We start from the raw sequence: 72,089 nt of genomic DNA, 5'->3' as shown, positions 1-72,089 counted from the left end.
CTTGGCCAGTCCACTTCTGACTCCAATGTCCATATCATTAATGAAGAGGTTGAACAATATGGGTCCAAGGACAGAGCCTTGGGGGACCCATGACTGCCATCAATTCCTACCCTCTGGGTCTGATTAATTCAATATTAATCATTAAAAAATAGGCCTGTGCGAGTCAGCAGAGATCTGATCCAGCTTCAGATCTAGCTGCTTCAGATAGCAGTGATCCGATCTGGAGCTCTGAACTGGGTTTCCACCTTGATCCAGCCAAAGCGGCTCTGAAGCTTCGAAGCCACCTCGGAGATCTGGCCATAGGATATAATGGGGAATCAATAAAATATCTATAACTTTGTTGTGATTTGTCCAATATGGATGAAATTTGCAGGAATGGTAGCGTCTGCTGAGGGTATGATGCCAGCCAAGTTTCAAGAAGATTGGTGCAGGGGTTTGGGAGAAACTGTACCCCAAATTCTGGAAAGCCAAACTCATGTCACAGCTGTGTGTTACAACACGGGGGGGAGGGGGCGGGGGGGGGTCAGAACTGCAGGGCTGGTAGCTATTACTGGGGCCACAAAGTCTGCCAAATTTCAAGAAGATTGGTGCAGGGGTTTGAGGGGAACTGCTCCTCAAGCTGCGGACAAGCAAAACTTGTGCGATGGGTGACACTGTGTGTGTTAAGGCGCAGTGGGGTGACAGCTGCAGGGATGGTGGCCCCTGCTGAAGCCACGACGCCTGCCAGCTGTCGAGGAGATGGGTGCAGGGGGGTTTTGGGACTCTGCACCCCTAGCTGCTGACAGGCAAAACACCTGCCAAGACTGTGTCTGTCTTGGGGCAGTTGACTGTCTGTATTGAGTCTTTCCTCTCCTTAGCCCCGTTTTGTAGGTGCTAATTGATGCTCCTTAAGTCGTTACGTAGTAGCTAGGTCCTGGGTATTGAGCTGGTCCCTGAGTCCCTAGTCACTGAGTGAACCATGATTGATTGATTGATTGGTAACACAGTAGCTTAGCAGTCAGGCCTGCACCAGTGTCTCCCCTCCCCACCCCAAGACAGACAGAGTCAGTTCCACAAGCACCCATGGCACGAGTTTTGCTTGAGGGGCAGTTCCCCCCAAACCCCTGCACTGATCTTCTTGAAACTTGGCAGGCTTTGTGGCCTCAGTAAGAGCTACCACCCCTGCAGTTTTGACCCCCCTGTGTTCTAACACATAGATGTGACATGAGTTTTGCTTTCAAGAATGTGGGGTGCAGTTCCTCCCAAACTCCTGCACTGATAGTCTTGAAACTTGGCAGGCATTATACCCTCTGCAGAAAATTTATACCATCCCAGAAAATTTCATCCAAATCAGACAAAAAACAACAATGTTATAGATATTTCATTGTTTCCCCATTATACCCTATGGCCGGATCTCTGAGGCAGCTCCAAGGTGGCTCCAAACCACTTCAGGAAGCCAAACAAGGCAGCGCTTTGACCTGGATGTGCTGCTTTGGACCCCAAAGCATCCAAAGCTTCTCCAGATCCAAAACTCTGTCCGAAGCCTTGCACAGCCCTATTAAAAAACATCCTATCAAAAAAAACCTGTACCCTCTCCCATTTCCTTCCTGAAAGAAATTTAACGTACCCCATTCTGCACTGGTTTCATTTGTATTATAGGGAAGATACTAATTTCTTTTCTTTTCTTTTTTTTAGTATGCAACTAATAAATGTCATCAGGAAGCTGGTAAATTCAGTTTGTTCCATACATGGCTAATGTTTAGAAGAGTCTCCTTAGCATCAGCGGGAAAGGAACAATATTGTTCAGTCTTACAATATTTAATTCAATTGGAAATTGCCAGACCTTCCTTCAGAATTTTCTTGTATAGTCATTTGATTTACTACAGGCAGCCTGTTGCCTCAATTAAATTATAAAGCTTTTGTCTGGTGAACCCCTTTTGGGTTTTCTATGGGGAAAGATTAAACTTAAAATGAAGACTCAGCCTTTCACCTCATGCCTCTGTATTAGAGCTGTGGGAATTATGGATTTTCCTATTTGGTGGGGGCACTGAAGTTAAACATTGTGTTGAACAAAACTAATTTATTTTGGCCACCTCTAAGAAAAAAAAAAAAGATGTTAATTTTGGGCTGAACAGACATGGAATTTGTTCCAAATAAGATATTTAGTTTTGATGATTTTTCCATATTTTTTAATAAATCTGAAGGAATTTTCTGAAATGTCACCAACCTCAAGTCACAGCTCAGCTGAGGTGACTCTTCGCCAAATGTATGCCTTCACTTGTTAAGTTGGGTGTCAGAGATTCAGTATTGTGCTTACTTTGATACAGACTGTCACAGGGCACTAAGGTGCCTGCTCCTTTATGGGCAGAAACTGCCTAGAAAGAGGGCCCTAGCAGTCAGGCAGGAACCCCACAGCTGCAGGTTACAGTGGCAGCACGAACAAGGGAATTAGCCCACACCTCCAGGCGGTCAGCTGACTGGAAGAGGCAGGGCCTTGGGCACATATAAAACCCAGGGCTGGGACTAGAGGGCAGTTCTCTGTCAGTAGCCAAGGGGGAAGGAGCTCTCTTAGAGGAAGCTAAGTAGAGATGCTTGACCGCCTGTTCTACTTCTGGTAGGATTAAGAGGCTCCAGGGGCCCTGGCCTGCAATGCATTTAGTGTTAGGGGGCAGATTTAATGCTTTTAAAGGGACAGAGCACACCTTGAACTGATTGCATTATGTTATAGCCTAGGGGCTCATATGTTGATTTCTGTTTGTAAACCTGTGGATTGGGCTGAGGCTATTGGGGAAGGAGATCTCATTGGGGACCCACTACAGTATGGGGACCCCAGCGCCAGTGTGAGTGCAGTGACCAGGTGGGGAGCAGACCCCAGTGCCAGTGCCAGTGTGGGTGCAGTTACTGAGGCCAGACTAAGCTGAGGCCTCAACTCAAGAAGACAACATTGGTATAACATCTGCAAGGCAGGGAGCATGATAAATGGGCAGTTTTGGAGTCACTCATCTAGCTCATAGGGCTGGGGTATCATAAGACCCCTGCTGAGTGTAATGGAGTCCAGCAACTTACAGGGTTTAAGGGAGACTGTCAGGACTGCGACTGAGCAGCAACTCAAGGACAGCCTCCCAATCCATCATTGATAACAACAAGATGTGGCAGGCAAGATCTCCATAGGGAGGAGCCAGCACGGTCATGGTGCCCTAGGGACATCACGGCCATTTCAGGGGTGACCGTAACATGACACAGACTTATGATATAATTAATCTGTTTCTTTTTCAAAGGCCACAGACCTTTTTCAACATACTGTTAGTGTGGCAGGGCACTAGGTGTGCCTGCCACTTTAGGGCCCTGGAGCTGGCAGCCTCCAGGTGCCTGATGAGGGCAGCCATTTTGGGCTCAGGGCTGCCTATATAAATGGGGCAGTTTGGCTGCTGGGGCAGGCAACAACATTGCCTGGCCTGAGGGCTGCTGAGTTTCATCTGGAGGTAAGGGAGGAGTTGTAGGGGATGCTAGGAGGCTCCTGGTCCTGGGTATGACCTGAAACTACACCCTGCCAGGAATGGGTGGCCTGGTGGGGCTCCCAGTGGCATGGGAGCCCCCAGAAAATGCCAGGCCAGTGATCACCTTGGTGAAAGGTGGGTCAGGGCGCCTTAACCCCTATCCCTCACCTGCGGGTGGGTCGCGTACACTGGAGGTAGTTGTGGGGGTGCAAGCCCCGAGGAGGAGAGTTAGAGGCCAGGTGTGGCCAAGGCCGCATGAACCCTGTGGGTGTTTGAGACCCCAAGGAGGAGAGTTGGGGCCAGGCATGGCTATGGCCACCTGAGCCCACCTGTGGAGGGAAGCCCCAAGACCCCCCAGTAAAGGGGGCATTATGAGCAGTGTGGAGCCCCCAGCATGAGTGGGGAAGTGTGTGGAGCCCCCAGCATGAGTGGGGAAGTGTGTGGAGCCCCCAGCATGAGGGGGGCAGTGTGTGGAGCCCTGTGAAGGGAGAGGGGGCTCAGCCAGAGACAGCTTTGAGTCCTGACCCCAGTAAGTCCTCCCATGCGGGGAGGCAGAGTTTGGGTCGAATATAACACCAGTAGTACTACCATGACCTGCTGCCCAGGGGGGGAGTGAGAGTCCCCTGTGAGATCCTGAGATACCAGTCGTGGTGTGAGGTAACCCCAGCTCCCCACGGCTGTGGAGGGGGACCCTGGTATAAGAGTATGCATCATACATCAAAGCCTGCCAGAGCTTCTGACTGGCCCAGGCAGGGGCAAGGAGGCCCACCGAGAGGGATGCCCAAGAGCCAGGGGCCTGCGGTCCTGACTGACCTGGAGGTGGGCCAGGGCTAGTGTAAACTGAAGGTCCCAGTGAGGGGACCACACCTGAAGGGAAACCGGTGGCAGGGATATATACGGCCCGGTATGATGGCAGCAGAGTCCGCCTGAAGGGAGGAACTCAGTTGGGGGTCCTACAGCAGGATTCTGGGCCCCATCATGGGGGACTGGCGTGTATGAGAACATCAGGATGTCATCTGCGAGGCTTGGGCTGTGGTGTAGGGGAGGAATGGAGCTGCAGATAGCGCCCCCTAGCAGCAGAGCAGAAAATGGGCAGCCTCCCACCTAATTACATCTATTAATTAATTAAGACCTAGGCATGGCACAAGAGAAGGCAGGCGGTTAGCCCAACAACAGGTGGGCGGGCTACGTGGAGATCGGCCCCGGTAGGCCCCCTGTTACAGTTAGCACTGAAGTCTCTCAAGAAGATGGGAGGCCTGATTCAGCACTTTGCTATTCTAGTTTTATAGTGGTGCAATTACCAAAGTCAAATGTTCAAATGTAGGTCACCATAACTACTCTATGGAACTTATCATATTTAACTTGATATCACACTGATAAGTTGGGTATAAATGACTAACTTAATTGGGTATTACAAGTCCATTCAATCTCCAAGATAAACCCAGAATTTGAACCTACTAATTAAAAATAAACCAAGAAGACTTTGGGCCTCCTTTTGATTTACTACCAAAGACTTTAATTGCTGACAAGGCTGCCTGACTCCTTCAGGACTAGGCACTAAAAGTCATGTCTGTGTACTGAAACCTATTTGGCTCACAACAAGCGATAAATGGCCAAACAGCTCTACAGTGACTGTTTTGATTCTGTTGTGATCAAAATAGCTGTACTCAAGAAAAGTCATGCATGTGTCATGTTGTTTTCCTTGATTCAGTGACTAAACTTACCTTTTTAAAAACACCTATTATAAACAAGGCTATTCACCTGAGTATAAGGAATAGATTCCTCCTATAAAGATGTATCTATTTATAAATAACTTACCTTGATGTTAAACATAGATTTAATGAACTTACTCTTTCCCCCATGGTAACTGTGGGTGTGTAGATATAACTCTCTGATAGTCGTTATAGAAGGACTTGAAGGAATAAAATACAAAAATAGCTGCCTAGAAGGATCTGAAAGAAGTCAGAACCCATTCCAGGCATATACACACTCCTAAAGAGAGTCAGCTGACAAAGACAAGCACTGCTTTTCCATGAATATAATTGCATCTCCATTTTAGCACTGAGGTTTCAATTTAAGCTAAATTGAAAATCTTCTCTCAGGACCTTATCTTACACGATGCTGTGCAAAAGCAGACACCAGTGGGAGAAAAGGGTGCCCAGCATTTTCCAGAAAGAGCTAAGGTTTTCCCTGGATCAGGCCCAAGTAGATGAAATAATGGCTTCAAAATGCACAATTTCGGAATGAGAGAATAAACCTGAGTTTCTGGAAAAACCCCAGAAAGCTGGTAAAAAGTACTCACTGTTTATATGTATTTGCAAACAGTTGCCACTACTGGAGTACCATCCCTCACACTTTCTCAGGCTGTCTTTTTTTTAATGATCATACTGCTACTTAATTAATACAGAACAAGTATTCCTGAGCTCATTTACATAAGAAGGGTGAAAAGCTGTAAGGTGAGGAGACTCATTCTAAAAGTGTTCTTGCAAAACAACAACTACCAGCATTGTCGCTGGCATCAGCATTATTATTACTGTTGTTATTTCAAGTGATTTATTTTAATCACTGTTATTGTTAATAGTAATAATAATGAACATTTCAAGAAAGAAACAAATCAGAAGGTTTACCACATAATTTCAGAGAGTCAATAGAAGGAGAAAATTCACCCAAGAAAAATCTTATTCCCAATCAATTGCCCTTTCTCCCAGGCAGTAAGTGTTAGCTAGTGTTTAAAATGGGGAAAATACAGCTCAGAACTCCTGAGTATTTGTCCTGTCTCCGCTGTGTGACCTTTCATTTCACCCCCTTGTTCTTCAGTTTCTCTATTCAGGAAATGCATGCATTAATGGCCACTATACAAGCATGCTGGGTAACTAAAATCTATGTTTGAAAAGGATGGTGAGCCATAAGAATGAAAGCATCCTCTGTGGGGCAGCAAGGAAAACAGTACAGCATCTACCACTGCCAGCTGTGCAGTAAGCAAATTTAGAATAGCAACTTTATAAAAGCTGCAGATGTTTCCCTGGAAGTTTGAGTTCATCAAATCTAAATTGAAACTGAAGGTCAGGCTTTATCGCCACCCTGTTGTAGAACAAAATGCTGCTCACAAACAGCATTATGTATGGGGAAAGTGCTGCAGGGTCCACGCAGCTCTAGCATCAAGAAAATTAAGTTACCAGCATTGGTTTATTGGCACCAGGCATGTGGCAAGCTAATTCAAACTGCAAAATGGGCTTATTTTTGTTTCTTGTTTCCCCTTCTCCCTTTTCTCATTTGATCCATCTGCTATGGTTTGTAATAAACGTATCATGGCAGAGAACATTTTCTTACTGCCTATTTGCACTGTAGTGAGTGAAATAAAATTCTGGTTCTTGATTGGTGCCCTTTGGCATTCTTGTATTAACAAACATACAAGAATCATTGTCCTCTAACAAAGGATTATAACAGTACAGTATCTTTCTTTTGGGCCCTCTTCCTATCTGACATCAGACAAGGTACAATAGTTTCTCCAAGCCAATTTATCACTGCATTTTTCTTCTCCAAGGGTGCACACAGGTGAATGGAGAGGGCAAGCTACAGTTTCTCTTCAGTTAGCTTGGTTAGCCCTGTCATTGGAAAGGCACCAGAGCACTTACAGTTCATTTCCTCCATTAACTGGTATACTTTTCCTCTTCTCTGAGGTGAGCATTTTCCTTCATGATAAAATTAGGAGGGTGGATCCACAGTTTAAAATGTCTGATGCTATGGTTTAGTGTCTTTCACATTGCTTTTGCTTTTTTGGACACTGGGGGACACTACTAGCTTGACTCTTCTTTGCTGTGCTGCTGAATGCTCTTCAGGATTTTAATTTTAATACTGGAGCTTTTACTTTCCCATTACACTTCAGTTAGTCTCTATCCACTTTATTTTTAAGTTTTGCAAAAGGATAGCAGAGCTCTCCCAAACGATCAAAAAATCTAAAACGATTTAAAGTGGATACATTTCAGCACCGATTGATTTCACGTAGTGTTTGTCCATAGAGTATGAAGGCCACAGATGGAATTGACTAATATATTGCAGCGATACATTTGTGTGGATAAGGTAAACCTAGAACTTGCATTTCGTTTGCTGAGAATAATCCAGCGTCATGCAGACAAAAGCAAATTAGTTAGCTAGCCTGTAGATCAGCTGCCTGGAAGTGCTCTGCCCAGGCTACTATGCTATGCTTCTGAGTAGGGCTGTTTAGCCCGGATGGAGTGCCAGTAGTGCAACAAGCAGTGGGTGACCAGGTGCCTACTTAGACACTGCTGTCGGCCCAGCTGCTGCAGCTGCCTGGGTCCCTGCTGCAGCTACCATCCAGGGAGCAAACCCTGACTGTTACACCTCTGTGGAGTGCCATAATAATGTCACCGGTACCTAAGCAAGCTGATTCAGAGCTAACTCGGGTTTTTGTGCACAGTACTGCTTTGCGGTATGTAGGCGTATCCAGAACTTAAACTACAGCACACCGGACTATAATAACAGTGAAGCCAGCCACACAGGCACACAGGGATGTAAGTAGGTTGAATGGCTCTTCCCCCCACCCCATCCCTTCTTCCCCGTGTGTGTGTGTGTGCACGCATGCATGCACATACCCTCTCGTTCTCTCTGCTTTGCATCCCAGAGTTCTTTGGACAACAGGTTTACCAGAATTTTCTGTCTTCAGCATCTGTCACCCCAGCTTCATCTAGCAATTGTATGACTGGGAAAGATTCTTGTAGTTCTGTTAAGTCTTCTAGGTACGTTTGAGTCATTCTGGGAGTGGGAGGATTTGCAGAGTACCACAGTTTGGGGAATCCCTGCTCTCTGGTAAAAAATTCTCCTCTGTGGCAGTACTGACATAGTGATTGATTCCATGGAAAGTGTTGCATCCGATAACTGGTGTACCCTTGACCTGCGAGCCTGGGTTGGCACGACCAGCTGGATGCGGATGGGGTAAGGTGGTCAGACAGGTGCGTAAGCGAGCGGAGTCAGGAGGTTTAAAGCGTATTGGTTACACAGAAAGTTTATTTTTACTTACACTACAGAAGAATGCAGCGTAGGAAGGAAGTCGTGGTTGTGCGGTGTAAAAAGAGGAGTTGAGCTATTTAGCACAGCACTGTAGATATTTTGTAGTTCAGATTACAAACTGAGTAATACAGATTTTTAAGCAAAGCATATAGGTGACTTCAGTCAGCAGGCTTTCGAGAGCTCTTGACGAGAACGGACGAGTCGACAAAATAGGATACACCTGAAAATTTTTACCGTAGGCGGGGAGAGAGGTCAGCAACTGGCCAAATCGCTGGCTATGTCTCCTGGGCGTGCATGGAGATCTCCACCGAAGGCGGAAATCTTTCCAAAATTATAGCTCGCAGGGTTGCCTATTACAACACGCCAGGCATGAATAATTACAGGACTGTCAATCATAACTGTGAACAGACTCTGTGTGTTTCTCATTTCTGCTCATGTTTCATGCGAGATTGACTGCGCATGTGTTTTACATGTAAGCTGGGGGGGTGGGGTTTGGATACAGAACTATAATGACAAAATATGTTATGTTAGCCTGTGACCTTTTTGCCATCGGCATCTGAAACCAGAGATTTTTCTTTGACAGAAAGAAGTGTAATACTGAAACAGGCCATCCAGAAGGGTTAAGTTTAGGGAGCAAAATATTTTTAGATAGTCATATAGCATTGGGAATCCACACTGCTTTCCATTCCCCAGACTGTTGAAATCATTGTTGGGGAAAGTTATGTAGTATACTTCCAATTGGTAGGAAAAGGAACACAAGATTCAAATGTTTCCGAATCAGTGGGTGGATCTAAAATGGTGTAAATTTAGAGCCTGCAACTTAATTTGGTTGGCCCTGACAAAAATAGAATAAGGCGTCCTCATTAAGGACTCAACTTTTAAAGTGGCCTACGGTTTGGCTCTTCACTGTAGAAAGGGCAAAACAGAAGTCAAAAGGAGAATAAATCTTCACCTTAATATGATAGACTGAATGGGGGAAAGAGCTGGTTCGAAACCTGCCTAGTTATTGCCAGAAAGTTACACTGTTTGAATTTTGTTACCGATATGCTTTTACAACTGGACAAACTAACTTAACTTGTCTTCAAAGCTTGTATTGCATTCATCTTTCTTTCCACTGGGGGACTTGCACCTATTTTAAAATACTATGAGAGGATAAAGTTAAGCATGTTTCTTTCAGGAAAGAGATTTTATTATTACTTTTATTATGCTATTCAGGGATTTCATAAACTGCTTAAAATTGGATCTTGAGTTAGCAGATAACGGAAGAAAGTGTTCAACTGCTGGAAGTGCATTTTAAGAGCCATATTTTTGTATAGTGAAGCTTGTGGATGCTTATTCAGGCAAAGTTTCTGAAAAGGCTTTAGGATTAGTCTGATGCACATCTTAGGGATCCTTGATGAGCAGCTTTTGCTGTATGTTGGGATTGCTTAATATAATAATAAGATGGATGAATCAGAACTGCTCAGCTCTATAAAATAGAACTTACATAGCTAATAGTTAGAAACAGTTTTCTTTTATTTAATTTAGGAGGCTTATATGCTTTTGAAGCCAGAAGATCTGTGATGATTGTGATGTAATTATGAGGAGCTCATGATAGCTACCTGCATAATGGGCTTCAGTCTCCTAACTAGAGACTTGTCTCTTGCTAGAGCCTTGCTAGGAACAGTCCCTTGCTAAACCCATTATGAAAACATGCCTCACTCTTTCCTGCTTCATACATGCTAAATACAAAGGGCACAGATGCATACCATCAGAGACTATTCAAACAAAATCAATTGTGTTTTACCAGGAAGTGAAAAGAGAATAGGCCTATTCCTATTGCCTCTATTCGCAGGTCCAGACGGACTTATCTATGAACATATAGCTTTGGTCTTGACTGATCCACTAACATTAACTTGTTATATTACTTGTTGCCACAAAAGCAAACAGGCAGCAGGCATATAGGCTTGTACAGAGCCTTAATTTCCCATCCCATTCATTGAAGGATCCTGATCATCAATTATTCTTTTGGTCTCTCTACAGTTCTTTCTCTGAAGTACGGGCCTTCATCAGTCTCTACCCTGTTATCCACAAACTTTTTGGTCCACACCAGATACTTCCCTTTATACTTTCAAGATTCTCCGTGTCGCATTCATTCCTCAAGCCAGGAACCTCTATAAGAGCTACAGGCTTCTTGCAGGTCTCTTATTTCAGTATCCTCTGGGGAGTGGGTAGTGAAGTGGGAGTGAAGGCCTTAACCCCAATAGAAGTACTGTACTCCCAAGGGGCAGCAGTGTCAAAGGAGCAGGCACCGTGCACCTGAGATCTCAATATCTCCTGGGACAGAATTTCCCATTTAGGTTTTCAAATGGGATAATGCACCTCTCTGATCTTGGACTGTGTGTGACTATTACGATTTAAATAGAAGCTGAAAGATTTTTGGAGAACAATGGCTCCATCCCAAAGGTAAAGGTTTGGCTGAATGATGTAGTAAAGAATATAATCTGATTAAACAGATCTTGATGGCCCTGGTCAGCTATATTGTGTTCACATTATTGATATTTATTTCTTTTTTTGTATTTATATGTGGAAACTCAGTTACTTTGAATGAGATATTAATCTTAGTGGCAGATGAACTATTATTTCACTGCTTATTGGCTTAGATTGTTTTTGAAATTGCTATTTTTTTTTGGTACAGTGTATCTGGTATTACTAATAAACAATGCTGAGTGGTTTTCTCCACTAGCAGCTTATTATTCACTAAAGAAACCGTATATTGATCTTGAAAATCCTAGTGTCAGATCGGGATTCTGCATGTCTAGCATTATTCTAATGCAACATGTCATGTCATTCTTTCATGCTAATATTTTCTAGGTGCTGGAAGGATGCATTATTGTTGATTATGGCATCTTATTGTTTTATTTGAACTCATTATGTTAAACATAGGACAATGACTTACATTTTTAGAAAAAATCTGCAACTATACTTTTCATTTTTTAATTTTTTTTTAATACCAAAGTGATTTCTATGCAGTCTTTGTTTAATGCATAGTAGCTGCAACCCATTTTCTCTTTTTAGGATCTATGTATTCCATTTTCATGAAAACCAGAAAGCAGTTGGAGGGGCAGCAGGCATATGTAGAAAATACCTAGGGCTTCTGTGAACTAAGAATGTGATGCATCATTCCAACCTTGAGGAACAATTAATGCTGGCTTGGAAGAGAAGAAAGAAACATAACCACCAGTATTCACTGTAGGTTCTGTCCTGCAAGGGGCTGAGGTCTCTCCCTCTGATTCAGCAAAAGTATACATTTCTACTTTAAGCATATGATTCCACTTCAGAGGCTGGCTTCCCCTTTTTCCTTCCCTCAGAAAATCAGTAATATGGCTATCTCCATAGATAATGGCAGTCACCTTCCCCTTGGGGTACCGTTTTTGGTATGAGAGTAAAAAAAATTTAATTTATGACCACAAAAATTCCACTGCAATTTTGTAAAGGCTCAGCATGACAGCCAAATTATAAGCACCCATATTCAGCTTGGATGACTGACATTCTCCTGGAAGTCGCATTCAGACAGACCTACCTCCTTCAGTTTATATCCTGAAGTTTTCATCCCTTTCTTCGACTGTCATCATTAAGTATTCTTAACCACCTAAGACTGTTTTTATTCCCACTTTGCTAAATTCTTGGTCTCAGTGGGCACATCTACACATGCATTTACTTCAGCATAAATTTACTGGAGAGTAATTTTTTTGCATAGGTATCTACACACGTGGGATTAGGAAGCAGATTTGCTTCCAGTTCTCTGCAGCTCTGCAATAGGGCCCTGCAGCAGCCGAGGGGGAGGGGGGCGCTAGATCCAGGCACTGCCTGCAGCTGCTAGCAGCTAGCAGCCCTCTTTAAAAAGCAGCCCTACTCTTGGGGGCCTTGCTCGAGGTGATGCCAGCCACTGGCCCTCCAGCACAGGTGGCTCCCTTTCTGTCAGATGCTGTCCATTGCCAGCAAGGCTGGCATGTAGTCCTGTCCCTTCTGTTGGCTGCTCTGGCTTCAGGCCCACATGGGGCAAGCAGCAGGCCTGGGCTCAGGTGGAGGGCTGGGTGGTGGCAGACTTAGGGTGGGGTCCTGGCCAGGGGCTCCTGCCAGCTGGAGGCAGCAGAGGACCTCCTCCCAGGCCCAGACAGGGGCCTGCTGTGGGGTGGTGGACAGATATTAGGGGCTCTGGAGAGCTAGGGATGGGGGCTGAGAAGCACTGGGCATGAATGAGACCATCAGGCCTAGGACATTGTCTAGAACCCAATCGATCATTGTCATTGTCTACCGCCCGTCCCAGGATGTTGTTCTGCTCCCTCAAGACCTGGATTCATTTGTGCTTTAGGGCCAGGAGCTTGTCCTGGAACTCCTGATCAGCCCGGTCCCGCACCTTCTCACTCCAGTCCTGCCCACTCTCCCAGGCGACGCCCTCCATGTGCCGGCCTGCACACTTTGTTCCTGCTCCTCCATCACCACCACCAGCTGCATCTGTAGGGCCTGTTAGGGTAGCTTGTCATATTTTATGCTTTAAAGTTGCACCTGTTTATAGTGGTGAGTTACAGTATTGTTTTTTAAGTTTTTTTCTTTTATATTCAGCTTTATTTAATCATTGCTTAAGTTCTGTATAGCCTCATTATCTGAACTTTTCATTTTGCTGGTGTTTGCAATATCAGCTGGCCTTGCCACTTGCAAGCAGTTTATGACCTTGAGTTTGCTTGCATATGTTTCTTTCCTTTTCTATCACTGTGAGAAGTTTTTCTAATGCAACATAATAATAGTTTTATTACCAGCTCAAATTAACTGAGCTTGGCACTAACTTGCTGAATTAGAGGGATGAAATGATTGGATACGTTAATGAAAGGTGATAAGGGAGAATAGACAGTGCCCACAATAAGACACCTGAAAATGGCTAAATTAGGTGGTGTGCTCATGATGGGCCTGTTGAACAAAGGAATATGCTGACAGGATAAAGTATGAACAATACGCTGACTGCAGAGAGCAAGGTGTTATCAAAGGAATCAAGTTTAAAGAAAAGCATAAAAGGGGGGAGCAAGAAAGTTAAGTGTAGTCATCTGCATTGTCAAGAGGCTTCCCTTGCCTCTTCAGAAAGGAAGAGAGAAACGGTAAAAGGCTTATCTGAGATGCTGGAGGCACAGCAGCTGCAGGGAACATAGCAACAGCTGGAATGCCACTTTCTTAGCTGCTGGTCCTTCTGGATTGGCATTCCCCAAGCGGTGAGGCTTATTTCTGGCCCAGAGCTGGGTGGAAGTGGGGGAGAAGAGAGAAAGAGAGAGTTGATGTGTTCACCTGCTTCCTCCTGAATGCTATTTAGAAACCCCAGGAATGAAGAAGGAGACCAGATTATGGTCTCGGAGCTCAGAGGGGCTCAAAACAATGAGAGAGGTACTTGGAAGCATCTGCCAGCCAAACAGACAGAGCCAGGACTGAGCTGAAGAGGCTACAAGCCTCAAGACTGACTGGAAGGTACTTTTTTTTTTTTTTTTTTTGGTATTTAAAAAGTGTTTTGATGAGATGGCACTGGTGCAGTGCCAAAGCCAAGTTGGGGGTAGGATAGAAAGGTCTCAATGCTGACCAATCTGATTAGATGGTAGCGAAGACGGGGAATTGCCTAGCTGCAATTGAACTTCAATTCTTTTGTTAATTAACAAAAGTTGTGCTTTCCATAAAGGAGAGGATATCAGGTAAAGTCAAGCCCTGACTTAAGGGAACTTGGGCAGAAGGAAGAAAAAGCCAGAAGGAACACTACATTCCAAGTCTAGTGCGAGTAAATACTAACCTGAGGTGAGTTGCTTTAAAGCTGTCATTACACTCTACAGCTTTGGGGTGCTCACATCCTCCACTGGGAGGGCAGTGGTTGTTTACTTACTAGTGACACCTAGAAGAGAAACTAGAATTGAAGAACAAAAGCTAAATGGGAATATTCCCAAAGATGCAACAACTGCCCATCATATATTAACATCTGGCTGGTGAATGGCTGGGGTGTAAAGGGAGGTTGGAGTCCCAGGAGGAAGAAGTTGGAGATTAGTATAATTAACCTCACAGACAAAAACCTCCCAAAGATTATAAATTCCATCAAGCTGTGGCTGGAGAGAACCGGGTTACCACTGCTGGTTATTTATACAAGGTAGAAGAGCATTTCCTCATGGCATCAACTCACAGGACTGACCACAGTTCATTGGGGTCTGCAACTCTATATGGTGTGACACTGACGGTCATCATCATAAATCCAGCCTTCAACACCTGTCTGGATCATCCCAGACAACGACACACCCTTTGCTTCAGGAACTGTGTGGCCAGCCTTTTCTGCTGAGCAAAGTAACATCTGGGATTGGGCGAGATCATTACACCAAGTGTTTTTCTCTCTGCATATAGAAACTGCTGAGCTAATACTTGTCATACTAATAAAATTAGACGTTGATTTTAGGACACTCAGTTGTATGTGTTTGTATTTCACATACCATTTAAGGGGTAATTGTGCTAAATGATCCCTAAGAACTATCAGGTGGGTAGCGGTGCTAACAGGCCCCAATGGTGAGTGGGGGTGACCCTAAGCCAGCATCCCTGCTTGCAACTGCTCCCCCGGCATCCAGATGCTGGACCTGCAAAGCCATGAGCTGGAAGCCTTTTGTGAGATTTTTGCAACATTTAAGAGTTAAGATGCTCAGCACCTGGGGCCACGCCCAGCCTCAGATCAGGGGTTGGCTAGGCACAGGTGCCCAGGGACTAGAGTAAGTCAAGCCAGGCAGGCCTGGGTCCAGGCAGCTGTTGATTGAGTCTTCCATCCCCACATGCTCCCCTGGGGTTGGCAGGCTGCTGGGTACTGGCTGCAGGCAACCTTCTTTTCCTTCCCCATCCCCAGGGTGGGACAGGCCAGGATCCTGGCAGCAATTGCTGCTGTGGCTCCTGATCCTGCTGCCCCTTGCCATCTCCCTGCAGGCCTACTGTGCTGCTGCACTGCTACCCAACCCATGGCACCCAAGCTAGAGGGGCGTGGGGATCCTGGATAACTAGAATGGGGAGGTGCTCTGGGGCTGCCAATGCACCCCAAGCATACCCCTACTGCATGTGGCCAGGGTGGTGCATAATGAGCTGTTTGCACAGTCCCACTATGCACCTGCACTTCTGCTTTGGGACCCTGAGCTTTGAAGGTGCAGGGGCAAGCTCAGGCTGTTCCATAACATCTGCCATCATCTAGAGGGATACCTGTGGCAGCACTACATGTCCCTGGCCCCCACAGGTGAGGAGGACATCACCGCTGGTATCAATGCATTCATCAGGGTGTGAGAGGCCTGTACCTTCCCAGCTGCAGGGGTACAGACTGCTCAATAAAGTTTGGCACTGTGTTGTGCCCCTCTGCATACTGTGGGGGTGGAAACCTGGGGCTAGTGGAGTGTGGGCAGGTCAGGCGGGGAGCAGGGGGGAGCTGGGGTGGGTAGGGCCCTCTCCACAGGGCAGGGCTTACCATGTGTCTGGGGATGGTGTGGCTGGCAGCTTGTCATGGTCCTCTGAACCCCAGGACTAATCACGAGGAATGGCTGACCATGACACTACCAGCTGCTAGCAGTACCAGCTCCTCCGTCTGGATGCCTGAATTCCATCCCCCACAGGCTGAGGACACCAGCTACAGCCACAAGCCTTCACCAACTGGGCCTGTGGCCTGGGCCCCAGGGTGCCAAAATATTGGTCAGCTGCTGCGTAAAGGGTATGGTCTTCTGGGCATGGCCTGACTAATTGATTGTGGTCAGTCACCGTAACTGACTGTGCCTTCCAAGGCCTTGACCTTTATGTGGCACTGTTGCACCAACCAGTCATGCCCTTGGTCTCGCATCCTGCTTGACAATGCTGTATAAATGTTGGTCTTGCAGCACTCACCCCATCAATAACTCCACATCACCTCAGACTGTCACAAGGTTGCCAGTCTCCTCCTGGCTCCAGTTGGGGCCTTGGGTGGAGGGCATGGATGTGTGCATGCATCTGGTCCTGGGCCTTAGTGTGGAGGATGAGGTCATGCTGGGTCCTACATCATCTCTGTGGGCCGCTGTGTGGCTGTCCCAGTGTTGCTGGCCCTGGGCAGCTGCCAGCAGCACCCAGCATAGGAGCACAACATGGGACTAGCAGATGCATGGCAGAGGCTATGCCTTGTAGCATCTGCAGGCACAAGGCAGGCTGCTGTGGGTGTGCAGCAGGCAGGTGGTGCTGGCCTTGCTGCATAAAAGATCCCTGGAACTGGCCCTGGGGATCTAGCAGGCCTGGGCAGCAGCTGTAGCAGCCTTCAGCAGGCTGCTGGCCCCAACAGCCCCCGTGGCACTGCCCTGGCTGCTGTGCACCAGAACAGTGTCTAGCAGCACCACTGGGGTGCCACCAAGCAGGCACAGGTATCCTGTGGCCTGCCCAGGGGGACACACAGGGCCTGCAGTGCCCTTAGGCTCCCTGGTTTGTGTATCCCCGGAAACAAAATGTCTGAAGGCTTTTATAGCCTTGGAGCAGCTGGTAGCCTACAGCCCTGGGTCTGGCCCAAGCCAGCCCTCTAGTGCCTGGGCAAACCCAGGAGTAAATTTTCTCTTGGGTCGTGTCTACATATAATGTTACTGTGCAGAACTAATGGTTCTTAAATTTGCTACCTGCATGTGCAAGTAGCAAATTTTAAGTGTGATTAAGGGTTTTTACTGTCCAATCGCACTCTTACTTTAAAGTAAACTAGGCTATTGAGCAGTAATGCATTTTGTATAGAGATGCCCAGTGATATCCTATGGTAATGAGTTTCCCAGTCAAGAACTTATGCAAAGTATTACTTCCTTTGTATGTTGCACAGCAGTGTTCCACAGTGGCTCTGATGTAGCAGCATAGGTTTTTTATATGAGGTCCAGGGAGGATAGGAGCCTGATCCAATTCCTGTTGAAAATGATGGGGGTTCATTTCCATTAATTCCAATGGGAGGTGAATTGCGTGTATGGACAGTGGACCCACAACTATTTGGGTTTATTGATCAAAACTTTGAATGCAAGAACAACAGTCTCTATGACAGTCTTGTAAAACAGATAGTTATAGCTATGAAGTAACTGCTTGGGTGCTATGGAGTTTAAAGAGGAAGAAGATGAATCTGTTCCTTCTGGGTCCTATTCTGATGTGGTACAGATTGGTGCCACTGAGCATGTGTGCCTACATGTTTTTACTGTAGGCAGGGAAGCTGAAAATTTGAGTTGCCTGTTATTAGTGGATAAGCAGCTGATTTCTATATTTTGCACAAGGTGAGTCTATTTGCAAATCAACAGTGAGTCATTAACCTTGACATTTGAGAGAGGCAATGAAGTGATGATAATAGCAGATTTACAGATATTGGTTGTACTTGGCACTCAACAGTAGAAAGCCTTCTTACTTTAACACCAGACTATGCAAAATGTAAGCTACATTTTGTTTTTATTGACCTTCAGTTTTTCTCCCTTGCAGAGTGAAATAAATGATAGATTCTAGAATCAATGGCAAAATTATGCTAGAGGAAGGATGATCTATGAGCAATGGCTCCTGTTTATATTTCTCTGAATAAGTCAAATATTAGTATGATGAGCTCCCCCCAAAAATGACCACACACAAATAAGTACTGTGCGTATTAACGGGGAAGGGAGAATATTACCGAGTGTTCAGAAGAACTGGACATCTGGCATGCTTCTCAGATGTTACCAATCTTGGAGTGTTCATGGTGCTCTCCACTCCTTCCCATGTGAAATGAAACATTGCTCATAGGAGGTTCCTTGGTGGCAGAAGCACTTATTGCAGCATACTGAGTTGAGATCATTCAGCCCCAAAGGCATTTCACAATAACACAGTCTGAAACAAAGTCACTATACCAAGGTTGAGAAAAAGATTAGCTGAAGTACAGCAGGATTGGTCCCCCATGTATGCTTGCCTCTTGCCCTTCTGAAAAAAAAATGGAGATATTAATAATAATAGCAGTGATACTCAGCTGGATACTGTGACACTTATGAAATAATTGTTATCCTGAGATACTCTAACATAAATTGTTAGAGTGGAAAGTTTTATGAATGTCACCACATTCTACACAAACATTTGCTAAGAGGAGAAGTTCCTTAATCTGTGAAGTATTTGAAGGAACTCCTCAACTTTAAACATGAGTCTGATTTACATCTTTGCACCTTGAATTTCCTAGGAGGGACTACATATTTATGCACTTCAATGGGCTGTTGTGGAGAATGATTAGTTGGTGTTTGTACAGTGCTTTGAAGACAAAGTGCTGTTTAAGTGCTAATGAAAGAGCTAATTTTTAAAAAAGGTTTGTCCTATCCCGTAATATTGATAGATGATCATTTTAATGTATTAGCAAGGTGAAGATATGATTACTTGAGCTCATTGCTCTGAAATATTTCTCATCTACCTATTTTCATTTATGACATGATGAAATAATAATCAACAACAGTACCTAGAAGACATTTTTTTCTGGATCTTGGATTAGTAAAAATCATAATTTATTGCCACAGTGAAAGAAAAGAGCAAAAAGGATACCACCAGCAACAAAAAAAAAACATTTGTGGGGAAATAAATTGAAGAAAGAGTGCAATCAACAAAAAAGCAACCAGACCAGAATAAAATATCCTTAAAGAAATTTCAGTACAGAGCCAATAATAGAAGTTTAAGTCATATAGTTCTGGCTAAATGTCAGCTTTGAATCAAAGCTGACAACAGTTGTCATAATTTATTCTGCAAAAGGATCCACCTGAGTATAATGTCTGACAATAGGACTCTATGGCCACATCCATGGATATTTTTTTCCCAAGGGACAAGAACCAGAGGCACACTTGTCCCCAAGGAATGCCTGTGCCATGCACCCTCTGGCACGTTGCAGGTTATCCTAGGTAGAGGAGGGGAGGCTGAGGCCTGCAATTGTGCTGGCCGCAGTAACCTTGCCTGGAGTCCTGGTGGCCTCCTGGGGCTGCAGCCACAGCAACCTTGCCACTCAGACCCTGGCCAGCAGCTTGGGCATGGCTTGGGCTGGCCAGGCTCCAGTTTTGAGTGGTGTGCGCTGGCCCCATGTGTGCCACCCCATTTTTTTCACTTGGGATTTTTTGACCCAAGGATCTTCCAGGAGAACACCTGAATATGTGGTGTGTGCCACATACCACACAGCCGCACTCAATGTTTTTCCCAGCACCTGCTGGTTTGCTTGAGTAAGGAGCTTCTTGGGGGCAGGGGGAATGGTGTGAGGGCAATTGGAGGCAGGGGTCACTCACATGCACTTGGCTGGCATGCAGACTGGAAGAGTGCTGGGAGCAGCCCCAGCAGCTAAATCTAGGGAGAGTGGATTCCTGCTGGTGCTGGGGGAAGCTGTCCAGGTGGTGGGGCTGCAGCAGTGCAGGGGGCTCAGGGCGGAGGCACCTACCCCCCCCAGCGGGGAAAGGGGGTGTAAGCTCTTTGGGAGCAGTCAAGAAATGCATGGCTGGGCCAGTGGCACCGGGATTGGGCCCTTACTTGCAGGGGAAAGGCAGCCTGGAGATGCTGTAGGGCGGGGGTGAGCAAGGGGCTGCAGATTAGGAATAAAGGGCACTGGCAGGGCAGGGAGGCTGTGGCTTGGGAGCGAGGGGCACCAGGGGAGGCAGGTGACTATGGCTTGGGAGTAGGGGACACTGGAAGCACCAGGGGGCTGCACCAGTAGGCTTGTGGGGCTGCGAGTTGGGAGTGAGGGGCACCAACATGGCCCAGTGGGCAGGCTAGTCTGGGTTGGGAGGGAGGGGCAGCAGAAGGGCCAGCTGGGAAGGCTGTGGCTTGGGCGTGAGGGACAGGGCACCGGTATATCACTGCCCCCCCATCAAAATCCCCCACTGCTCCCTAACAGGTGTCCTCTTTCTTGAATCTAGAAATATGGTAACCCTAGCCAGTGTGAAGCTCTAGATCCAATTTATCATGCAGACGCATCGGCTGGGGACAGGACTTGCACATAAGTGGTCAGGAGCTGAATTAAACCTGTAACAGAAGATAAGTTCAGGGCACATAAACCAGTTTCAAAATGGCCGAAACTGGTTTAACATAAACCTGGTTGAATGTAGTATCAGACTTAACTGGTTTGGGTCAAGCTGGTTTATGGAAATTCTGTCCTAGAACCGTTCCTGGTTTAAGTTAAATCAGAGTTCCCCAGCATCCCAGCATGCTTTTCAACCCTGTGCTCTCTGCTTCTGTGGAGCAGGGCTGTCCTGGCCCCCAGGTGCCAGCAGGGACTGTTCCATCCCCAGCAGATTCCTCTGCCTCACCCCATCCTCTGCCAAGGAAATTGACCCAATTCCCAGCTGGGGCAGGAAAGTAAAGACCCCACTGCTGGCTCTCCCCCCTCCACTGGGCATAGGGTGCCTGTTTTTCCTTCCCCGCTTCCTGCTCAGCTGCCCCATAGGGCCTGCTCGGCTGTGGGCACCACTCACCAGGGAGTTCCACACTGCAAGACAGTTTGGGGCAGGGGAGCTACAGCCCAAGATGCGAGCCCTCTCCCACCTCCAGTGTCAGCTGCACTGCATCTCTGTCACAGCCTGGCAGGCAAAGCAGGTCAGGAGCCACAGAGGCTGTGTCAGGCAGGGCTGATGGGCATGAGGGGCTGGCTTCGGCTGTGCAGTGGGGAGGATTCACCTAACATCTTCAGGGAGCTCGAGGTCAGCCTGGCTCCCCAGCAGGGGCAGGGATGAAGCGCTGGGCTGCAGCTTTGCCCAGGAAGCATCAGGCAGTCCAGATACTCTGACCTTCCCCCCGCCCCCACAAGGCTGACTTCAGCAAAATGGTGGCATCAGGGGCTGTGCTCACTCCACCACTCCTGGAAAACAACAGGGGTCTGCTATGGGGGTGGAGGAGGAGGATACTGTTTTTCCTCCCCGCTCCCTGCCAGCTGGGTGACATATCATAGGGTGGGGAGAACATATCATAGGGTGATTGGCCTGGCTCCTGGCTGCAGGGAAACCCATAGTTCCCACCTCAGCTAGGAGCCTGGGTGATCACCCAGCCATGCTCCCCTCCCCTACCAGTTGGCCAACAGAGCGGGGAGTGGAGGAGAGGTGTGAGAAACAGTCCCCACTGTGGGTTTCCTACCCCTGTGCTAGGCATAGCCTGGCTGGGTTGCAAAACCAGGCTGGGTGGGGGGCATTTTCCCCCACACTCCCTCCTCAATTGGAAGAGCAGGGGGCCTGCCTGGGTAATTGGCCTAGCTCAGACAGGGAAGTAAAGCCCCCACTGCAGGCTTCCCTGCAGCCAGGAGCTGGGCTGATAACATGGCCACACCTCCTGCTTTGCCAGCAGGCCAGCTGAGGAGAGAGTGGGGGGAAAAAACAGTCTTCTGCCCAGCTTCGGATCTGTCGGGTACTCAGAGTGGGCTAATGTGGGCCATGGGTGTGAGCAACAGCAGGGCAACGGACGGATGCAGCCCAGTCTGCCATGGCCCTACAGCCCAAGAGTGTAGGCAATGACTGGCCCTCCATGAGCTCCTGGCATCACCATGAGCAGGCAGTGGGTGACAGGTGCCTCACCTCTGCTCACTGCAATAGTTCATTCCACCAGCGTCACTGGGAGAGGCAGAGGTTGGGGAGCTGTGCTCCAACCTGACTGGAAACCATGACGTGGGGCCAGAGGCAGGAGGTGGTGGGCACTGATCTACCCCCCCCCAGGGTCATCGCAGTCTGGGCCACACTACCGCAGCAGGAGGCAGCTGTGAGTCAGTCTCCCCATTCTCCACAGACAGGTCACATCTCCTCTCCCTGCCCCCTCCCTGTGGCCGGGTGGCTGCTCCATGGAGGGACTCAGCCCAGAGCTTAGCCTCACCACCTCAGGCTACTGATGTCTGGTCACTGTGGCCCCAGATGCATGGCCCCAGTTGCATAAGCGGAGCCTGTTGGTGCCCATGCCACAGCCCCCTTCCTCCCTGCAAAGTGGGGATTATAGCCCCACCTTCCGTCAGGCTACCGGGGTCTGGCCCTGCCCCTGTTCCTGCCACCAGTGAATGGGGGTGAAGGGGACCCCTGACAGGGTCTGTTTCCCCCCTCCCCCTCCCCCTCCAGGCACACCCAGGCTGGGGTCTCTGCAGGTCATGGTGGGGGTTTAAACCCCTTCACAATCACAACTAGGCCTGCCCAGGCCTGCCCATGACTGTTCACTCAACTTGGTTTCCCTCCAGCCAAGGGCTCACTCTAGTGCCCCCTGGCTTCTGGTTTGAACCATTGCAGGCAGGTGTCAAAAGTGGATGTCTGTCCACTTGTAAATCGGTTCAGTCTATGCAAGTTAGACTAACCTGCAAAGATTGAATACAGTGGCAATGTGTAGAGGATGGATGGGGGTGCACGTGCACCCACTGAGCCTGCTGGTGCACTCCCTGAGAGGCCCCCTGACTCCCTGACAATGCACCAACACTTCTGCCTGCCCCTCTGTCTGTCACCTAAGTGGGGAGCACAGGCATCGGATGAAGCACTGCAGCCACTTTCAGGAGTGCCGCAGATGCTTCACAGTTGGCGAGATTGGCTGTGGGGGACCCCTGCTCCTGCCCCCTTCCCCCAGTTGGTGAGATTGGTTGGGGGGGCATTCCCTGTTGACAGGTCACTGGGGGTGCACTGGTGGCACCAGTTACCCACGATTGAATAAATTTAGGCTCTGGCTTTTTGAATATCTATTCCTAGCCATGAGGTTGCTTCAACTATTTGTTATTTTAGGCACTACAACCTCTGTAAGAAAGGGAGGCAGGACTTATTTCCTGAGCCCCACCAGTTCCTAACCAGTTCCTAACAAAGCCACAGGTCCAGACCAAAATCCTTTTATGGGAAGAAGGTATTTCTTTCTTGTTTAGTATTTCACCCAGATGAGTATATGGGGCATTTTAATAACCATTTTCAAGCTGGAAAAGTTATTGTGGAACAGATTTATTTATTTATTTATTTATTTTACAGCTTGCAGGCAAATTTATTCAGGGCAGTTTTATTATTAGCAAGCACCCCTGCAGAAATGAGCATGCTGAATGGCAGTTCTGATATTTAAGCCAAGATATGTGAGTACAATGACTCTAGTGACATTGAACTGATTAATAATACTGGAGTTCAAATCAAATCTGGAAAACAATTAATCATGCACAGAAATGTTTGAGTGGAAAACCCAAGGTGAAATATTTTTCATTCTGTGCAATGGTCTCTTTCTCCATTTCTGATGACATCCAGAGATGCTTGACAAGTTCACATTCATTACAATACAAATATTTTGGTACATATATTTTTATTATAAATATGTGCTTAGTGCTGTATAAAACACAGGGATCACTTACTTTCTATAGAGACATCTCAAAGTGCTTTTCAAAAAAAGGTAAATATTTTAATTATAATTCCCATTTTATAGATAGGCATACTGAGTTACAGAACACTGATTGCCCAACACTATCAATCAGCAACTGGCAGAATTGGGAACTGTTTTCTGGTATCCATGTCCCATGTTTTACCCACAAGGACAAATACTCACCCTCCTGGGAAAGGAGGACCCTGCTCAAAGGGATGTACAATATACAGCATATTATTTGCTAGAGTATTCTTGTGAAAGGAATATTTATATTCCTGTTGATGACAAGTCTTTCCAAGTCTCTCTTATTCTTTAGATGTGAACTGGATAGGTGATACTAGTTCCACTCATTGTGGAAATAGTAGGGCCTCGTCTTTGCTTTCCTATGATCTTTGCTTTCTTCTTTTTTTAAGGGAAACCCACTGAGAACCTCAAGTTGGTTCCAGACAGCTATGGCAGTCAGAAAAAAAATGAGATCTAACATGTTTGATGTGATGGTTACTGAATCTTTGTTAAAATAGCTTTAGAAGGGCAAATTCACAAGTGATGGGTAAGTGGGTGTCATAGAATTTAAGGTGATGTTATGCAGCAAAATCATTGTGTCCAGGAGCAGGGTCTTCCAGCACAAATTCTGCTTTGCATGGGCTGCTTCCTGAACCAGAAGCATTGCACTGGGCCTGTGAGGTGTCAGCATGTGGGCTATTTTCATGGGGGGAGGCTAGGGGGCCACATCACTCAGCAGTGCCCACAGTGACTGCTTCTGGCTCAGAAGGCAGCGTATCTAAGGCGGTGTGCTGTGTTCGAGGCAGGGCTGCTGGGCATGGTAAGCCTGTGGCCTGTTACTGTGCATAGAGTACAAGATTATGTAAGAAATTCATGTTAATACCTGAAGGATAACTTCAGCCATCTTGTATAATGAGGTTTTTCCTGTCAGACTCCATATTTGGAGACTCCTCATAGAAATTAAAGCAATTTAGGCTTGCAATTAGGTATGTATAACATCACTTGTCTATGTCAGGTTTCTTAGCTTCTCCCCACCCTGTTTCTAAGAGCAGCAGTTCTAAAATGACTTGTGTAGGCATTCTCATATATATGGCTATTCCAGGAAAGTCGTAGATGACATCAAAACATGACTGCCTATGTAAATGCTGCAGAAAATTCTTCTTTATAGAGCACTTCCCTTCACATTTTAATTGCATTGAAAAATGCTGGTTACCCTGTGAACTTCCATATGGCACGTTTGTGACAGCATTGGTACATTTTGCATTAAATTGCTTCTAAACAAAGCAAGCTTACAACATAGAGCATAGCATGTACTCTGTATCTGTCTCCTTGGCAACATCTATGTTTATACATTGTGCAAGACATTATATTGTGTGCAAGGTATTTTTATAGTGACCTTCAGTGTGTAATGTCTAAATTAAGACATTGTGTAACCAAAGTACTTGATCTCAGGTTTCTAAGAATATATTTGGCTTATGGTTTCATAAAACGATATGAATAATGTATATTTCTTTAACTGGATATTTAGGATCAAATGATAGCATCCTTCACTATATAGTACTTGCTATTGCAACTTCTGGAGGTGCTGACAATGTTGCCAACTCAATTCCCTCTCTCAGGGACTACACAACAACTGTTACAACTGTTGCAGCCCTGAGCTACAGTTACTACAGGATGGATCTGCTACTGTTCCAGTTTAGAGTCAATATTGCAAGTCTGATATATCTGATGTTCTTCTTTAAAGCTCCAGCTGCTGGAATCCAGACATTGCATTAGAAACGTGACACTCCATTATAAAAAAAAAGTAATTTTTTACTCATCAGGGTTGTGGATATAGATATGGAAATATGAAGCAAATGCCTCCTTAAGGAGCATCTAGTAGAATCAAGCTGGCCATAACAAAACAGGCTACTTCTGTTATTTTTTAGCAGAATAGTGTACTACGTTGGATTATAATCCATTTGTTTGTTTGCTGGGACTTTGACCACCAGATGTTAAGCTGTTTTAAAGAAAGCATAGTTTCTCTCAGAAGCCCTGAGATACAGAGGAACAAAGTTCTTTCTCGGGTGATGGTGAGGAGAGAATGAAATAACCTTAGCAAGGCGTCTGCTCCCAAATGGGACAGAGCTCTGCAACTGTGTGGCTCTGCCTGATAGGTCACTTTTCTCTCTCAGCTGTCAAGGCTGTTGTAGCCTTGGAGCTGACATAATCACTGCTGAGTGGATCTGCTGCTGCTCCAGTCAGATGTCTTCCTGTCCCACACACCAGCGAACTACTTTTGTGCACTATCCAAGTAATCTGACTGTAAACAGTTAAGACAAATAAATCGATTGTCTGAGACAAGCAAAGGTAATCTTACAATCCTATAATCCTTCTTAGGTCCCTTCTAGCCCTACTTCCCTATGATCCTGGGGAGCTACACAGCATGGGGCCTCCTAATAGGGACAGTCCCATACAGTATGTGGGTCAATGAATTCTTGGGCTTTGCGTATCAGATCAGTCTTCCCAGGCTATGTACCTGAATAGCATTTTCTGGTAATGAATCCCTGGCTGCAGCGCCCATGGACCCCGATCAAGCCAGCATCCTGGACTGACTTGAGTGGGTGCTGAGTGCACTGGATCAGCAGGTGGGCAAGAGGTGAGGGAAGGGGGGCTGTGGGCTTGATCTGGCTCATGCACCAGTCCTTTACTACTCATCCAGCCTGTGGGGCCAGATGAGTTTGACACCCCTAGCTTAAACTCATCTTAAATATAATAAGATACTTTTGCAGCCCCTAAATGATCAATAGCCACCTTCTTTGCCAGGCATTTCCATAGATTTCAGTGGAATTTGGATCCAGTCTCAAGCTTCATTTCTTAGGTTACCATCATCCGGCCCACAAGAAAATCCTTTCTTTGCTAAAGCAGAAGTAAGATTACCCTTTCTGGATAATAGTGCAATTTCTGTGTCTGAGTTTTGTTTGTTACTGGGGACATATGTAGCTCTAGTAACTTGCTTATATATTTGTATGCACAATCTGAAATGCCCAATAGCCTGGAAATGATTTGCTCTGGGCTTGGGTTTGTGTTTATCTCTACTTTTAGTGGACAGATTTATTTAAAGAAATGTTAAATGGATATAAAATGGGTTTAAAATTAGAGATGCAATATGCTGAAACTCACATCATCATCATCATCTAATAGCTGTATTCCTTGTGCAACCAAGTTTCCCGTTAAAATAAATGGACATGTTCAGGCTCACATGAAGGAGAATCAAACTGAAGTTCAGAGTCTTGGGATTCTATAAGTGATAATAATGTTTATTATTCAGTCCTACCTCTGATGGCAGTATAATTGTGTCCCTAATTTAAATTTGAAGAAAATAGCAGTTATAAAGTATCAAAGTAGTTTGTTGTGCTCACACCTCAAATATTAGCATACTCCATGCATATTCAGTCACAAGCAGCTCTCTTCAAGTTTTTACAAGGTCGAATACCTTTTGGCCAATATTTTGGAAGGAATATGGCAATGCTTCTTCTTTCTCTTGCCTTTCTCTGTTCCTTCTCTGTGCCTGTCCCACAGAGCTGCCTTTGAATTCTTCCTGACTGTTAGGCAGGCAGTTTACTCCCTTTCTTAAATGTGCCCATGTAGGGGCCAGACACATTCCTCCTCAGTTATCTGAAGGCACCCAGGAAATTAATTAAAATATTTTGATCCTGACTGTCCATTCAGTAGCCCTATTGAATAAAGAAAGAAAATTCAAAAATGGGATATGGCCTTGGGCTGATCTAGAATTTTGAAGAGGGGAATGGAGATGGTGAGGTGCATCGTTGCACATGAAACAACACATCTTTTTCTCTAGTTAAAAATAAAGAAGAAAGTTTACAAATATGCAAAGGGCCTAGGGCTGTATCATGCATTTTCAGATCAAAGCAAAAACAAATACTACAACTTAATTGGAGTGAGTTAAAAACAATCAGCAGGCTGTGAAAAAGAAGTTTTATTACCAGGATCATCTAACAGCCAGTGGAATTGCAGAACAAAGGACAGCTTGACTAGTAGAATACTAAGCATTCATCTACATGTGCAAATAATGTGGGATCAGTTTAATCTAGAGTAAACTACTCTAGAGTAAACTGTCCTGGGCATACATCTCCCCATGTAGGGACGTAGGAGCAGATTGGCTGCTCCTAGCAGAAGACTGCTCCCACACCCTGCAGCCCTGCACCAGGTCCCCTGCAGGAGCCAGGGGGAGCTGTAGCCCAGGGGCTGTCAGGGAGCATGGGGCCCGGAGTCAGCTGTCTGCTGGTGGGGGCTGGTACATTGCTTCCTGCCCCCAGGAGCTCCCTGCTGCTGAGGTAGGTTCTGCCACTGGCAGCAGGGAGCTACCAGTTTCTGCTCCACAATCACAGGGCCAGGGATGGGAGATTCTTATCTCCCAGCCTAAGCTATGTGGTCATGGGGCCAAGGCTGGGAGATAAGAATCTCTTAGCCTGAGCCTTGTGTCTATGGGGTTGAGGCTGGGAGATAAAAATCTCCCAGCCCCCACTCCCTGATTGTGAATGCGAAGTGGGGGTTGGCAGATCCCAGCTGCCGGGACAGGGGGACATTTTCCCCACACAGGCTCCAGTGATGGAGCCCATCCCAGCAGAAGGCAACTGGCAACAGTGAGCAATTTTCCACTCCTTGCTGCCTGGCTGACCAGGAACACATTTGCCATCTACACATGTCATATTGCACAGGTAGCAAATTCACTTATGATTAGAGCAAATTACTGTGCACTTTCTCGACAGTAATTAGCTCTAATCTCAAGTAAAGCGTCTTGTGTAGATGCATCCCAAGACTGTTAAAAAGACGAGAAGGTCATTAACACCTGTGGACTGAAAAGTTTAGAAGGGATCAGGTAGATTATTATTTACCATGGAGTCAAGTGACTCTGTCAGTATTGATTGACTAGAAATGCTGCTTCCACCACCAGGAAATTGGTTTTAAACTTTGGGTGGAACAGGGATCAAAGCAGGGTACAAGTGCACAAGTACACCCCTCCTGGATCTGCTCTTAGGTGTGGCATGGTAGGGAGAGGACAAGCAAAGCCAACCTAACCCTGTTAAGGAACCTTAGAATGCAATGCAAGCATATTACTCTTAATGATAGTGTATTAAAAGTTATCAACCTGATCTATCACTACATGCAAATGAGAGATTTCCTCCTATGCTATATTAAGGTAACTAACATTTTATTACTAGATTATCCTGGATGAGAAATTATTCACGATAATCCTGTAACAATATATAATGTGAAATGTTATGAAATATGCGCTGGATCTTGTCACCATGGGCCCAGCCTGGCCGGGCTGGGTGGCAGACGTGACACAGAGCTGGCTCCCACCTCTTCCCCACTGTGCCTGCATGGGGATGAGAACCATGTGGATCTCTAGTATGGCTTTGCACCGGAGCAGGTCACACATCTCCGGGAGGCGTGGCTTCTGTGCACGGCTTCTGGAGCCATGCAACCTGTTCTGGTGCAAAGCTGGACTAGCGAGCCACGCCAATCTGGGCCAGGTCCTCACCCCCTGTAGCCCTGGGGACATCACCCCCCTGATGCTCCCCAAACCCCCCCACATCCCCCTGCCACCCCTTACCCACCTTCACTTATGACCTCCCCCCTGCACTTACCTTGGACAGCACTGGGGGTCGGGGCTGAAACCAGAGCATCTCTTTAGGAGGACCGACTCCCTGCTGCCTGTGGGCACGGTCTTAAACCATGCCTTGCTCTGCTTTATTACAGAGCATTTTTTTAAGATGCCTGGATATCCAGGGGTCTAATTTGCAAACTTGCAGCTCAGGGAACATTTTTTCATTCCCACATGTGCCTCTTGCCCTGCCTCAGAAGGGTTTGAGGCAGGGCAGGAGGCACATTCATGCTCATCTGGACACGCCTTCTAGCACCAAACTCTCTCTATACTTAGAAAGCACTTTCTAATATCTAACCTCCCTTCTTTGCTTCAGATTAAGCCAATTTCTTCTTGCCCTGATCCTAGTGGATATGGATAATCACAGTGCCCTTTATAATAAACTTTATCATACTGGAAGGTCATTATCATTTCTTCCACTTCCTATCTCTTTTTTCTAGGACCCCTGACCCACACCGATTTAAAGGACTCTTGGGATCTAATCCCTGGTCCCACCAGTCTCACCTCCTTCATCTCAGGAAGTATGATTTAAGGACTAGGGATCAGATTCTAATTGCGCCCTTTCTACTTTCCAGTTCAGGGGGAGCTAGTGATCATGATGGCTTGCTTCCCATTTCATGGTGCTTTAAATTGGGTGTATGTGTAGCATCCTGCCTATTGATGCCATGGTTAATGTGTTAATCACAGCATAAATGTAACATGCCAAGTAGGGCCAAGAAAACCAAACATAATTCATTCAATTTACCCCAAAAGTCATACTTTTCAAACCGTTTATCATTTTTGTTGCTGTCCTATGACTTTCTTATAGTATACTGCCCAAACTAGGACACACTACTCCAACTGAGTCCTCAACATGGATGAGTTGTTGAATAATTATGTCTTGCTTCTCATATGTGGCACTTCTGTTGATTCATCCCAGAAGGAAAACTTATTAAAAGCATCTCTTGGTTGATTTGTTCAGTTTGTGGTTCACTGTACATCACCAGATTCTTTCTTACAATACTGCTACCTAGCCTGGTATGGCCCATTCTAAATGTGTGTATAAAGTGTTTGCTAAGTGTAATACTTTACCCTTGTCTTTATTGAATTTCATCTTGTTTTCAGACCATTTCTCCAATTTATCAAGATCATTTTGAAATCTAATCCTGTTCTTCAAAGTGCTTGCAGCCACTCCCAACTTGGGTATATCTGCAAATTTTATAAATGTACCTTTTATTCCATCTTCCAATCTGTTATTGTATGTGTGTGTGTGTGTGTGTGTGTATACATACATATATATATAACTAGATCCATGAGAGACCCTACACAAGCTCAAGTGTGATGCCCTATCAGTTTGACAGTGAAATGTTAATTATAACTTTTTGAGTATTTTTTAACCATTTATGAACCTGCCTTGTGATTTCATATAGACTAATATTTTCCTGGTTTGCCAGCAGTATGTCAAGTGGAATCAAACGCCTTATTAAGTCATTATGCATTGCCCATTTTCGTTTATCTCTTACTTCACTTATCCTATCAAAGTAGGAGATTTGATGGCTTAACACAAAGCATTTTTGACAAATCCGTTGTCCATTGTCTTATCTACTTCTTGTCCTTTAGTTGTTGATAAACTGATTGTTTAATAATTCATTCCAGCACTTCCCTGGTTATGGAAGTTAGGCTGACTGATCTGTAATGTCCTGGGTCTTCCTTTTATTTTTTTTTTTTGAAAAAACAGGTACAATATTTGCTCTTCTCCAGTCCCTTGAGACCTTCTCTCCTCTCCGTGAGTTTCAGGCATAATTGTTAATGGCTCCAAGATTGCTCTGGGACCTTCCCTGTCCCATAAGAGCTCTTTAAAGATAATCGCTAATGGTTCAGAGATTGCTTTGGATAGTTCCTTAAGTACTCTAGAGTGAATTTCATGAGGCTCTGCCAACTTGAATACATCTAAATTACCAACATATTTTCTATCCTGCTCTTCCCTCATTTGGGCCTATGCTGCTATCCCTTTGTCGATACTAATTGCACTAAGCATCTGGTCACAATTACCTTTCTTTGCAAGACAGAAGCAAGAAGGCACTAGATAGTTCAGACTTTTATTGTCCATTCTCCTTTTCCATTAAATAATAAACCAATATTTTCCTTTATCTTCCTTCCCTTTAAAATGTCTTTAGAACCTTGTTATTGACTTTTATAACCCTTCGTGGTTGACCCTCACAATAAAAGGTTGTAAATTTAGGCTTCACTAAATTATAATTAGCTAAGAATTGTTTGCATGATAAGCTGATCAACCTTATCTAATTTATCCTGTCAAACTAATTCAGACAGGCATCAGCTTTCCTAAACACCAACTTATTTTGATAGCATTTGATGAAGTAAGCTATTGCTTATGAAAGCTGATGCGCCTCTAAATTAGTGAGTCTCTAAGGGCATTTTGTACACCTGCAAGAGCCACAGCGCTGCATGCTTTGACAAGCACCCAGCGCTGCAACCCTCACAATTGTATAAGCAAGAAAATGCACATCAGTGCTGAGAAAATGGTGGTGGCACACTTTTGAACTAAAACACATCGGAGGTACTTTAGATTAAAAGCATGCTACCACCATTTTCTGTGCAATGATGCACATTGTGCTGCTTATACAACTGCACACGGTGCAGTGCAGTTCGCATCAGCTCATGTGCAGAGCAGATTTGATTAATCAAGTCTGCTCTGAAGCGGTGGATCTCCGGCGCATCACAGGACAAAAAGGTATGGGTATAAATGCCCTAAGGGTGTGAACAAGTGTCTGCAGAACTCAGTTCAGGTTTAGGTGACTTAGTTTAAGCTGCCTAAACCTGACTTGGGATCACTGTGCAAGCCTTGGCTGCTTGCTGGGAGGAGATGCGGGCAGCCCGGGGGGGTGGGAGGGGAAGGGGGAGGTGTTATTGAAAACAAAACAGAAATGTTTTGTTTTGTTTCATTTTTTAAATAAAAATATATTATAGGCAAAAGTCAGTTTCATCCAGTGAAGGTACCTTTTGATTTGCAAAGCCAGGTAAAACAAAATTCTAAAGAAAACTCTTCACTCTCATGAGTGAAGTGAATTTAGTTTTAAATAGTAGGGTTTATAGTGAGTAGAAGACAACCTGTGGCATTTAGAAGACCTTTAAACTATCTATCTCTATAACACACATAGTGGTCTCTTGAACACCTTTTAAGAGACATACTCCCTGATAATATATTATAATATATATATTATATTAAAATAATATAGATATAAACGGACATCTTATTTGGTATAAACTACTGTAACTAGCCAAAGCAATCTCTGAACCATCAGTGGTATAGATATAAACAGACTTCTTATTTGGTATAAACTATTGTAATGCAAAAGAAAAAAAAGTCTTGCAGAATTATCTTGCTGAATTAGAATATAGAGTCTTCTGGACGTTAGAGCATAGTGGCACCCAAATCGGACTGGATTCCAAAGAAATCACCCCCTTGTCCTAATTTGACTATAAACACCACCAAGTGGGTGTTTCTGGTGGTCTAAAGAGACTCTGTACAACTAATTAGGGAATAGAAGAGAAACACTTAAGAATTCATTTTCATAAAGTTGCTCAACTCTGATTAGTAGCAGTAACAGATTTTTTGTTTATTTGCAGGACTTTTTGTTTGCTTTATTATTTTGATTGTACAGTGCCTTAAATGCTAGGTATTCCTGCACTGAAAATGGTAAGTTAAGGAGCTCTTTTCCAATTTAAAAATCAGGTTAAAATTTTGGAAGCCTGTATTTTTCCTCTTATGTTTTTTTTTGTGGGGGGGGGAGGTGAAATGAATGGATTCTTAGATGAAAAATGCGAGCTTTGAGTAATGAGAAGCATGGCTGCTCAGTGGTTTCCTAACATAAGATGTAACATGCAGACAGAAGACAGCTGCTCTCAAGGGAGCAGTTTGAATTTCTCACTGATGTCAATTCTTTACGTATGTACATCACACTGACGCATATGCCTTTCATTAAACAGGCAAGATGGATCACTGCTCTTCTAGTGTGTGAAATGTTTTCTTTAAGACTTGGGCTGGAAGATGAGTGTGTGTTAATTTTCATTGTACATGTATATTTATTAATCTATTAGCATAATTGAAGCTCATTCTGTTAGCCTCAACATATATCCCTTTGGGAAAGCATCTGTTGTTTTTTCTTGTTTCAAAATATACTAATTTACTCTTTCAAGTTTTTATCATAGTCAATACCAGGGTCTATGCCTAGTTTTTCTACTCAAATATCTAATTTACCTAACATTTCTTTGTAATAGTTATACAAAAGTATATCTTGTCTATGTGTAACTAAATTCTAGCTATTATATTAATAGGTGACAAAGCTCCACCATAACTTATATCACAACAGCCACATGGTGAAACCACATGCTGAAAAGATCTGGTCTGGCACTGAGGCTGAAAAGCAACAGCCTCTCATGGGAGAGACAGAGAGATCTAGCATTTTTAAGAGGACGTGAGATTTTTCAAATGCTCAGCATGTTGGTAATTTGCAGTGTATGAAGTTAGACACACAATCCTTTCAGGATCATAGCTATTGTGTTCACAGCTAGAAAATATACCTGCATACCTCCTTACCTAGTTACTACATGTTTGTTTCGTCTGCCTTTTACATCCTGTCATTAGCCTAGATTGTAAGCTCTACAAGAAAATGTCTTTTTATTCCTGTCTTTTAGCCCCTAGCTAAATAGTACTTTGAATCCTATAATACAAATATAATTATAACCATTATTTTCTCAAATATTACTGTTTTTCCATGGAGGCATGATTATTGAAGCAGAACTTTTAAAGAATGTTATTACAAGATAAGCCACTTTGACCTGGACAAAATTGTGCCATCATGCTCTATTGAAACACTTGGCGGCAGTGATAATTCAAGTGGTAATATAGAAACCCAGCCACTTAGGGACTAACTGCATCTTATTTGTAGCCAGTCTCTCCTCATGAGGCAATCCTCTAATTGTCCTCTACTTTCCTGGATGTTTCTTGCAGACTGTGGGACAGCAGATGCAGTAACGACAATATTTACAGTGGTTGTCAGCATGGATGGCCGCTTCTATGAGGGCTGTGAGCATGTACAAAATTCAGTTGCATGAAATATGAGCTTTCAGATGTTTAATATATGCAAGGGATGGATAATTAAAAAAAGAAAGAAAGAAAAGAACACCAGCAATTTTATGCACAGCTAAAAATAAGAAAAGACAAATTTGCCTTTGTTTTTTAAGGCTTTATTCAGGTCACATGAAACAACTAAAGAAAATAGAACAATGTCTTCTAGGACATTTTTCCATAAACATTCTTTAAATATGTACTACATTACTATTCAAAATGTTAAACATCTAGATCTTTGTTTATCACTGTCTATGGGGCACAAACTGCTTTATGTAGAACTGATTAGCTCTTGCCACATCCAAAAATAAAGATAATATTGTTAGCCTGTCAATTATCTGTTTGGTTTATTTAAATAGCTTTGTTGCAAGTGACTTGATATGTTTTAATATTCAAAAATTTCCTCACGAGGCACCCAGCTCAGCTCCATTATTTCTTCACCAGTTTCACTAACATAGATTTAAAAATCTTTTAGTGAGTCCTGAAGATAGAAAAACGTTAGTCTTGTTGCCAAGTAACACACCTTTTCACAGAGGGATATAGTAGTTTTTACTATAGGACTTATTCCAGCCAGATGCAGAGAAGGTTTTGCAAAGTGTTGAGCATGCTCAGCCCCCATTTTAAGTTGCTGGTTGTTGAGGGTGCTCAGAATTTTGTAGGATTACTCCTTTCTGAAAAGGTTAGTTAAACTTCCTCTCTATCATACTGCTGAAAAGCCACCAGCCAAAATAATTTTCCTTTCTTGTCACTTTGCCTACATCACCCTCAATCTCCTTGGGTCTCTTCAAAATCTTCAAGTTACTTTCTGCATGAAGTTCAAATTTTCCACTTGCACTTTGAAGTGCTGTCTTGCCTGTTATCTCTTCTCATGCCCCACTTCAATCTTTCCTGCTTCTCACCTTTCATAGGAATACAGAAAGATAGTATTGGGAGAAACATTTTTTGACTATCAAGCCTACTTTCCTATTGTAAAAGGGCAGTCTGGCCATTTAAGGGAAGCAGAAAGACCTGGGGTATAAGCCAAGCTGTGGGTGATTAGCAGGGAGTTAAAAGCTGAGCAAGAGCAAGTTGCTTGAGCTGGGAAGGAATAGTTTGCTAGTTAGAAGCAAACTGAACCCAGAGGACTTTGTATCTAAAGGGTACTCTCTAGTCGCTAGGAAAAGGCTAAAGTTTGCTCTACTTGTTTATTTGTACCAAAGATTATTGTTTTAATTTATGAAAATAGGTTTGGGGGCTTCTATAGGAGCTCTCCCAGCTGCCTGCAGAGGGTTTGGGATTGGGAGTGTGGTCAGGGAGGTAGAAAGATAAGAAAGGTTTATTGACTTAACAAAAACACAACTACACGTAGTATACTAAGACAGATAATGACAGACAGTAATTCACATTGGCAACTTATTGGCAGTCCCCTCTGATGTCTGATGTACACCAAGTTTCTTTTTCCACAAAGCTCAGTGAAGACAAAGCTCAATGAAGTCAGGCATCCCCGATCAGCACTGTTGGAGGGATACCAGGAAGGACCCTGGTATTCAGTCCTGGGGTTCCTCGAGAACCATGGGCCCACTGATCCAGGTCAACAGCTAATTAGAAGTTGCTTTCACAGAGCTGTATCTTCCTTCTAAATAATTTCTGGATGTGCTAGCCAATTTATAACTTCTGAGCTATGCTAATAACTTACAGCCATTCAGATTCTTTTTACTTCAACTGTCCTTAGACTGACCAATACTAGTACAAGCCTTGCATTCTTCTGATAAGGTTAATTTTAACTATGCCACATGGCCTACCATCACTTCTATAAGGCTTTGCTAAATGTACTAGGCCTCATATGACATACAAGGGCTTATTACACTTTAGACTTTAATTAGGCTCTTAGCAACAACATATAGCTTAATATCTGAACAAATGACAGAAAAATACTTGGTCTAATTGTCGCAGTGCACTGAAGTGCCCTGCTCCTAGGAAAAGGTACAGGTGCCGGTTGCCAGGGCAACTGCAGTTCAGTCAGCTGACCAGAAGGGGGCAGGGCCTAGCCTGTATAAACAGCTTAGGCTGAGGCCAAGCAGACAGTTCCCCATTAACATCCAAGGGAGAAGGAGCTTGCTGGAGTATGCAGCCTAGAGCAGCTTGAGGGCCTGGTCAGCTTCAGCTTGAGGACTGGGAGGAAAAAGCCTTGGTAGGGATTTGAGTGATGCCAGAGGGCTAGAGTTTGCGTTAGCCAGGAGACTTGGTTTTGAGTTGTAGCTGATTGGCTTATGGTTTTGCTTTGTTGTTACATCGAAACACCGGGTGAGGCTAATAGGCGTTGGAGGAGGCCTTGTTGGGGCTCCACAGCAGTGTGGGGACCCTGGTGCCAGAGAGGGCACAGCATTTAGGGGTACATTGACCCTAGCCCTGAGAAGGGACACAGTGCATTGGGGGCCAGGTAAGGTTGAGGCTGCCTGAGCCCCACAGGAGTGGTAGACCTGAGGAGGGGATTTAGGGGTCAGGCACAGCTATGGCCACCTGAGCCCCAAGTGCAGAAAAGGCCCTAAGGCAGGCAAGGAGCCCCAGGGAGGGTGCACAGACGAGAAGCCCAGGAAGGGCGCTCACTTAAGACATAAGAGGGGAATTTGGGGGCCAGGCACGGCTATGGCCACCTGAGTCCTGATAGTGAGGCAGGAGCCCAGTGTGGGCAGGACCGAGAGAGAGAGCCCTGGTCATGAGAAAGGCCAGAGAGCATCCACAGTGAGCGCGGAGAAAGGCCCCAGTGCGGGCGACTGCACCTCCCAAAGGGGGTCTGAGAGGACATGGGCAATAGTAGGTAAGCAAGGGGGCGCCGTGAGGGCACAGCAAGGGATTTTGACAAGACAACATCCAGTATATCTGAGAGGCTTGGGGCATGGTATCAGGGGTGGTAGGAGCCACGCGTAGCCCTTAAGGCGGGGGTGCACAGAGTCACCTTAGATGGGGCACAGACAGGAGTACATCAGGGGTACCATGCCAAGGAGGACAAAAGGCAGCCTCCCTTAATACTCTTATCATCAAAGATGTGGCGGGCGAGAACGAGGGTGCATTGACACCGACTTGGCACGGTAGGGGGTGCCAGGAGAGAACATGGCCGCTTCTAGGACCCCGCCCCGTGACACTAATCTTCATAGAGCCTTCAGCAATCACACAGACATAATTTTCAGCTGTCACTGGAGCAAGCCAGGCAAGGGGCTGCAGGCACGCACACCTGTGCCCAGATCATTCTTTGGACTTTTGGAAGGACTCTTAAGGGGGCAAAGTCCACCTGCACAGCAGCAGACACACCAAAATGCATAAATCTGTGTTCACCAATAACCATTACTTGAAGAAAGCCTCAACATCATCATTGCAAGCCTTATCCAAGACTACAAGAAACACTATCCAATAGCACTATCCAAGAGCAAGCTATAACAGGCTATAGGGAAAAAGAGGAGAAGGCACTGCTAATGCCCTATCACCCTAGTGGTTAGTTATAGTATACTTGGAAGGTCCTAAGAAAAGGACTATGCCCCATGCCACAGAAGGTAAAAGTCCCTATCCTGGCATAAGTGAAATATTCCTTTCTGACTCCAGGGTCGACAATTGGTATGGCCCTAGGTGGAAGAACAAGACCATTTAGCTAAGAACCATTTTGTTTTCTAAGTACTGGAAGTTTCAGTCAAGCCCAGGGTTAGCTTTGGCCAAGGCCAAGTGCCTCAGAAGAAGGTGGAAAAAAAGTTAGTAGTCAGTAGTACTCACAATGGCAGGAAAAGAATCCTTTCTGGCTTGCCTTGTAATAACATTCTTGAAATCCTTTATTCCATCTTTAACAACTTCCACTCCTATGCCTCCTACCTCTAATCATAATATCTAAGCTGTAACACTCATCACTTTCATTTTTTAATACTCTTTTTACACTCTTTCTCTAGATCTTGACCCCACAGAACCTTGGATTCACAGCATATGTAAATCCTTCTATGTTTGCTGCTTTTAGACTATGAGATCTTCAGAGCAGTCATTATAGGCTAGAGCTTGTGTGAACATAAATCTTGCGTCTTCTTTTTTTTGTTAGTTTCTCAGATTGAGTTTCTACTGTCTCTTCAAAATGATTCAACTCATTTACTTATGCAACTAGCAGACAATTTTTAATATATTAAAACCTATCATTTAATACCCTCCATTGGACCCTTTAATAATTGTATAAATGACAAATTCCCAGTGTAAGTTACAGGATTTGGCAATTCTCATAGGAATGTCTATTTAAGAGTAAACTCTGTATCTAGCTATGCCTATTGTTATATCAATATCATTACCAGTGTAACCAAGTGTCTTGACTTTCCTATTGCTTCTATTTCACTTACTAAGAACATATTTAAAATAGGGGTTTTCAAGCCTGTGACAAGAGTTGATATTACCCATTTACATTACCCTACTGCACCTCTATTCTTATCTCACATATGAAGGTGAAGCACTTGAACTTGAGACACACCTCAGTTTCATATATGTTCAAACTATTTTGTATGGATATTCTTCAGAAAATTATAAATCCTGAGAGTAGTGATGATAAAATAAATTAATGCTAATCCAGATATGAAAATTATCATAGTTGGTCAAACTTCTGTGACCACAGGAGCTCAGGGGGCTTCCCAGCATGCTTGGCAGCAGACCCGGAAGTGGACCAGAAACACTTTTAGTCCACTTCTGGGTCTGCTGGGAGCACACAGGGCCCCCCCCCCCACACACACACAACTCCCCTGCTTAGTGACTGGTGCCTCCTGGGTCGGAGGGGGGGACACCTGGGTTCCCCACCAAGCCAAGGGAGCATGGGGGCTATAGCCAAAGTGCTGATTCTCTGAATTGGCATTGACTCTTCAGATTTGGATCTGATCAAATCAAATTGGGGACAGTGATCCAAATCAACGAATCGAATCACTGTCCCTGATTCAGGCTGAAACTGAATCTGAATCAAATACAGCATGTTTCACACACTCTTACCCTTTCTATTTCTTTCATTATAATTATTACTATTATTATTTCCTGTGATTGTTTTGAGATTCATTATCTATTTTAAGTATTACGATGGTCACTCTCATTTATTTCCTTTTGACCTTTCTCTTTTCTTTTATCCTTTCATATTCAAAATATAGGGAAAGCAGGATTTCTGAAGAATGCTTTCCAAAAGAATTCTTAGCTTTCCTGAACTGCTTGCCAATTCACACTTCAATTACTTTCTTGTTCTGGTCAGATTCAATTTTACTCTAGCAATGTAATAATTTCACTGTGTTTCTTTTTTAGTTCAATGCTCTTTGTTGCTTGTGTCAGTATGCAACCCAACTTTTTTTCAAGTTTGCTGTTCAGTTTCAGCTGCTAAATCTTTCTCTGCAACTTGTGCTTATGAAAACTCATGATCCTAAATTTTTCTTCAGGAAAATTATTCATAACAGCTGGTAAAGCTCCTTTTCACATTGCTGATGCCCTTTATTATTGAGAGCCTGGGGAATCTGAGGATTACAGGCAGAAGCATATTTCTTTTGGAATTCTCTGTAGCTTTTAAATTTTTTAATTTGCTTTCCTGCTCTTGACTTACTTTTGATCTAAAAAGAAGACACAACAGAGCAGAAGTTTGTTTCTACCTAACTGTCCAACAGTAAATATATACAGCTTTCCAAAGGCAACAACCCTAGGAATGTCCCACATTTGGTCTGCCTAGCACTCTGACTTATTAAATGGAGGGCTTGTCGTAAATATTAGGTCAATCTGACTATAACTATAAGAAAGTTGGAATGTCTAACAGACAAGTGGATGTTGGCTTTATCACCAAAAGCTGTTAGATATTTTGAGTCATAGGAAATTATTTCCTCTTAAGTGAGTGTAATAAGAAACCCTAACCCTGTACCTAAGAGACAGGGTGGTCCCTTTAAATCCAGAATCTTCCAGTCACAGCCATCCGGTCAAGTAGGGGTTAAGGCTCAAGCCCTGCCAGCTGATCAGGTGACAGGAAGAGGAAGGCCAGGATCCTACAAATGGCAAGTGGAGAAAGCCAGAGGGCCAGCAGGGGGGCGTACTCCCAATGACCACAGTACCATGGCTGCAGTCTCTGTTGGAAGACTACGTCATGCCCTGAGCCATCCTCATGATCATCTAAAGTAAGCAAGCATGTTGCCTCTCTTGTTTCTGTATTATCATTTTTCCATTGTATGGCCTTAGAACCCTATGTTTTGAGTTGAATGTTAAGGCCGGTAGTTTGGGTGAGGCTATTTGGGGAAGGAGGAGGCCTAATTGGGGGCCCACTGCATTGTGGGGACCCCAGCGCCAGAGAGGGTGCAATATTCAGGGGTGAGCTGACCCTAGTGCCAGAGAGGGTGCAGTATTTGGGGCTGAGCAGGCTCCAGTGCCACAGAGGGTGGTTGAGCCCAAGTGAGGGGTTTTTTTGAGAGCTAGAACCTAGGAGTCAAATCCTGATTAGTGGGGTTTTTTGACTGACAGGCCTAGCTAGAGAGAAGAGGGGTAGGTCCACAGCGGCCAAGACCCCAACATGAAGAGGAATTTACAAGTACCATCTGAGAGAGTTGGGCTGCAGTATAGGGGAGGAACAGAGCTGCAGATATCACCCCTGGCATCGGTATACAATGGGCAGCCTCCTGCTTAATTAACAACAATTAATTAACAACAAGGCATGACAGATGAGAAGGCAGGAGGATGGCCTATAGCAGGTGGGCAGGGCCACCAGTAGATGGACCCTGAGCAGGCCCCCCCCATTACAGTGAGATTCCTAGGGTTAGAGCTCACAAAACAGTGGCCTTCTACTATAGCCTTCAGCATACTGGAGACCCTTACTCCTCCCTTCTTACTCAAAAGGTATGGAGAAGGTTAGATCCCATTAAAAATGGCCGCATGATTTAACTTAATTCACACAGGTGTGGACCATACATTTGGATACCTAGTTAGGTTGATCTAAGTACAAACTGTATGGAAGTTCAGGAAGGTTAGAACAGTCTCAACGTGGCTGACTCGATCAAAGTTGACTGTACCTTGAAGGTATTCTAACTTGGATTGGGCCCATCTTAGACCAATCTAGCTGAACTTCTGTACAGTTTCCAGTGCAGCTCTAGGACTGGGGAAGCCCAGCCTCTGGCCCCATCCCTGAGGCTTTGCTTTTCCTACTGCTCCCCCCCATTACTGGGTTATTTTTAGCCCCCCTGGCCCCACTCCTGTGGACCAGCCAGCCCATTCCCTCCACCAAACCCATCAAACCATCCATCCTACAAGCTGCTTCTGGTGTCAGTTTTACTAGTGCCCACTTATGCCAGGAGCTGAGAAAGTAAATTGGGGGGGGGGAGGGGCAGGTGAGATCATGGGGCATTGCTCCACTGGGGGGGTGTTGTTTGTCTGGGTTGGGGGTGGAGCTCAGAGAGCTAAAAATAACCTCTAGTCCCAAGGGGAAAGAGCCCCCCATAGACCCCCCACTAGCTCCTCTGATCCCCTGTCCCAACCCCACCAATCCCATGCAGATCTTGTTTGTCCCCCTCACCCCTACTCCTACCAAACCTTCCCAGACTCCAACAACCTCTCCTCCCCCACTAGCTCCCTATTCTAACTTACCTTAAATCAGGTGGTCATTTTTAACTTGATCTACCCTTCCCCTAATCTGCTTACGTGTCTATACATGTCCTAACAAACAGGAGCCTCTATGAGTTTCATTTTTCATTTGTAGATTTTAACTAACTGTATAAAGAAGGAGCTTGATCCCTTTATCTATGAACTTAATAGTAATGTGTAGTGAGACTCTTTGCTATAACGATGTTAGGCAAATTCCAAATTTACACATCTAATATTGGTACTCTTAAAAATTATGTAGTTTAACAATGATTATTTAGTCCTGTTTGGAGCCTGACTGGCATGGCCTTGTGAATGTTTTATGTATCCTCTAGTGCAATGGGGCCCAGAGCTGGGCTGCCTAAAAGTAACACCTCAATTATAAACATTAAATAATAAAGAATATAATGTTATCAGAATAAAACACAGATGAGATAAGAGTTGGCATGAGATGAGATGTGACTGTTGACATGTAGAACTGTTGTCATGTAGGTGACACTGGAGGCATTTAAGACAGGACTCTACATATCAATAAAATCTTGAATCCAAGTGGACTATTGATTTTGACCCTTTTATTCAAGTTAAAATGCATGTAGGAAAAATGGTAGTATATAAAAAAACCACTGTTTGCTCAACCCAGTATCTACTCTATTCAGAATCAGGTCTACTGGCTTGAGTAACAAAAAAAAAAAATTCTTTCCTCTTTTTTTCTTTTTTCTTATTAATACTGCCTGGCCAATATTACTATGGGAATCTGGGATTCCCTCTGGCTCCTGTACACTTACAGAATTGCTGATTTAAGTTTCAATCTCAGAATTTTATCTTGAGGTGACATTTCAGTTACACTTAAACTGCTCTCAAAACAAGTGCACACAATAAAGTTTTACTTCTAGATCTCAGCTGGAGTTTGTAGGGCTTGCACTTAAAATAGTAAAAAGAATACCCACTGATCTTTTATGGGTAAACTGAACATATTTTTTTTGGAAGCAATGAGACAATTATCATGGAAGCAATATTACATTGTGTAGTGCTAGACACTCACATTATTTGAGCTATAATAGACTTTTATGAGTTCATAGGTTTTCTTTTGCAAACTTCATTTTTAAGTGGCTAATATGGAACCTTGGAATTAGATTATCAATGCTGGGTCTGAAATGTTTATGGCAATAATATTGTAAAGATACGTATTTATGATAGAGAAATAAAATGGAATGGCAAATGCTAGCATATTTTGGAATTTAGATAAGGATTTCTAGCTACTGTATTTTACAGTGTATAGGTCAACACAGTGTATAAGTCAACCCCAGATTTCTGTACAAAAAGTAGGATTTTTGTAGATCCATTATATAAGTCAATCCTGCCTTGGTATGTGAGGTGTTGGAAGCCCAGGTGGGCTCATAATAGACGTGCTGTGCTGGCAGGCTCTCAGGAAGTTGGATCAGACCCCTGGGAACTTGGGCAGCACATGGTCCGCTAGCAGCCCACCTGGCTGGCCCTGGGGGGCACCACCACCGTGGAGGAAACAACCAGTGCCCTCTGCCCCATACACACACACACGCACACAGCTCAAAGGCTGCCTGGCTCACCAGCAGCTCACCCCAGCCCCAGGGCAGGCGGGAAGGATCCGCTGAAAGCAGGATCAGACCCCTCACTGCTTCTGCCTCCATCAGTCTCCTGTGGCCAGCAGGGTGTCTGGGGCCACCCTGGCATGTCCCATGGTCAACTCAAGGTGCCGGGCAGGGATGGGGGGGAGCTCTGGGGGTATCGGGCAGTGCCAGCCTCCCACCCTGCCCCTGCCCAACACCCCTTGCTGCCCGTAGGGCATGTCAGCCCCTTCCCAGACAGCACCAGACATCCTGCTGGCTGCAGGAGCTTGCTTTAAAGCAGAAACAGTGAGGGGCCCGATCCTTTCAGTTGCAGAGCCTCCCCACCTGCCCCATGGCTGGATGGTGAGTTGCTGGTGGACCGAGCAGCCCCTGAGCTGTGTGTGTGTGTGGCGGAGGGGGGCAGGGGAGGTGGTCCTTCCCTCCACAGTGGCTGTGCCCCCTAGGGCTGGCCAGCTGTGCTGCCAGAGGGCTGTGTGCACTGCCTGAGCTCCCAGGGGGTTCCAGGCAACGCCACTCTCAGGGGACAGTGTGTAAGTCAAGGTTGAATGTTAAGAGTTAAAAATTTGTCTTCAAAACTTGACTTGTACATGGTGAAATATGGTATTTATTAATATACAGATAAGTAATTGTCAAATGGCATGATGAATTGTCTTCACGTTCTTTGGTTTGAACTCGCTACTACATTCCAATTAATTAATGAAAAGGAAAGAATATAGACAAATTGCCTTTAACTTGAGTAGACATGCAATAGGTGAAAATAAAACCTTTTCTCATACACCTTGTAAACACTTCATTTCATGAAAGGTATTTCTTGCCATCTATCAAGTTTAATAATTTATGTATCATAGTTTGTCACTTTAATAAATGATCGTTGGGCGGTTTTGGTTTCTGTTAAGCAATCTTATCAGATTTATTGTGCCATCAGTCTTATTATGTAGCAAAATTTTATAGTCCTGAGTTCTTTATTACAGAAAAATGTAATTGGAGCATCCCTGGAAAAACTGCTGAGGCACTGGTATGGGAAAGCACTTATATAACAAGTTTGAGTTACATTATAGTTTATAGATTTTAAGCACAATTTTTATATGCTTTCCTCAGTTGACACTGAAAACAAAAGAAATTAGCCCCACAACTCTTAGTCACGCATTATTTTTCCCCTAGATACTGTAGGACTCCAAGCATCATAGTACAATAGCCATGCAAAGAGTGGCATTGTTGACTATTATTGGCAGGATTAAGTTTCTTAAGAGAGTTTAATTGGTCTTGATAAACACAGGAACATCTCTTAAAAGCAAGAATTATTAATTTGTGCCCTGGGGTCCTCAGTGGTGCTAGAGAGAATGTCTTGTTATTTCAAGGAAATGAATGAATAGAAGTCTAAGGCCAACTTTCCTACAAGCTAAACATTGATAATGTACAACTGCAAAAGATATTGCCAGTTTTCTAGTGCCAGGGTGTAAGAGGCTTACACTATGCTACTCCTACACTGATGACCACTTATGTGAGTAATTCCAGAAGCTCACCAATCAGAGTAAGAAGTGTGCAACCTGTGCTAGAAGGTATGAGACTTCTCCCTGCAATTTATTTAGCTGAAAATTTTTAAAAGAAGCCTAGAAGACTTAGGAACCCAACACCCACTGACTTTCAGGTTTCTTTTAAAATCGAATCCTTAATGGTGTCTTGGGTAACTGAAAACAGCATTACTGGCTTGATTTAACACCTCTGGAGAAGAGAAGAAACTTGGTGTGATTGTGAAGAACAAATGAAATGGATTTCTCATCTTGCTGACTCCAATGTGAGTATGAAATAACTTAAATTGGTTTCACTGACATTATCCCAGAAAATGAATTTAGAACTCAGTTACTTTGAAGATAGGCACTATAGAAACTACATTGATGAAGTACAGTTACGCAGGGTGGCAGTCAATATAGGAAACTGAGCCAGGAACAGTTATTCTTGCATCACAATTGCAGGACTGAGTTCCAAATGACTGATGCTTCAATAGTTATGGCTAGATTCTTAGCTCTTGTAAGTTAACGTAGCTTCTTTTACTTCAGTTGTGCTATCTTGACTTTCACAAGGTGTGGCTCAACTCTGGGTTATCCTCAGGAAAACAGCTTTGTCCAGTTGGAGGAACTTACTCAAGAGATTGAAGGTACTCACCACTCCTGGGACACAGTGGAGTCAGTGGTAAGTGATTGTATTTGGCTCTGCTTCTAGGGCTTGACCTACTCCTTACTGGATCAGTGTGATAACACAGGGAATCATATTATTCAGACATCAAGAAGCTGGAAAGACAATGTGTAACAGTGTCATCGTCTATCCCTGCGATATTCAGAAATATTATTGCAGGTGTTCCTAGGCGGTGCTGTTACACGTACCTCTCCAAGGTTTTTCTTCACATCCAAGTAAGATTTGGGTTTTTAAGATGTCAATAAGTTTTCAAAATGAACTGGGGGTTTATGGGGTGGCTTGCATTATTTCTTGAGTTTATTTACCAATATGTCATGGATAGTCTTAAAGAAGGGTAACCTCAAGATGTATTTAGCCTTATTATCTTTGGGCACTTTTGCACATGCTCTAGGGGTGGAGGAGGGCAGTGCTCTAGTTAGAGAAGCTCTGAGAGTCAGTCTAATTAAAGTGCCGCAGTGTCTCAGGCATCAGTGTCCCCATACTACAAAATGGCAGTAGAGGCGCTTGAACTAAAGCTCATCATTATAACTTATATGTTATGATAGGGTCAGGATTGCACGATATGATAATGACTTTCAAGTATTAAACAGTTAGTTTCTTTGGGAACCAGGATGGCTAAAAAACAGGAATAGCTTAATGAGTTGACATGATTTATTCAGTGTCTTGCTTGAATTTACATTTTAAAAGGAGTTTGACACCTAGTTAGTCAGACTATTGAGAGAAGAGACAGCAAACTGGATTAACAGTCTGAAAGGAAGCACATGTTCTTCTGGTTTTATTAAAATCCAGAAAATCTTGTAGTCTGAAAAACATGCACGTTTGGCAGGCAAGAAGTTATTGGCATAATGTGATTTTTTTTTCCCTTCCTACCCCCACACAGAATCTAATGGGCAGTGTATGTGGATAGCTAGAGACAACTGTATTTAAACCTGCTTTGAGAGCATGGCCTTTTCTTTAGTCTTTCTGTGTACAGGGGAGACTGGAGACCCTTAGTGTGAGCAAAGCAGGCTGAGTGCAGAAGATGACAGGAGCAATTGCAGAAGGATCTGATTATAAGGCTTGAACAAGAAGCTGCTTTTTAATCTTTTGAAGCTGTGTAGGAGCTGGATTTAAAGTGCAGGGTCAAAACAGTCATTGTTTTGATACTTCCTAACATTTGTTTACTCTTCTCTCTGTCTGTCTCAGCATATGGTTACTCCTTTCTTATGCTGGCTTTTGGATTTTTTTAATAATAAATCCTTTTTTTTTATCTTTTTGCCCACTTTTTGTCAGTGAGACTTGGGATTCCAGAGTATTTGACCATGCAGGCTTACCCATGTCAAGCTCTTATTTCTGAGAACATGACTAAACAAGAGTGTGATCCTTCTAGCTGGCAAAATCCTCTTTGCTAATGGCTGGCAAGGCCTGAATAACACAGTAGGGCTGAGGAAATAAAATTTGGGTAATTTATTTGAAAAATATAAACATGGTAGAATTCAGAACATAAATTATCTGCCTCAGATCATTCAATCTAATGTACCAGTTAGTGAGCAACACAAATTTTCTAAGGGCTTCTGATGCTGAGAATCTTCTGCTCCAAATGTTCTTAAAGAAAGGCGAGCATCTCCCTGCATGGATTTCCAGAGGCCTGTTCCCTGCCAGGGGATGAATGAATGTCCATGGGTCCTACTGAAGTTAGTTGAAATGGCAGGGGTCTACCCAAACCCAGAGATTTACTGGCTAGAGGCCTAAATTACTGATTTTTAAACATCTCTAAAAATCATCAGGGCATCCAGTCATATTGCATATGCAAACAAACATTGAAGCTAATTCTAATATTGCAAAAGCCTTAGTCTGTTTGTTGATCTGTCCATAAAGCTTTATTTGCACTCTGATTAGATGTCTCGGCAGCCAATCAGAGTGCTCCGAGAGCATTCAGACTGCAGGTGGCAGTGCCATGGTGGAGCACCACCATAACAATAGGAACAGAGGGGATGGAGGGGGAAGGGGAGGGCCAAGGCCATGGAGGAGGCGGCAGCGTCGGTGTGAGGGGGTGGGGAACAGGGTTGGACCAGCCATAGCAGCGTGAGGGAGGACGGGGAATGGGCTCAGGCCCACCATGGCATACGAGAAGAGTAGGCCTGGATGCTGCCATGAAGGCATGGACAGAGGGGAAGGAGCAGGGGAAGGTGAGGCCAGCACTGCCCTGCTTCCAGAGGTGGCAGTGATGGAGTGGACAGAGAGGGGAACAAGGCCAGCATCACTGGCCTTACCCTCTGCCCCCTGCTCTCTGGATGCAGTGGCAGCATGGGGTTCTGGATGGTTGTGCACCATCCGCACCCCCTCCCCCCAATCATTCATGGGGAGGGGAGGCAGGTGCACACGGCCTGGGCGGAATGGGGGGAAGTGGGCCTGGCCCCAAAACAGTGGTGGGGAGGGTGGGGTGGTGTGCCCAGCCCTGAAATGGTGATGGGGGGGCACACTGGGGGACCAGCTCACAAATGGCAGCAGGCAGGGGGGCCTACCCTGGCCCCACCTGACATGGCCCTGAAACAACAGCGGGGAGGGTGGGCGTTGCGCCTGGCCTCAAAACAGTGGCTGGGAGGGTGGTGGGGGTGGGCCCAGCCCCGCAGCAGAGGTGGGGAAAAGGGGAACAGGCCTGACTCTGAAGGCGGGGTGGGGAGGGAGCTGGATACAGGCTTCTGGCATTTTGGCAATTCTTGTTGGGCAATTGGCTAGTTGTTATTAATAATGTTTATGCCATTGCAATTATCAATAGCACCATTCTTCTAATCTACCTGGTTCATTTTTCTGGAGGAATTAACATTTCCTAGAGTAGAGTTGCTGGCCTCTTCTTTGTCAGACTGTTTGATCAAAGGCAGTGAACTTGGGTTTTTGGGGCATTTTATCTTTTTCACTGATTTAGGTACACATCATTTATATGCTTCAGAGCTTTGTGGACTCTGTGCATTTGCCAAAGATATAATTACGCCTACTTAAATTGCTTTCTGCTTTAAATTAGACTTGGTGAAACAACAGACTGATATCATAGTAGACACAAACAAAGGAGAGAAACCGTAGGAGAGTTCAATTTTTGTATTTCATGATAAAAGTCACAAACAAAAGGGAATGAAGACTACAACTGCATGCATGCACACACGCATTCTCTCACCCTCTCACTCTCTCGTTCCATGCTCTATATATATATATATAGAGAGAGAGAATATATATATAGAATCTCTGCACTGTTTTTATGTTTCCTTTTTATATTTATTATGGCTTTATTTTTTATTTACTGTTACTCCAGTAGCATAGCATCTAGGGGCACTTTTACACATACTCTGGGTATGAGGGAGTGGCGCTTTAACAAGAGCTGCTCTAATTTAAGTGCCACAGCATCCTCTGTATCAGCATCAACACACTTAAAAATGGTGGCGGGGGCACTTGAACTAAAGCTTGTTTGACAAGCTTTAGGTCAAGCACCCTCACCACCATTTTGAAGCAGACAGTCACTGATACACAAGATGCAGGAGGCTGCTGGAGCACGGCAAATTGCCATGCTCCAGAAGACTCATTTAATCAAGTCTGCTTTGACACGCTGGAATTGCAGCACATTGGAGCAGCCTTGGTGCTTGTGTATGGACACCCTAGATGTTCTAACCAAGATCAGAACCCTATTGTGATAGACAGTGTACAGACAGATAATAAGAGACCTCAGAGAGCTTACATTCCAACTAAACCAAGTGACTTCCCAAAGACAGACAAACTTCTGTGACCAAGCCAAAGAAATGGACCTGGATCTTTCAGTCCACCCTTTAAGCTTTGGGAGTCTGTATTCTATGGATTTGTAGGCTCTGGTATGACCAGTTATATAAAAAAAACACCGTAGAATTTTTTTCCCAAAGGCTGAATGAAAGGACATCTTTTACGAAGATATCAAATCTCCTTTGAAAGATGCCCAGAAATATTGGTTCTAATACCTCCCCGATACAGTATTTCCAAGGGTTTAATTACTCCTTACTGTTGGAAAGTTGTCTCTGATTTCAAGCTTGCATTTGTTTAACTTGTCTACCTTCCACTTTCAGCTATTATATCTTCATCTGCACATGTGAAAAGGACCCCTGATCACTTCTTTTTCATGTGATCAAGCCTCCTCTTAACTGTCTATTCAACAAGCTGATTACATTGAGTTTGTTAAGCCTCACATTTTATAAGACTTTATTTCAGCCACTGGATCATTTTTCTGGCCCTCACTGAACTCTTTCCACATCCTCCTTGAAGTGTGGATCGCAGAACTAAATGTAGTAGATTTGGTGCAGGTTTACCAGTACTATATTTATGGATAGGATCACCTCCCTGCTTTTACCAGCCATCCCTTTTTCTATATACAATGACCATATCAGTTAAGAGCAATTCAAAAACATAAAGTTCTGTGAGGGTTATTTGTATGCATATGTAGATATTGGGGCCAATTTGTTATTTGATTGCCACACGTTCTTTTGGCCTACTCTTAGTGGACACACACTTAAATATTGAAGGGTGCTTGTACACAAATGCGAAGTCTGTTCCAATGTGCTTTAAATAATTGAATCTGCTGGAGTCTGGTATTTACTGTACTCCAGCAGCCTCCTGTGTCTTTTGTTCTGTTTTGATATCCGTTTTGCCGTTTCAGAGGGACAGTGTTTCGTTTTGTTGTTTTGTTTCAAAGCACTGTCCCGTTCCATTTCACTGAAACTGTTTCACTGTTTTGACACGTTTCAACGTTTTGCCCATAGAGTATAATGGGGAATCATGAAAATGCCTAAAACTTTGTCATTTCTTGCCTTATCTGGATGGTAGCCCCTTCTGAGGACATGAAGCCTGCCAAGTTTCAAAGAGATAGGTGCAGAGGTTTCTGGGAAATTGCACCTCAAACTGTTCAAAGCATAGCTCCTGATACTTGCCAGCAGTGGCAGTCTCCTCTCATCTGGCACACAGATCTGGGGGCCCACACCCCTGGGAGGCTGCGGGGCTGAAGCAGACTCGTCCCAGGGCTGTAAGCCCCCACATCTGCCCACTGGATGAGAGGAGGCTGCAGCTGCTGCCTGGGACCAGCACTAGGTGCAGCCCACACCCACTCCACCACAGCCCAGCAGCCCTCTTGGGGATGCAAGCCCCCAGATCTGCACCCCACATGAGAGGAGGCTGCCTCTGCCACCTGGTACTGGCACTGGGTATAGGCAGTGCCTAAGCAGCAGCAGCAGCCTCCTTTCATCCAGTGCAGAGATGCAGGACTTCACACCCCTGGGAGAGTCTGGAACTTCAGGAGGAATGTGAACAACATGGAAAGGGTTCAGAGGAGGCCACTCATATGATCAGGGGGCAGCAGGACAGGCCCTACAAGGAGAGGCTATGGGACCTGAACCTATTCAGCCTCCACAAGAGAAGGCTGAGGGGGAATCTAGTGGCCTGTTACAAACTAGTCAGAGGATTACACTCCAGCAGGCACTGGGGGAGTCCCTGTTCCCTCAAGCACTACCAGGAGTGACTAGGAATAACAGTCACAAGCTGGCAGAGGGTAGATTTAGGCTAAATATCAGGAGGTGCTACTTCATGGTCAGGGCGGCTAGATCTGGAACCAATTTCCAAGAGAAGTGGTGCTGGCTCCCACTCTGGGGGTCTTTAAGACAAGGCTAGACAATCACCTTGCTGGGGTTGTTTGACCCCAGTACTCTTTCCTGCCATGGCAGGGGGTAGGACTCGATGATCTGCTCAGGTCCCTTCCAATCCTACTAACTATGAAACTGTGAAACAGCCCTGCAGCCTTCCTGGGGTGCGGACCCCTGGATCTGGGTGCTGGATAAGAGGAGGCTGCTGCTGCCATCTAGGACTGGTGCTGAAGCCAAGCCTGGCTTCGAAACTCAAAACGTTTTGAAACTTTTGAAACATTTCAAATGTCCTCATTTCATTTCAAAGCTGTTTCAAAGCCTTTTGTTTCATTTTGATTTTGCTGTTTCAATCTCGAAACGTGTTGAAACAGCTTCAAAATGAAACACCCAGTGAAATTTTGTACAGCCCTAATTGTCCCAGCCGTCTGTGGAGGTTTAGATTCAAAGTGTGGATGAGGGTAGAAAGGTAAGAAAGATTTATTGACTTAAGAAAAACACAATTATGTGTAATAACATGACAATGACAGACAAAAGCAATTCACGCTGGCAACTTATCGGCAGTCCCTCTGATGCCTGATACACAGCAAGCTTCTCTTTCCACAAAGTTTAGCGAGATCAGGCATCCCCAAGCAATGCTGTCTGAGGGGTGCCGGGAAGGACCCTGGAATGCAGTTCTTGGGCTCCTCAAGGTCCATGGGCCCACTGATCCAGGCAACAGCTTACTAATCCTTTTCACAGAGCTGCATCTTCCTTCTGAATGCTTTCCAGCTATTTCAGCTAAGTTACAGCTTCTGAAAGACACTGATAATGTACGACCACTTAGATTCCTTTTTCTTCAACTGTCCTTAGACTGACCAATAGCAGTACAAGCCTTGCATTCCTTTGATAAGGTAATTTTAACTGTACCACAGGGCCTTACTATTTCTAGGCTTTGCTAAATTTACTAGGCGTTACTTTATTCAAGGCCTCACTACATCTTAAACTATAATTAGGCTTTTAGCAACAACTTATAGCTTAATATCTAAACAAATACAGAAAAACACTTGGTCTAATCTTCATAGAGCCTTCAGCAAGCACTTTTATCACACAGACGTACTTTTCAGCTGCCACACCTAATACCTGAACTAAAGATGGTGCACCCCAAAACAGATGCAATACTGCTACCATAATGCAGTCCTGGGTATGGGACAGGAATCTCTCATGTACACCCAACACAACCCTACAGTGCTTTATGACGCTGGTTTCACTACAGTGCTCCCTAGTGCAGCCCTTTACACAGCCATACTGTGCCTAGATGGTGATATATCAAGTAAAAGCTGTAACTGCCTAACAACTATAAATTCCTGATAACAAGTACTGAAAATGTGCCTGGGGTGAAATCAAGAACAGAGCAAAATGGATGGCACAGAATCTGCTCTTTACAGTTAAGCATTTGTAATTCCACATACTTGTGTTCACTTGTACATTACCTGTGCGTATTGAAATATGAGAAAAGATAAGACTATGGATTTAACTAACAAAAAAAAATCATTCTCGTCATTTTTGCTTCCCATGAGCCCACTGCCAGAGAAGTCTGGGTTCCTTCTGCAAGACTATATTAGATTCTCCTTAAAAACCAGGACCTAAACTGATGCTACTGTGAAGATACTAGAATTCAGCTTCATTCTTGTCCCAAAGCATGGGCCTTACCTGCTGGTTTTCCTGCTTACACAAAGCCTGGATTTTCCAATTTATGTTGTTTGTCCCAAGATCAGATCAAGAATAAATGATATATTTGGAAGTTCATTCCTTTTTTTAAGTACATCACTTTATCATGGTTGGATAAAAGCATGCCATACTTTTACCTAAGGAAACAAACATACACAACAAACATACGTATGTTTGTACATATGTAGTGACAAACATAAAAAGTTACTGAAACATAAATGTCATAGAATGTCCTCAAGATATTAATTTGAATGAAGAAAGATTATGGTGTACTTATCCTGTATTGGTACAAACATTCGCATACTTATTTGTACTCTAGCATGTGGCCAGTTACAAATTCACATCTACTTCAGAGAAACAATAAACCTACTGCATCGCTATGAATATATACAGAAAAAAGGATTAACTGCATTAACTTCTCTTTCTACTGTGGGGGAGTCTGATACCCACTGGGAATTCACAGCAGTGCAGCAATGGGTAATTTTTATCTGGTTATAAATTGAAAATAAGATTTGAAAGAAAATTGGTGGTAGCAAAGGTATGTGTATAACAAAACCTTTCTAGGGACCTGACAGCAATATAGTATAGAGCTAGTTATCTGCGAGTTTGCTCAGGCACTGCTAAGAGCCTGGCCATGACAGCATTGATCTCAATGTAGACTGCCTGTCCAGAATTTACCTTACCACAGGTAGACAGCTACCAGTTTTCCACTTAGTTTAAAGGTAGGTCAGGTATATCAACACTACTCTTCAGTTCTAGCAGTGCCAGCAGGACTGCCATAACTTAGAGAAAGCTCTTAGTGGGTTGCAAGCTTTGGTTCTAAACATCCTCAATATTTGTGGACTGTTCAAACCCAGAATTTTGTCTTAGAACCCTATCTAATTGACTTGCTCTTTCTCTCTCTCTGTACATTTGACCTCAGACATACTGGAATACAGACAATCGGTGCAGAGCATGGTTATCGCCCAGATAGTGATTAGGGAGAATGTACTGGATGTGGGAGGCATTGCATGCTGAGCTGAGCTACACTTCACATTGGGCTGCGTGCTGCACAGCTCATCCCCAAGATCAAGAGGAGACAAAAGATAAGAGAACACCAGTAATGGTGTGAAAATAAGCACCTGAATTCTATAATCAGATACTGTCATCTAATACTATTTCACACTCTTTTTAAACATGGTCAATACAAATCCAACAAATAAACACTGATTCATGAAGAAGCAAAGCTATTCAGTGTTTGCAGGCAGTGTAAATTCCTCTGAAAAGTCAAAAAACAATGCCTTCTTATGCCTAATACTGAAGTTCATTAGATGATGCTGCCATAGGCAAGAGATGGGAAATTTTACAGGATGGTTGAACACTGAATTTGTACTGCATTATTCTTTTGCACTGATGTAAATCTGAACTATTAGGCTCACTGGAGTCACTGTAGCAGAATCCAGCCTCATGTTTGCACTTGACTCTCAGCAGGCTTATCTTCCTTAAGAAGCTATTGAACCATTGCTGAAAATTTAATTTAATCCTAAATTATTTTCAGTATGGGTAAAAGCCTGAGTAGATTTAACTCACAGGGCTGCACATTGTGCTTGAGCCTATAATCGCTCCATATAGATCCTGAGTTCTCTCATTAAAGAATTTTTCACTGAAGAAAATAAAGCTACAACAGATAAAGCAGAGGCCTGTGAGCATTATGAAGAGCTACATCCCTGTTGTGTCCTTGCATTATGTAGACTCTATGGGGTTTTTAAAAAATATTATTGTACATCGAAAAATATTATTCTAGTGGAAACTGTTGCTCTGTGTTTCCTTCTTTTCCATTTTCATTATTATACTTCCTTGCTAAGCTGAGCAGTCATTGAAGTGCAGCAGGTCTCATCCCCAACAGGCAAGCAGGCACACATACACATTCTTTTGGTTCATAGTACTTAGGGTCAGAAGGGACCTAAACAGATCATCAGGCCCAACCCCCTGCCCCAGGCAGGAAATAATCAGTGCAGCTTCATTGATTTCTATAGGACTATACTGATTTATTCTAGCTATCAGACTGAATCTTATTTGAGTTTAGAAAAAAAGTCTAATGAAAATTTTCATTTTCTTTTTCCTGATTTCTCCCCCTTGCCCCCCACTGCATTGGTATCTAAGTTGCACTAGACTGGTTTACAATTTGACATTTTTTTCAAATACTGTATGAAGTTTATTTATTTATTTTTAGAAGCATTTTGGGTTAGACAACAGCTTTCGTTTTTTCTCTTGATGTCAGCTTTTATGTTGGTTTGTTTTATAACAAGGATGTGAGAGTGTAGTATAACTGCAATGGATATCTGAGCCAAAGTCCACTGTAATTATTGAAAAGTCCTCAAGAAACTGTGGATCAATTGCTGATTTGTCATTCCTTGAATGAATAAGATTAATGCAATTTACATCCCAAAAAGCAGAACAAGATACACAGCAGGAAAATCTGGTATAACAAAAGGAATGTTAGATGTCTTTTCTGCTACATTTCTCAGTCTTGTGCCTAACCATGTAAATTATGTTTATCTTGGAGGGACCGCATGCTGCTGAAACACTGCTCCCCTGGTTGTGTGCTTCTAATTTCATTTTCACTTGTTTTTGAAAGTCCTTACCCAGAACAATGAAGGAGAATATCAAATATCCAGTATTTAGCATTAAGCAGTATTACTGAATGTATCCAATTAGAGACTAAAGCAATATATTGTATTTGCAATCCATTTGTAGCAATTTTAGAATACATTTGATTGGGATATTATTAAAAATATACTTTAAAATCATTTCAGTGTGGGACCAAAAGTTATTATGGGTCTGAGGATAATCTGTTTGCTAATATTAAAATGACAAAACAGACAAATTCTGAAACAAGTAAATTCAATGAACAATGTATTAAATTCATACAGCACTTTTTAAATAGGCATTTCTAGGACCACATCTTTAATTTAGTACCCTCTCTAGTGCCACCTTCTACAATATGCTGGATTCAATTACAAAAAACTATATTCAAGTAATATTAAGAGTCTGACTTTCTTTTAGAGAAGGCCAGTAAGTCAGTGACAAGCCAAGAGGAAGTGAATAAAAACATTGTACCAACAAGAGCTATCAATTGAGACCCAATGGAGCTTTGCTATTTAGTTGAGTCAGTCTTCAAGAATACTGTATTAAACTGGTTTGAAGCTTCACCTCATACTTGAAGAAAGTAGGACAGGGAGACATGTTAAAGAATAACTTGTTCAGAAAGGCATAAACTTTTGTAGGCAACAGCCTCCCCACTCTCCCTACTTATGCCAGAAGTGAGAAGTAGGTTCTTTTGTGTCAATAGCCTGTCTGACAATGCCTTTTTTAAATATTTGCCTTGCTCATTTTTTTGGAGGCTGCTATTGCTGGTGATTTTGAGACTGATATGTTTTCTCTGGAAAATGACATTTGAAACAAGTCATGCAGCAATTCTCCATGTGGCCACCTTGTACTATTGCTCTTTCCAATGGGCATACTCATGAATCCAGGTTGAATGAAGAAGATTCCATTACCCGACCCTCGTGCTGTCATTTATTTGGGTAAAGATGAATGGGGTGATGGTTGTCTTGGACGTAATGTTTTATGCTGACTACAGATGCAGGCAGTCTTCAGTTACAGTTGGTTCACATTTCAAACTCCCCTTTATACTCAGGAGAGTGTAGCAATTGCCTATGAAATGAGATCTAAGAGTTTGATCTCAGCATATCAGTTCTCTTGGATATTGGCCTGTCATGTCAGTGTCTTACTCTCATCCTAGCAAATTTGAACCTTCTTTGTAGATGGGGGGTTTTATATTTTAGTACAGCGGTACTTTTACAATTTCTAGAACAAAAAGAATGAACTCACAGTTAATATGAATCATTCTAGCAGCAGACACTATTTGGTAGCAATAGAGTTTATCATTTTATGTTTTTAATAACTTCAGCTGTTTGTTTAACTTGGGTGATGCATTGTTGAAAAATATTTGGTATTACTTGACTCAGTTATTATAATTGCTTGTGGTATGCAAGAGGATAAAATGGTTCAAAGAGGAGGAAGTAAAGGTATTTTAGCCACAAGGCTCTAAATCTGTTTAACTTATGATATGATCAAGGAAACTGAACCTGAGCAGTGCTCCCTCCTGCCCCCTCCCCCTCCCCCTCCCCCTCCTCCTCTCCCCGCAAAAGCCACACATGGGTTGCTAAAAGAAGAAACTCTGGCACTAGTATTGGAATTATCCAAGAAGATGCACAACTTGCATAACAGATCAGTGTGGTAACCATGAGTTTATAGGGAAGCCATGGGACTCAAATGAGATATAAGGTTGACTCCAGGACGGACATGAGCCACTAATGTGAGGAAGCGGTCAGTAAGGTTAACTGCACCTTATCATGCATCTACAGATGCATCACAAGCAGGTCCAAGGAGGTGATCCTTCCCCTCTATGCGGTGTTGGTCAGGCTGCAGTTGGAGTATTATATCCAGTTCTGGGCACCGCACTTCAAGAGGGATGTGGCTAACCTTGAGAGGGTGCAGAGAAGGCCCACTCACATGGTCGGGGGCAGCAGGCCAGGCCCTATGAAGATAGACTAATGGGCCTGAATCCATTCAGCCTCCACAAGAGAAGACTGAGAGGAGATCAGTGGAAAATAGGTGAGGCTCTGTTCCCCTGGGCACCACCTGGGATAACAAGGAGTAACAGCCACAAATTGATTGAGAGCAGGTTCAGGCTTGATATCCGGAGGCATTACTTTATGGTTAGGGATGCCTGACTCTGGAATGGGCTCCCAAGGGAGGTGGTGCTCTCTCCTACCTTGGGGTCTTCAAGAGGAGGTTGGATAGATATCTGGCTAAGGTATTATGATCCCAGCACTCGTTTCTTCCCAGGGCAGGGGGTTGGAGTTGATGATCTGTTCAGGTCCCTTCTGAACCTAGAATCTATGAAACTGTGAAACTCTATCTGATTTTGAAATTTAAAATGTAATGCCTCATCTATTCTGATTTCTCACACTGATAAATGTTTATGTCAAAAAAGGGTCATTGTAACTTAGCTGCTTTTACATTGTTTTGTTTTCATTAAATCTGTTTTAATTTATGTAATTCGTAACTTTTTTTAATAGATGCATGATATTAGACTACTGAGTTCTGATTTAGTTGTGTAAATAAGCAGCCTGATTTTTAAAAATGCTGACTACTCAGCAGTTCCCCTGTCTTCCCCATTTTTACAGAAATGGAGAATGGCAGCTTTGGCCAGGTAAACTATATAGAGCTGAACTTGCTTTCTCAGCTCTTATTTTGATCATGAGCAATACACCCAAAGCATAAAGATATTTTTGCTTCACTTGAATTGTGTTAACCTTTAGCTTAACAGTATATAGCTAGATTTTTCTCAGTTAGATTCCTTCCTACCTACTCAGTACAGAAAGGTCAGTGGCAAACTTGTTTCTATCTTGTCTGGGAGCAAAAAAAGTTAAAATTATTGTTGCAACTAGATTATTTTTGAAGTTTATCTGTGAGATACACACTCATCTTATACCTCCCTCTACCAAAAAGCCTAATAAACGAGTATTCTCTGCTTCTGGTGCCCCTTAATATTTGGGAACCTGATTCTCATCTGATCTGTAGATTCTGTCTATGTCGTTTTGGTAATGTAAAAGGGCCATAACATGAGTGTAACAGTAAGCCAGATCTATTTAAGAGTCAGTGTGTTCAGTGTGAATGGTTTTCATTACAAGTAAGTATTAATCCCAAATGTTTGGAATAGGTGCAACTTTCTAAATGATTTGAGGCAGGGGTACCCCATCAACCTTTCCTGTCCCATGGGTAACAACATTGAGCAAGCAATGTGATGTGGGCAGCATTGTACTTTGCTTTACCTGCCAGTCTGAGGTTTTGTTTCCTAGGGCTATAAGCGATGTAGGAACCTCTTCTGAGCAACGTGTCGCCTGGGGGTATTAGGGTGGGGACTCTTGGTCTAGCAAAAACGTTAAGAATGCTACAAAGGTCTGCATTTACATATAAGCTTTTTGTGAATTAATATTTGTGTGCAATGTTTTTCTATTAAAAATGGCAAAGTCTTCCATTTATCTATGGATCAGGTACAGAGGAGTTTCCACATATTTTACCCATATGCTTCTTTCTTAGCCTAAAAAGATCATCTCTCTGACCTGGTCTCCAAACCCATTCATCCCTTGGTGTCTTTCCATGGACTCAATAAGAGTGTTGATTTTATATCAGGGATGATAGCATTCTCTGTAATGTGGTCCCAGTACACTGACAATATGACTGACCTAAATATTTTAAATGTGATATTACTTGGTGGCAAGTTTTTTCAAGGTTATAAATGTTTAGACATTAGAAAAACTGAGTCTGTTATAGATACACATGTACAAGAGACATAGAGTCACTACTCTTCATGGAAGAATGTTTTGGACATATTTTCAAGCCAGTCTTCTTGTCTCCAGTCCTGTGCACATAACTTTTTTGAGCAAACATTGCACACCAGCAGCCTGTTGATGGATGAGAAATCAGGTGCGTCACATCTGCCTGAACAAATTCAGCTGATTACAAGTGACTGGCTCCAAAAAAAATGCAACTGTGTTTACAGGGGAAAAAATAACTCTTTGTCCTAAAAGAATTATGTAGAAACTAATTTGAAAATGTATCAAATGGTTGAGTAGTGTTATTGTGTACTTGTAGCTATAATGGTCCCAAAATATGTGAGAAGTAAGATTTCTTTAGCAATATCTTTTATTGGACCCAAAAGCCTGGCTAACATCTGTCCCAACTATACAGTTGGTCCAATAAAAGATATCAGCAAATATGTATTGCTTCTAAAATATTTTACACTATTGTATTTAATGAGAAACTAGTAACATTTTTGGAAAAGGAAAAGGGACCAATGAATTTAAATATGACTTGGCTCTGGGTAAATTCAATTAGTGAAGAACTATCTATGGTTGTTGTGAATGTATATGCAGGAGGGGTAGGAGAAAGGAGAGAAAGGGAAGGAGAGAAACCTCCTTACTGAGTAAAGTTGCAGCAGAGACACTGTGGCCACATCCACACAAGCAGGGTTGTAAGTTTGCAGCAGCATAAAGAGTAGTGACACAACTTTGTGCCAGTCCTTTGTGCTGCAGTGCACACCCTTGCTAGTGGGCAACATTGTCCTGCTGCTGCATGGGCTGTAGTGGGCAGTGGGGGTGCTGGCTGGGGCACAGGGTGCCTGGGGCAGTAGGCAGCCCTGGTCTGTCTGCTCCCCTGTCTCCATGTGCCTCCGTGTGGGGGCTTCACTGTGGAGCTCCTGTGTTGAGGCACAGGAAGCCTCCATCTTGGGGCTCACTGCACACCAGCCAGCTGTACAGGGGCTCTGCAGCAAGAGGAGATGGGGGAGCAGGCAGACCTAGGCTGCCTGCTCCCCCATCTCCGTGTTTGTTCTAGCACATTGCACTTTGGAGTACTGCATTGATTTTTTTTTTTTGCTCAGGGTAATTTATTTATTTATTTACTTGCTACTGGGAAGGCCCAATAGCAAATTTTGCCCCACTGCAAATTAGTAGTGGGTAATACAGTTAAAAATGCATGCAGTTTGTGGCACTGTGCAGAAGTTTGAGGTGCCGCAAACTACATGTGCCTGCATATCGGTATTCGGCCTGTGTAGCTATACTGCAGCCTTGGGAGCACTGTGTTTGGTATCTGTTTGCCATCTTAACAGAAAGTTTGGTTAGGAAATCCATCTACTACTGCTCTGCTGCCTTTTACCAGCCCAGAATTTCTATCCCTGCATGGTGGGGTTAGGAACTCCTCCCAGAAAATCACTCAGTGCCGTGCAGGAGATGGGGACTCTGCACAATCTCCTGATCCTCTTTGTACCTTCTAGGTACAGGGGTTCTATGAATAAATATTCATATATTCACATTATAACATTTTCCTCCATAGCCGTGACCCCAGTTACATGAAATTTTGAGTCTTACTAAAGTATTAAATTTTTTAATTGAACATATTTTCACTGATGGTTTTTTCCACAGTTAAAACCTTCCTAACTCTTATTTCCTACAAAATATTTACAGATAGTAGTGGATTTTAATTAAATTAGTAAATGTGTAACTCTTGCTTCTTCACCTAATGTACCACTTAGATTAAAACAAATATTTTCAAAATGATTATTGCAATATGCATACCTCTCAAAGAGAATAAAGTCCTTGTTTCATAATGCTCTTTTTTTTTTATAGATTTTGAACTATGAAGATTTAGCTGCAAAACCCAATTCCTGCATTCTACATCATAGTTTAATTGTGTAGCACAAACAAAACTGAATCATCTTTTACCCAAGTGACTATTTTACTTTGTAATCCCAGTGAAATTCAGGACAGTGGCAAGTTCCTGGAAGTTAAAAACATAGTGCAGCAGCAGTCTATTGTGGATCATCAAGCCCAGGGTTGACATTCTTGGGTGTCAATATAATAGTGTCTTGTAGAATGGGAGAGACCAAAAAGTGACCCGAGTATGAAGGAGAGCTGGCTAGATTGCTGTTTCTTGCTGGTTTGGGTATTTAAATAACCATAAATGGATTTTGAAGTCTTCTTTGAAGTCCTCTTTGAAGTCCTCTTTGAGAAGAGACTAACTAGGTTAAGATTTTTCAGCTTAGAAAAGAAATGCTTGAGGGGGGACCTTATTAAGTGGTGCAGAGACTGTAAATAGGGATTTATCATGATGCTATAACTAAGGCCCCTGGCAGACATTAAGACAATGGTAGGGCTGGAATTGAAGGAAGTTTGTGTCTGGCATAGCAGGAGGCAGGATATTTTGGATGCGACATAAACTCCCTCCTATCCTAATTGCACCACTGCAGAACTGCCCCCAGCCTGATCCTGCAAATCAGGTAGGATGTGACTCTGTCCCAAACCCAGGTTTGAGACCCCCAGACTGCCAGGGTCCAGGTCCACCAATCAGCTGAATGTCAGCCAGCTGCATGTGCAGTTTTTGAAAAACCTGAGGCCCCAGGACTCTGAGATCCAGAAATGTTGCCCTGATCCTTGGGTTTCTGTGCCCCAGTACCTCTACAAAACATGTGTTCATCCCAGTTCCCTATAACCCAGTACTTGCCTCTGCACAGGGTCACAAGGCAAGGGAAGAAAGGGTGCTGGACTCCAGGGCTGCTGGGTTCCTAGCAGGGGTGCAGCCTGTTGACTCCCTTCATCAGAAAGCCTTGCAACCCCCACGCTTCTGGCAGCCCATTTTCAGCATCCGGCCTGGTGCTGTCTAGGGCTGTGCGAGGCTTTGGACAGAGCTTCAGATCCAGAGAAGCTTCGAATGCTTCAGGGTCTGAAGCAGCACATCCAGGTCGAAGCGCTGGCAGCATTAGGCTTCCCAAAGCGGTTCAGAGCCGCCTCGGAGATCCAGCCATAAGGTATAATGGGGAAACAATAAAATAACTATAACTTTGTTGGTTTTTACCCAATTTGGATGACATTTCCAAGAATGATAGATGCTGCAGAGAACGTGAAGCCTGCCAAGTTTCAAGAAGATTGGTGTAGGTTTCGGAGGAACTGCACCCCAAATCCTTGAAAGCAAAACTCCTGTCATGTCTACATGTTACAACACAGCAGGGTTAAAACTGCAGGGGTGGTAAATCTTGCTGAGGTCACAAAGCCTGCCAAGTTTCAAGAAGATCAGTGCAGGGGTTTGGGGGGAACTGCCCCTCAAGTTGTGGACAAGCAAAACTCATGCCATGGGTGACATTGCGTGTGGCAGTGGGGGGCAGTGGGAGGTCTTGGGGGGCAGCATGGGGCAGTGGGGGGCAGTGGTGATCACCTTTTGCTGGGTGTCAGTTATCAGCTGTCCCATTTGGTTCAGCAGGGGTCCAATGTTACCCTTGCTTCTTTTCCAACTCCCTACGTATCTGAAAAAGGACTTTTTGTTATCCTTGATAAGTGAAGCCAGATAGAGCTTGGTTGCAGCCTTGGCTTTCCTGATCCACTCCCTGCAGGTGCAGGCCAGTGCTGAGTATTCCTCCTTGGTGGTACTTCCATCCTTTCATGCTTCATAAGTTTCTCTTTTGAGGCATAAGATGTCCTCAAGTTACTTGCTGAGCCAAGGGGTTTGCTGTGCCCTTTAACTACCCTTCCTCCAAGATGGGATGGCCATCCCTTGTGCTGTCAGGATCACTCCCTTGAAGAGCAACCACTCCTCTTAGACTCCTCTTCCTGTTGAGTTGTGGTCCCTTAAGGCCTCAACAGTGAGCCTCCTGAGCTTGTCAAAGTCAGCTTTCCTGAAGTCAAGAACTTCTGTATTGCTGACTGATTTGCCAGCTTTGCGATGGATAGTAAAGGTGATCAGCTCATGGTCACTGTCACCCAGCTTTCCATCCATTCTTAGATTACTGACTAGGTCACCCCTTTGGCCAGTACCAGGTCCAGCAATGCTTTACCACTTGTCAGCCCATAGACTTCTTGGGTCAGGTAGAGCTCATCCATGTACATGGGGAAGCTTTGCAACCAATTGGATTTGGCTGAATGCTCTTCCCATGAGGTGTCCAGGTAGTTAAAGTCTCCCATGACAAGCATGCACTGAGAACATGCACCCTCAGCCAGTTGCCTAGTGAATTCCTGGTCCAGCTCTTATTTCTGGTTAGGAGGTCTGTAGTAGACTCCTACCATGATGTCCCCTGTGCCACATTCCCAATGTATTTTTACCCAGAGAGACTCCAGTCATCCTCCTGGGTGCCAATGTCAATTTGTAGGGATGTTTACCTGTCCTTGCAACAGACAGCTACACCCCAACCCCCAGGATGGGGCCTATCCTATTCAGAGATTTGGCCTATTCAGCAGTGGCCAAATCTCTGAATCAGATTCAGCTGAATCAATTCAGGACAGTGATTTGAACCACCAAATTGAATCACTGTCCCCCAAATTGGCTGAATCCAAATCCGAAGTGAATACTAGGCGCTTTGCACAGGCCTAGCAGGTAGATAGTTAACAGATATAAGCTACAGGTTAGTATGGATCAGTTTTCAACAATTGTCCTAATGTGTCCTGTGCCTGCACTGGAACTCATCTTTTAACTCATTTATTTTAAACTATTTATTGTGAAGTTTTCAGAGTGCACGCATTGGATGAACTCAGAGGACTTGTATGCAAATTTAAAAGCAAAATGTCCTGCATGTCTCTAAATAAACACTTTACTGCTGAATAAACTGATGATGAGGTTTAATATATTTACTTAGCACTCAAGAACTTTTGCTTTGGGATTTAGCAGTGCTCATCTAATCTACATTCCAATATTGCATTTGTTTCTGAATATTTTGAATAATCAATTGGTTAATAAAATATAATTTCTTCTACCATCAAAATTAAAATTACTTGTCCACAAAGTGAAGATAAGGACATACCAGGGCTTGTTCCTGATATAAATCATGGCAGTAATTTAGGGACCAGATGATACCAGGTGAGAGCAAAATATGGGCAAGTGGTTTGGAGAGTGGTCTGCCACTTAGAATGTTCAAATTTATTTCCTGCTTTTCCATACACTTTCAGGGACGAGTCATTTTATCACTCTCTATTCCTCAGTTATCCACCTCACAGGAGGGCTATGAGAAGAAATACATTCAAAGACTGTGTAGTGCTGAAGTAATATGGTAATAGAGGTTAGAAAAGCATCTGAAAAAGAATACTCTTTAAAAAAGAAAACATCTTACATTAAAAAAAAAATCTTATTGTTGGATTTGCTCCAATACTTTGGTTAAAATATACATATTGCTGAATTTGCATCAGCAACCTGCACAAGTTTCCTGTTCTAAAGAAATACTGTTTGGGAGCTCTCGTAATTACTGGGGAATGTTTCTGTGCTAATGGAAAAACAGAAATAAAACAGATCTAGGGAAATTTTCAAACAAGGAGAATAGAGTGGTCCAAACAGTCACTAAGTAGTAGCTGCAGTGCTGAGGTGAGAGCCATAACTTTGCGGGGATCCATGATTTATTTCTCTCTTTCCTTTCACAAATTACTGTCTAACTCAGGTTCTTCAGATTCAGTAAAATATTATTAATGCTACTGACATGTGCAATCATTGTGTGGGTAGCAATTCTTAGTTTAATAAGTGGGAATTAAAATGCCATTCTAGAAGTTTAAAAATGATGGGGGAAGGAAAACCTATTTTCATGAAAGGAAACCTTCCCTGTATGGATCTCCTCGTGTTGCATAGTAACCCATCTTCCCAGACCTCTCTTTTCTCCTCTCACCTGCTCTTCACACAGACACATAGGAGCTAGGGACAGACATTCAAAAAGCCTGAGCCTAAATTGGTTCAATCTTTGCAGGTTAGTCTAACCTGGCTAGGCTAAATAAGCTTGTAACCCAGACAGACATCCCAGAAATGCAGGGACATGCCTGCAGTGGCTTGAGCTAGAAGCCAGGGGATGCTAAAGCAGCCCTCCCTTCCCTTGCACAGGGCAGAGCTGAGGGGAGCATGGCCAGGTCCAGCAGGAGGCTGTAATTATTCCCCCCACCATCAACAGCTGCCCAGCAGGGTATGTTTATCACCCTTAATTCTGTGTTTATAAACTCATTAAGAAAACAAAGCCTCTCTCCATTAACTAATGGAGCTCTTCTTAAACAGCTCTTCCAAAGGACATTCACCTTCTGAGTAGTTCCAAAAAGCCTGTTTGCCTCTGTCTTCTCCCACAGCATGGACCTTAGCCAACCCGTGATCTGCTAGCAAATGCTGAGGGGCCCAGCCCTGCTGTGGAGCAGAGAGCCACGCCCAGCCCAGACAGCATGCCAGGATGCTGGGAGGGTCTGGTTTATCTTAAACCAGCAAGGGCTCTGTGTCAGACATTGCAGAAACCAGTTTGAGCCAAATCAGTTAAGTCTGATACTACATTCAACCAGATTTATCTTAAACCAGTTTCAGCCATTTTCATACTGGTTTATGTGCACTAAATATCTGTTCTGTGTGCCCATCTGGCCTTGAACATCCAGTCATGTGCCGCTCCGGCCAGGATGTTTGGTGGTGTTCATCCATCCGTCCCCACTGTTACGTCGAGTGGGTGTCTCTTTCCGGTGTAGTCTTTCCCCAATCTCTCCTGCCACAACTTCAGATCTTGTTTCAGTGGTTGGTGTTCGACTATCAGGGTTCGACTATGGGACGGCTGTTGGATGATCTTCTGCGAGGCTCCACCTCCCCTATACTCAGCCTTGACCGGTCACAGTTATTCTCCTGGCCAGGCTCCCGACCATTGAGGCCCTGACGTCCTTTATACGGCCGATGCAGCCTGCCCTTCCTACATCATGGGCCGCCTGTGGTCAATTATCTGGTCTACGAGCCTGCCACTTTCCCCAAAAGCTAGCAACTCTTCCAGTGACTTAGTAATATGTAGGCTGTCTGCTCTGACCTACAACCCCTCCAAAAATGGGAAACAGAAAATCTAAACCAAGAAGAACTACACATGCAATCTGAGGGGCCCCTAAGTACCCTCTCCCAGGACCCTTCCTTGGCCTGGCCGCTAACAACATGTACAGCCCCTAAGTCTATTCCAGACTCAGTCAGTGGTCGGTATCTACTGTAGGCTCTGCCACCGTTCCGCTCTCTCGTTGTCCCACCTGGGGCTTCTTAGGGCCACCGGCGATCCTCACTGTAACCACACCACGTGACCGAGGGCCGTCTTTTACAGCCTCTCCTGCTGCCCTTGCCTCCTGTTTCCTGCCTGGCGTACCTCTTCAGCTTCCCCGGTGCCCTCAATGGCCCCACCTGGTTTAATGCCGTAGATTATGCCAGCCTCTGTAGCCCCTTGCCCGTCATGATGGACGTTGGCGTCTATCTGCGTCCCTTGGCTCTCCTCTCCAGGTTCCCAGTCCAGAGGAGCTTCCCTTGGCTCTATTCTCTCCCTGTGGCAGCCAGCAGTTTCTGGCTTGCTGCGTGCTCTGTTGCATTCTTCCCTGCTGGGGGAATCAGCTTCCAGCTCCTGTCACCCCTGTAGGTCCTCCAGAGCGACCTCTCCTGCTGGTGCTCCTGCCAGTGTTGATTCTCCCTCTTCCTTGATGGTGGCCCCTTTTATTCCCACCAGCTGCCTTCTGTGGCTGACGTCATCCACTGGCCATAACTTTATAAAGACACGGCTGACACACCACACAGGTCCTGCCTCTAGCTCCACAGCAGATCCTGCTGCAGGTAAGCAGTTTTTATTTTATTTTCTGTTATTTTTATTTCTTTCAGTGGGTTCCTGACCCTGGGGCTCCCCCCGGTTTCATAGATTTCATAGACATCAGGGCTGGAAGGGACCTCGGGAGATCGAGCCCAGCTTCCTGCCCAAAGGGCAGGAAGTCAGATGGGGTCATAGGATCCCAGCAAGATAAGCATCCAATTTCCTCTTGAAGGTGTTCAATGTAGGTGCTTGAACCACCTCCGCTGGCAGACTGTTCCAGACCTTGGGGGGCTCAGACAGTAAAGAAATTCTTCCTTATGTCCAGCCTGAAACGGTCTTGCAGGAGTTTGTGACCGTTTGACCTCGTCATCCCTTGGGGCGCTCTGGTGAACAAACGTTCCCCCAGATCCTGGTGGTCACCCCTGATAAATTTATAGGTGGCCATCAGATCACCCCTGAGCCTACGCTTTTCCAGGCTAAAGAGTCCCATGTCTCTCAGCCTATCATCGTAAGATATGTTTTCCTGACCTCTGATCATGCGTGTGGCTCTCCTCTGGACTCTCTCAAGCTTCTCCACATCCTTTTTCAATTGCGGAGCCCAAAACTGGACGCAGTATTCCAGCTGCAGCCTCACCAAGGCCGAGTACAAGGGGAGAATGACGTCCCGGGATTTGCTCGAGAAGCATCTATGGATGCAAGCCAGCGTTTTGGTCGCTTTATTAGCCGCAGCATCGCATTGCAGGCTCATGTTCATCTTGTGGTCAATGATGACCCCCAAGTCTCTTTCTTCTGTAGTGCTAACCAATGTAGCACTGCCGAGCCTATAAGGAAGCTGCAGGTTTTTCCTCCCAAGGTGGAGAACCTTGCATTTTTCGGTGTTAAACACCATCAGGTTCTCGTCTGCCCATTTGCTGAGCTTGTCCAGGTCATCCTGGATCACCCGCCTATCTTCTGGTGTGGATGATTTGCCCCAAATTTCGGTGTCATCGGCGAACTTGGCCAGTCCACTCCTGACTCCAATGTCCACATCATTAATGAAGATGTTGAACAGTATGGGTCCAAGGACAGAGCCTTGAGGGACCCCACTGGTCACAGGGCACCACGATGAGTGACTGCCATCAATTACAACCCTCTGGGTCTGACCACGGAGCCAATTTCCCAGCCAGCGGATCGTGGTGGAGCCAAGGCTGCAACTGGCCAGTTTGGCCAAGAGATGATCACGGGAGGTTCTTTGGGTTCTTCCCCTCTGTTTGTCCCCATGACATTCTGTTACAAATTTAAACCAGTTTCTGATCACTTAAACCAGTCTATGTGTAATGTCTGTCCCTAGGCTAGCTGATTCTCAAAGGTATCGGTATACTGGGGAAAGACTGCGACAGTCAATGTCCAAGGTTATGTGATTATTATACTACTTTAGGGAGCATAATCGTTTCTCTGAAACTCCTTTCTGTCCTGAAGTACCTGAAGCCTGGCAGCACAGCCTCCTGAGGGCCTTGAGGAAGAGTCCTGTGTTCTTCCTCAAGAGCCAACACCACCTGAATGGCAGAACTACATCCACAGGCCTGATTCTCTTCTGTCAATAGACTTTAACTCTGTTGACTTCAGTATAGTTACTCCCATTTTATACTTCTGCTATAGCCAAAAGCTCCAAAGGGAAAAGATCTCTATACATCTACTGCTGGTGAAAAGGGAGAGATGCTGTCAAAGAAAGCTTGATTTGCCTCACAAAGCTCCCCATTAATTCCCCAAGTGAAATCAAGGGAATCACTATAACAGGCAAGACTTTGGCTTTTCATTATAGTGAGCTCCCGCAAAGGAAGAGAAAGGGATTTTCCTGCTTTAAAAACACCATTACTACCTACTATTTCAAAGCAAAAAGAATTGTTGTTGATGAGCCTTAAATTTTCCTGGTTTCTTTTCTGTAGGGACTTTGCTCTAAGAGAGATGCAGAGAGAAGACTTCATAGAACCTGCAAACTGGGGAGTGTGAAATGATGCAGAGGATTATGTAGGGAAAGATGAAACAGAAGCTTGGGCAAAGCTGAGGGCCTCAGTCCTTTATTATGACTAAATATGAAGCTGGGTTAGTTGTTGTCAGCTCCTAGCCTTACCTGACAATCAGTGTTTTTGGATCTGGAGATAGGCCTGCAGGGAAGCAGTTGATCCGCTGCTACCCATGTGAACTGTGAATGGGTGAGAGAGAGTCAATGATTATCTATGTGGGACATTCTTATGTGCAGATAAGTAAGAGGCTAGTGCTGGTGGGATAAAATTTCCCTATTTGTATGTATACATATGTACATTTATATAGAAATACAAATTTCAGAGACAGAAATTCCCAATTCACAATACTGCACACAAATGAAGAAATATTTAGCACATAGGTGCTCTGCCATATGCTTTGGAAAAAAAAATATACATACTGTTGCCATGTTTTATATATATTGTTGCCATATTTTCCAAAGCATATGGCAGGGCACCTATGGCCTCCTAAATATTTCTTTGTTTGTGCACAGTATGGTGAGTGGGGAATTTCTGCCTCTGAAGGGTAACTGGGGAGAATATTTTTGGTTTCCCTAGGTTAGGAGGATGAGCGGGGGTGGGGAGGGGATTTGAGCCACTTCAGTTATTTGTCAGCAAGGATCCCAAGTATATTGAAATTGGCGCTTATTGCTGCCATCCATACCGTGGCAGAAAGATAACACCAACATAAGTAAAAGGAGAATTGGAATGCCTTTATAAGTTAGTAGTCTACATACATATCTATAGGGTCAGCTGCTTCTCACTGCCACTGTATGTAAGAAACAGAGGATAGTCTGATATCAACAATCCCTTGTGATCAAAGGGAAACCAATAAAAAATCCAGTTTCTTGTGAAATACTGTTCAAATTTATCCTTGATATAATGCCTCTCAAAGCAATGAAACTAACCTTCTTAGCATGATTAACCTTGAAAAGGAAAGGAAAGTGAATGCACTGTCAACTTGGTGTGCTTCATCAAAAGATAAAAGTTAGAAAAGTTTATAGGGCTTCTAAAACATTTCTGCAGTCTTGGGAAGGGGTATAAGATGGAAATACAAAGCAAAGTTAATAGATGTATCAAGCTGTTAGAATCCCAGAAAAGAACTCTTCTCCCATCATCCTACCAGGCATTGTCAAAATACTGTTTCACTGTGGGTGTCAAGGGATGCATTCAAATGACCCAGCCATGAGAGTTGCCAAGTCCCTATCACTGGAAATAGCCTACTGCATCTGTTTGTTTTAGATTCCAGTGTAATTTACCTTGGTATACATAAAAGATGTAAGTTACATTGGTGTAAAAGTGTTATATGCCTTGAGAAACAATATCATCAAGATGTTTCCTCTCAAGTATCCCTTAGCTTTAGCAAGGCTTTTGATAGGGTGTCCTACAATATTCTTGCAAGCAAGCTAAGAAAGTATGGGTTAGATGAATGGATTGTAAGGTAGATAGAAAACTGGATGGGTCATCAGCCTCTCATAAAGTAGTAGTCAATGTCTCTATGTCCAGTTGGCAGCTGGTGTCAAGTGGAGTGCCCTGGCAGTTGGTTCTGGGGCCAGTTTTGTTTAATATCTTCATCTATGACCTGGAAGATGGGATGGAGTGCACCCTCATCAAGTTCATGGTTGACACCAACTTGGGGGAGTAATAGAAATGCTAGAGGGCGGATTCAGAAAGACCCTGAAAAATTGGAGGATTAGGTCAAAGTAAATCTCATGAGGTTCAATAAGAACAAGTGCGAAGTCCTGCACTTAGGACAGAACAATCCTATGACCAGTACAGGCTGGACACCGATAGACTAAGTAATAGGGCTGTGTGAAACAGCACCATTTCATTTTGACTTTTGTTTCACCATTTTGAAGGGACAGTGTCTGGTTTTGTTGTTTTGTTTCATTTCAAAGAACTGTTCTGTTTTGTTTTGTTGAAACTGTTTCGCTGTTTTGACATGTTTTGATGTTTCGCCCATAGGCTATAATGGAGAATCATAAAAATGCCTATAATTTTGTTATTTCTTTCCTGGTTCAGATGAAAATTGCAGGGGTGGTAGTCCCTTCTGAGGGCATGAGGCTTGCCAGGCTTCAAGGAGATAAGTGCAGGGTTTTCTGGGAAACTGTACCTCAAGGTGCTGATAAGCAAAACTTGTGTCACTTGCTGACAGCAGCAGCCTCCTGTCATCTCGCGTGCAGATCTGGGGACCCGCAACCCAGGAGGACTGTAGGGTTGTCCCAGACTCCTCCTGGGGGATTGGGCCCCCAAATCTATGCTCAGAACGACAGGAGGCTGCCAATGCCACCTGGGACCAGCGCCGGGTGCAGCCTGCACCTAACACTGGAAAGACTGGTGCTGCTGCTGGTCCCAGGCAACAGCAGCCACCTTTTGTCATGCCACATGCAGATCTGGGAGCCTGCACCCCTGGGAGGTCTGTGGGGCTGTGCTTGACTCCTGAGGGTTCAGGCCCCCAGATGTGTGTTTGGGGTGACAGAAGCTGCCACTGACACCTGGGACCAGTGCTGGGCACAGCCCACACCCAGCAATGGGAAGACTTGTGCTACCACTGGTTCCAGGGAGCAGCAGCCTCCTGCC

This window comes from Crocodylus siamensis, chromosome 6 (assembly GCF_052110815.1).
Source record: "Crocodylus siamensis isolate JL-2025a chromosome 6, ASM5211081v1, whole genome shotgun sequence".
Classification (NCBI taxonomy): domain Eukaryota; kingdom Metazoa; phylum Chordata; order Crocodylia; family Crocodylidae; genus Crocodylus; species Crocodylus siamensis.
The sequence above is the reverse complement of the archived record's forward strand: the minus strand, read 5'-3'. Positions refer to the sequence as shown.